The sequence below is a fragment of the Barbatula barbatula genome (assembly GCF_947034865.1).
Source record: "Barbatula barbatula genome assembly, chromosome: 5".
Lineage (NCBI taxonomy): Eukaryota > Metazoa > Chordata > Actinopteri > Cypriniformes > Nemacheilidae > Barbatula > Barbatula barbatula.
The window spans coordinates 23,899,617-23,960,564 of record NC_136769.1 but is presented as its reverse complement, the minus strand read 5'-3'; the positions used below and the strand labels follow the sequence as shown (position 1 = coordinate 23,960,564).

Below are 60,948 nucleotides of genomic sequence, written 5' to 3'. Positions count from 1 at the left end.
CTAATTATTATTTTGTCTCTATTCTGCTTATTGGTTGATGTCTTTTACGAAGATACATTGCTCTAATGTGCATTCATTGTAGTATTAAAAACAACCTGAGAAAATCCTCTTCTGTTATGTTTTTATGTGCTAAGTATGTTCCCAAATGTTATCGACCACTCTCGTTTAACTTTTATTTTCTCCTGATCTGTTCTTTTCTTTCCTTGTCCATAAAACTACACAATTTTTACACGTCTCTTAATTTTTCGTTTGCATTAATAAGAAATTTAATTTTAGTAATAAATTGGTTTAGGGCTTATTTGTGTTTTGTAATTATTCGTTTATGAAAGGTGATTAGAAAGTTGAATTGCCTGTATCCGTGTATCCGTTAAACCACCTGATTAAAATGATCTTTGTGAATAATTATCACGTGTTTTTTTATATCTGTGGACATTTAAGCAATATATAATATTGTTAAGGGCAAATATACATTTAAAACACAAAAGGTCATTATAAATGCTTCGTATATTTCATGTCTACGAGTTAAAACTATGCACAATATAAAACACCGTCAATTTATGAACAAAGTTAATGTTACATTAGCTTTACAATAATTTACAACATGTTTGTGTAAACGAAACAAAGTAAACTGACTGCCCTTAATGCACACTAGTATTTGTAGTTTGCAAATCATTTTTGCAGATACCTTAACACCATCTAAGATACAGACCTCATATGTATATGTGGGTTTAATCAATCTATGTCAATATTGGTAGATGTCATTACAGATTAAAGGTAAAACTGATTTATTTGTATGTTAAATGGCTAGTAAATGCCAAACAAGAACTATAAAAATATGATTTAATGCACCTTAAGCCCTGCGAATGTCATAAGTAAAATCTAACCTGACAGTTTAATACAAATGTTTTCATTTGGAAAAAGCTGACAAGCAGTGATTTGTGCATTCCACAAGCATCACATGTTCACAACATATGAGTTCACTGTAGTTGGAAAGACAATAGAATATCACTTGATCTGAAGTAGGGCTGTCACGATTATGAAAAATTAGCTAAAGATTAATTGTCTAATTGCCTAATAAATAATGGTGAATATGGCAATTTATTGTCTTTTTTAAGGCTTTGACGAGATTAATGACAATTAATTTATTCAATGAGGAAAATATAAACTTTAGAAATGTGAATAAAAAATATATATAATACCTTAACAGAGAATAATTGAGTCTAGAGCACTAAAACAACATGTGAGGGTCTTGCTGTGTAGATGTAGCAAGTCTGGAAACAAACAAATCAACAAAATAAAAATACAAAGCTAATACAACTCAAATGAACGCATACGAATGTAACAGTGAGTAGATAGACCGGGGGATGTAAAATGCAGTAGATACGATGCGATCACCCTTGTTTTAAAAAGATTCTTAATAATTGCGGTTATCTGAAATAATTGTGACAACGTCAATTAATTATGATGAGACAATTATCTAATAATTTTGACAGCCAATCTCAAGAGCAATATAACATCCAGAGCAGTGGTTCCCGACAGGTTTTTCATTTGGACAGTCAAATAGTAACCTAACACAACCAAAATTCAGGTTGATTAGGAAGTTACAGTGACTATAAAAAGTATTCACCCACTTAATTTTTTCCATATTTAGTTGTTTATGCCTTTTGTTAAACTACTATAAATTACATGTTTTTACAGTAATATACACTCCATACACTCTTAAGACAATACTGTATTGAAATAATTACATTGCATAGGTATTCACCCCTGGGTTCTTTTGCTGGGACACTTGAAATTTAGCTCAGAAGCATTCGCTTGTGTAACGGTCACCAGCTGGAGTGCCCTTGAGGACCACTAGAGGGCACTCCACATCAAACTTATCATTCATTCACACACTACATTTCCCATAACTCACTACCCGGACTCATCAGCACTGATTGCACACACACCTGCAGATCATTCACATACACACAGATTCCCACTACCACTCCCCTATATATACTGTGTTTGGACTCTCAATCTTGGCGAAGTCTTGTTTAGCCTGTCTGACATTTCTGAGCGATTTCCCTGTGTTTATTCCTTCTGTGCATTATCTTGGACTGTTGATTTGACCGTGATTCTCTGCTGCCTGCCTCGACCTCTGCCTGTTCCTGTTTATGATTTTGGATATCCCTTGACACCCCTGACGCTGTTGTTGATCGCTGCCTGTTTGACCATTCTCTTTGAATAAAGCTGCATTTGGATCTAACCTGCCTGTCCCGGAGCCGTTCATGACAGAAGACTTCGCCACACCAGGATCCAGCAGCCCGGTACCCTCTTTACTGAGATGTCTGTTCCCTGTTCAAGGTCAGGATGGCAACTTCCCAGCTCTAGCATTGACCCAGTTGATCAACTATTGGGCCTTCGTCAAGGAGGCCTATCTGTTGAGGAGTATGTTAAACAGTTCTGTGCAATATCCTATGAAGTACCGATCTACGATGAAGTTTTGTTTAAGGACTTGTTCCGTTTCGGACTTAATGACCCAATTAAATCATTGTTACCTAGAGGGGAATCTAATTGCAGTTTAAGGGACATAATGGACTATGCACTGATGTTATGTGACTCTCCGTTCACTGTGGGAGAGGCAGAGGACAGTGTTGAAACCCCAAATAACGTTTTTTGGGGGGGGCAACAGTGTCAAGCGCAGTTGGCAGCGGAGCTTGAACCACAAGAGCCACTGCACGAAAGGGAAGTCCGAGTCGATCTGCCAGAGTCAACCCAAGTCCGAGTCGATCTGCCAGAGTCAACCCAAGTCCGAGTCGATCTGCCAGAGTCAACCCAAGTCCGAGTCGATCTGCCAGAGTCAACCCAAGTCCGAGTCGATCTGCCAGAGTCAACCCAAGTCCGAGTCGATCTGCCAGAGTCAACCCAAGTCCGAGTCGATCTGCCAGAGTCAACCCACGTCCGAGTCGATCTGCCAGAGTCAACCCACGTCCGAGTCGATCTGCCAGAGTCAACCCACGTCCGAGTCGATCTGCCAGAGTCAACCCACGTCCGAGTCGATCTGCCAGAGTCAACCCACGTCCGAGTCGATCTGCCAGAGTCAACCCACGTCCGAGTCGATCTGCCAGAGTCAACCCACGTCCGAGTCGATCTGCCAGAGTCAACCCACGTCCGAGTCGATCTGCCAGAGTCAACCCACGTCCGAGTCGATCTGCCAGAGTCAACCCAAGTCCGAGTCGATCTGCCAGAGTCAACCCAAGTCCGAGTCGATCTGCCAGAGTCAACCCAAGTCCGAGTCGATCTGCCAGAGTCAACCCAAGTCCGAGTCGATCTGCCAGAGTCAACCCAAGTCCGAGTCGATCTGCCAGAGTCAACCCAAGTCCGAGTCGATCTGCCAGAGTCAACCCAAGTCCGAGTCGATCTGCCAGAGTCAACCCAAGTCCGAGTCGATCTGCCAGAGTCAACCCAAGTCCGAGTCGATCTGCCAGAGTCAACCCAAGTCCGAGTCGATCTGCCAGAGTCAACCCAAGTCCGAGTCGATCTGCCAGAGTCAACCCAAGTCCGAGTCGATCTGCCAGAGTCAACCCAAGTCCGAGTCGATCTGCCAGAGTCAACCCAAGTCCGAGTCGATCTGCCAGAGTCAACCCAAGTCCGAGTCGATCTGCCAGAGTCAACCCAAGTCCGAGTCGATCTGCCAGAGTCAACCCAAGTCCGAGTCGATCTGCCAGAGTCAACCCAAGTCCGAGTCGATCTGCCAGAGTCAACCCAAGTCCGAGTCGATCTGCCAGAGTCAACCCAAGTCCGAGTCGATCTGCCAGAGTCAACCCAAGTCCGAGTCGATCTGCCAGAGTCAACCCAAGTCCGAGTCGATCTGCCAGAGTCAACCCAAGTCCGAGTCGATCTGCCAGAGTCAACCCAAGTCCGAGTCGATCTGCCAGAGTCAACCCAAGTCCGAGTCGATCTGCCAGAGTCAACCCAAGTCCGAGTCGATCTGCCAGAGTCAACCCAAGTCCGAGTCGATCTGCCAGAGTCAACCCAAGTCCGAGTCGATCTGCCAGAGTCAACCCAAGTCCGAGTCGATCTGCCAGAGTCAACCCAAGTCCGAGTCGATCTGCCAGAGTCAACCCAAGTCCGAGTCGATCTGCCAGAGTCAACCCAAGTCCGAGTCGATCTGCCAGAGTCAACCCAAGTCCGAGTCGATCTGCCAGAGTCAACCCAAGTCCGAGTCGATCTGCCAGAGTCAACCCAAGTCCGAGTCGATCTGCCAGAGTCAACCCAAGTCCGAGTCGATCTGCCAGAGTCAACCCAAGTCCGAGTCGATCTGCCAGAGTCAACCCAAGTCCGAGTCGATCTGCCAGAGTCAACCCAAGTCCGAGTCGATCTGCCAGAGTCAACCCAAGTCCGAGTCGATCTGCCAGAGTCAACCCAAGTCCGAGTCGATCTGCCAGAGTCAACCCAAGTCACGTCTGCCCAGCCAGAGACTGGTCACGTCACGTCTGCCATATCTGAGCCCTGGGACAAAATGACCATCGCCCAGTCAGAGCCTCATCCCAAGATGGCCATCTCCACGCCTGTGTCTTCGGACAAGATGGCCTTCTCCACGCCTGTTCCTGAGCCTGTACCGGTTCCTGAACCGTCGGACCTGCGCTATACCCCTGAACCGACAGGTCTGCCTGGTTCCCTTGAAGGGACGTCTCAGCCCTGGCCGCCTTCACAGCCTGCTCCGCCCTGGACGCCTGCACAGCCTGCTCCGCCCTGGACGCCTGCTCCACCTCAGTCTCCGGGTTCTCTTCCGCTCCACGGTCCTGGCCCTCCATCCCGCCCCCGGGTCCGCCTCTGCTCCTCCTCTCTCCTGGACAGTGTTAGGAGCGTCTGGAATCCGCTCCTTAAAGGGGGGGCTATGTAACGGTCACCAGCTGGAGTGCCCTTGAGGACCACTAGAGGGCACTCCACATCAAACTTATCATTCATTCACACACTACATTTCCCATAACTCACTACCCGGACTCATCAGCACTGATTGCACACACACCTGCAGATCATTCACATACACACAGATTCCCACTACCACTCCCCTATATATATACTGTGTTTGGACTCTCAATCTTGGCGAAGTCTTGTTTAGCCTGTCTGACATTTCTGAGCGATTTCCCTGTGTTTATTCCTTCTGTGCATTATCTTGGACTGTTGATTTGACCGTGATTCTCTGCTGCCTGCCTCGACCTCTGCCTGTTCCTGTTTATGATTTTGGATATCCCTTGACACCCCTGACGCTGTTGTTGATCGCTGCCTGTTTGACCATTCTCTTTGAATAAAGCTGCATTTGGATCTAACCTGCCTGTCCCGGAGCCGTTCATGACAGCTTGTTAATGTTTAAGTGGCGTTAACCTGTGGAAAATTTAAGTGAATGAGTATTCAAGTTTAAGCTTAATTAAGATCCCTTCTGGGCAATTTGGAGAAGCAGAAAATTACAACACTCACACAATGCATTCCCACAACACACAATACAAAACATATATGGATAAACGAATTAATTACTCAAAAAGTTTCCACCATTTAGCAACCTGATTGAGTATTTGTATCGATTACTCATCTTTGGGAATCTATAACATAAGTAAAGGGAGCATAAAGAACTCTGAATACACAAACCGGCTCAATTTACGAGTTATAGAACAATTCCATCTATGTCCTATCTATATTAAATTATCTTAGTTTTCTTAAGCAATATTGGCGTTAGTGTCCCCTTTTACAGAGTTCATGTCAAAACATAATCTATTTTAAATTATGGTCCCCATATATTTGTAACTTTCCACACATTCCACTTTCTCACCTCTGATGAGGGTAGCCTGGGAAGAATGTGTTGCTGCTCATTAGTCATGTCAATAGTCATGTCTTTTGTCTTCGATACATTCATTTGCAAACAAGCATCATCACACCACTTTTAGTAAAACCACTATAACACACTTCATTGTTTTCTAGGAGACTCACAATCACGGTGTCATCTGTGAACTTAAAAAAATACCTATTTTTATAATTACTTACACAGGCATTTGTCAGGTCAAGTCAACTTTATTTATATAGCGCTTTTTACAATTTTCCTTGTTACAAAGCAGCAGCTCCGCCTACCTAGTTAAAATCAAATAGAAATAAACTTATCTGCTAGAATGTCAGGTTGTAAAGAATTAAAAGCAGATGAAAAATCTGCAAACAAAAGATCAACATTTGTTTTGCTACCTTTCGGATACTTTAAAAGGGATATTTCACTACTAAATAAACATTTCCCCATGTTTTACTCACCCTCAAGGCATGCTTCCTGAATACGGTTTTCTTCTGTATCAAGACTACTTGACACGGCTCTGTGGCCTTAACAAAGGCCTTCTGAAGCGAATCAATGTGTTTGTTTAAGATAAATATCCATATTGATAGCGCTATTGGCGTTGGTTTCTAGCTTCTGTCATCTCTAGAATGCGCATGAACCAGATGCTTGTTGATTTCGTATTGAAATGTCCCTTTAACAGCAAACTTAATAAAGTTTCTGTGGCATCCTCGACACCTCGCTTCGTCCTATAAACGAACTGTAGGAGGTCCATTTGTGGTTTTAGCCAACAACACTTCTTTCACAATTTTTTAAAGCATTTCATTATATGATATCTTAATGCTATTGGCCTAAAATCATTTAGTGTTTCAACATTTGCAGTTTTTGGCACAGGCATCACATTATCCTGTTTCCACAATTTAGGGACTATCTGGAGAGCCAATGATCTCTGAAAGATATTACAAAACACTGGGACAAATTGTTCAGAGCAAACCTTAATTAAATATCCTCCAATATTGTTTGCCAAAGTGGATTTATGAAAGTATGTATTTATATACATATCAGTTGTACATTTAGTATTTATGGAGTATGATTTGGAAAGGCACACACCTCATAAAAGGTCTAATAGCTGAAAATGCATATTCAATTCAGTTATTGATATAGCGCATATGTTGCAAAGCAGCTTTACATACAACATAATTTAAACATTTAATAATAATAGTGATAATAATACTTTAGGGAAAAAATGTAAGACATTGAGTCTCGCAGCCTTTGATGTAAGTGATGACAGGTGATAAAGAAAAGGTTACGAGGAAAGACGGCCTGGGTGTGTTTTATGCAAATGACTAAACTCAAATCCTAACATTAGGTCGAAGAACAAATTCATGTGCGTATGCACGTGTTGTAAATTAGTCGGAACCTTTTAGTGATAAGTTCAAATGTGTGTATACATAAGACAATTCTATTTAATTATTAGTGAATGAGACCCAGTTTATGGTTTTAAGATACATGGTATTAATGCAAGTTTTTCCTTTATGAAATGTTTCTTGATTAAACGTAACTGAAATAAATGCTGTGTTGTATTGTCAGAAACTCTCAATTATTTAATTGAAATGTATTATTTAATTAGCTATATTATTATTTTACATATTGTTATCAGGACTGGAAACCTAAAATTACAATATACCAAAACGTAGAGAAAGAATATATTTGTTAAAGTTAAGGACGGGTATGTTAATTCACAAATAAGTTGATAAATGTAAACAGTTTATATCAATGGGTTAAGCAAAGGCAGCAGTCTCCCAGTGAGTAAGCTGGTAGCAAGGATTCATGTCAGAAACAAATCATAGCAAAAACCAAGCCATGGGGTCAAAAGAACTGCCAGTAGAGCTCCGAGACATGATTATATCCATAGAACTGCCAGTAGAGCTCCGAGAAATGATTATATATAGATAATCCACCCGGCTGGTTCGCTATCAGCATAGAGAGAGAACCACTTCAAATAGACAAAGCTTTATTAGCTGCATTCTCTCCACAGTCTTCAAGCATCCCTCCACCACCCTGGCTCCTCACCACAAGCCCGTTGGTGGAGAGCTCTGTGTTCTGGTCAATACAGGGCCCGGAGCCCTTTACCCGTACAGCACGTCAAAAACGTATACCTTTAAACCCGCATTATTATCTGCACAGGCAAACTTGTGAAAAACCTAGTCCAGAGCATACAGAACTTCTAACTGGGCATAATGTTTCTTCTTCAACAGGACAATGCAAAAGTGGCTTAAGGACAAGTCTGTCTACTGTTTTTCCTTAAGGGGTCCAGCAAGTGTTTGGGCTTCTATACAACTAAACAGCTCTGTGAAAACCTGAAAATGTCTGTCTGATGGTCCCCAACCATCCTGGCAGATTTTGAGATGATCTGAGTAGAGGAATGGCAAAAAATTGCCAAATGCAGATGTGTAAAGCGTGTCACATCATACCCAAAAAGACTACAGGTTTAAAGTTGTTTTAACCAGGAACTGAGTTAAGGGTATGAATACTTTTGCAATGTACTTATTTTAGTTTTCTCTTTTTACATTTTTCAAAGTTGTCACAAATCTTATTTTGCTTCATCATTATGGTGTATGGAGTGTAGATTGATGTGAAAAAAGTGATCTGAATTCATTAACAAAAGGCAGCAACATGAAGAAAAAATGAAGGGGTGAATATCTCTAATTTCTCGTGTTCTCACAGTATGTAATTCAAAAATCAAAGCACACAACTTTGTTCCTAGTGAGTTTAGTTAGTTCCTTTGTAGCCTGGGCCCATTCACGATTCAGTATTTCAGGTTGTGAGTCACCGCTTTTGATCCAGCCCATTGCAATGGGACAGTGATTAACTTCTAAAGATGTCTTATATTAGAAGCTCTTTGCAGTAGGCTGTTTGTGTGGGGATTGTTCAGGAGTGAGGGGTTATTGGCTGGTGTCCCTCTTAAGCACAGTGAAATTGATCTCATTGCATAATCAAAGGCCACACAGAGGGTTCAGGCAGCAGCGAATGGAAGGATAAAGATGGTAAGAGTAGGCCTAGTGTCTGTAAGCATGACGATAATTAATCATGAAATTGTACACAGGTGCAAATCTAAGAAACGCACCCTTTGGCTTGTGGTTTCTGTCACATAAACTGTGGTTGTAGCTTACTGTACAACACAAGGATGCACATCACAAGGATGCACATCATCCAAATAGTACCCTGAAAGCACTCTGTCGTACCAAAAGTCCACTGGGTTTGAAAATAATGTCTGTGGACCAGGCTATTATGCTGAGATGCTTTGACTCTCAGGACTTTTGGTAAGCCAGTATGCATCAAACAGAGGTTACATACACTTCACACAGACATATTAGGCCTTCAGGGTCCTGCACTTCCTCTTTAATGTTCTTCTGTAGCTCACATCTCCTGAAAGCTTGCGATTGGTAGGATAATTTCATACTTGACCAAAACCTCATTGTCCTTTTTTAATCTGGTCAATGGGTTCATTTTGATCAATGGATCCATGTTGACCATGCATGTGGAAGCAATGCAGAAAGCGTTTCCTTTCTTTTTCTTATTGGTTCAGATTTTTCACAGCTCTGCTCACTGTGCAATATGGCACCTGTAATTGTAAGCTCAGGTAAGGTCTTGCCCTTTTGGGATTTATAAAAAACGTCGTCACATGTCTTCAAGGGATTCCTCAGGTTCCAAGGATTCCTTGTCCTTGGCACCGGATCGTGTGTCCATGGCAGAGTGCATGTTAGGCAGCCAGACGTCATCCATGTTTGGCATTACAAAGATTTTCTGGGTAGGATAATGGAAGTGTCACAGAGTCAAGATCCTGACAGAAAATATCTCAAATTTAACCCAAACAAACTAATAATTAAGGAATCATTTATTTAGAATAAAGTATATAATTTACTGTAATTCCAATGATCAAATCAGTGTGTGCTTACGGTCAAGACCCATGTTAGAGACATTATACATTTTATGGCAGTTGGTTCCAGAAATGTGTGTATAATGTGATCCATGCAATGCATGTTTTTTGTGTACCTGAAACTCCTGATCTAGTTTTTTCTCTATCCAGTCTGTCACATGAGCGAAAGTGACCTCTCTCTCTCCCAGTTTAGGTCGAGCTTTTAGTTCCAGGTGAGGAGGTCTTCTAAAGCCATACCTAAAAAAGGTAAATGATACTTACAAGTCATGACATGACATTTCTTTTTACATTGCAGGTTTCCTGACAGACTGAAATCTGTATTAATTGTATTTTAACAGACGGTTTCAAAGCAACAGAATAAACGTTACTGCGTTTGTGCACTTTTATGGCCCGAACTAACTTTCAGAACACATCCGCAAAGAGTCTGTGTAGATTATTTCTGATAACAAGCAAAAGAAATAACAAGCAAATTAAATTAGCTAGCAAGTTAAAATTATATTTAGCTAGCATTATTTTGGGTTACCACTAGAAGAACCATTACTTGGCTGAACTTAAATGGGACAAAGTTGCAGCAAAGTCTAATACTTAAGGCAGCCAAAGAACTGTGACGCAGCTGAGGTATTCTGGGCTTGTTAATGGACGTGCACCCTTAAAAGGTGAAATACGTTTGATGCTCAAAAATTGTAGATTTATTTTTCCGCTGTTGGTCTTCATTTTAATTAAGCAAGATTCCAACAGTAAATAAAATCCACAGTTCACTACAGCATATCATGGACTAACACAGGCAGCGCAGCAGTGTGGCAGTGAAAAAACTGTGTGCACCTTCCCCTAGTAACACCTGTCACCTGAGAAGGTTTCTTCCTATATTGTGCTGTCAATTAAACAACAGTGACCCCTACTGGACACGCCTCTAAGTAACAAAGTTTAAACAAAATTACTCTTACCCATTCAACTAATTATATATAATAAAATTAATCTACAATAAAATTCAAAATATTTTTTATTTAATACAAATATATAAATGATTATCGAATGGATATGTGTAAAGTATTGAAGAATGTCAAGTGAAACAAGAGCTTATTCTGTTAGTTGAGTGACTCCTGCAGTTACTCCGGACGGGAGGCTTACGTAAATATTTATTTTATATGTAATTTTACGTTTCAACTAAAATATTTAGTAGTTCGTAAGTGGTGTAACTTACTGCCCATTCAAGTCAAAACTGGGCTAAGATGTAACTAACTGATGCAACTGGCCCCAGGACACAGCTGGTGTAGCCGGCCCTCAAGGACCGACATAATACAGATAAGATCTGGATAAAATAAAGTTGCATTACTGTAATTTCGACAGGATCTTAAAGAATAGTTATTTTATACCATATCCTGTCTGTTGGAGGAGGTGGAATATTGACAGCGAGAGTCCCTCGACACTCCTGCACCTCCACAGTGAGGAGCAGTGGGGTGTTGGACACCTCCTCCATCTTCTTTTTGATAAACTCAGTCTCTGTGGCCTTCTGAAAATACTTGGACTTTGCGATCTTGTCCACAAAGCGCATGATTTTGCTGGGTCGGTGTCCCCCAACATAACTGTGAAAACGAGATTATTGAGATGATACATTACCTAATGTGTGTTTAGAGATATTTGCCTGTAAATTACAAATCTGAAATGAATTGGAAAGGTTTTTCAATCTCACCCCTCCACTCCTAGAATTTCAGGCACTTCTGCAGTGTCTTCTTCATCAGATGATCCAGCACTGGATGATTCCTCATCACTATCGGCCAGGAAGTCAGTGCGTGGTCTGGGTCTGTAACATGCACACATAAACACAGGGATTTTATAACATATTCCTGCCCATTAAACAACACATTAGTACAATTTGATTTAGAGGAATTGATTATACATTCCAACAATACATGGAAAGAGAATGAAATCTTGATTATACATTTATTTTTATTGAAAATTGTTTACATGCAGTAACTACAATTCTGGGGTGTTTTACAAAATATTTGCTCAGTGATTTGAGTATAATGCTAAAGTAATCACTTGTAACATGACTGTAGGACTGGTTATGTTTAAGTGGTGAATTGTTCAATACAGTCTAATAAATGGAGTACAGGTAATGGAAAAAATTCAGATAAGCACGTGCCATCAACTCACCATAACGTGCACCACACAGACATCCAGAGAGAGAGAAAAAAAAGAGATAAATACATCCAATATTAAAAAAGATAGTAAAAGAACAACATCTTACATGGTAGAGGCTTAGATCAGTTGAACTGGGATCAAGGGATAAAACAGATAAAACATTTGACACACTGTGTGCAGTTTTTAAATAACTTTCCATAAACTTACCCTTCTTTTCCCTGTTCTCCAAAACCTTCTCCCTCCTTTCCAAGCCTAGTCAGGTTCATCTTTGTTTCAAGGCTCATAAGAAACGAACCATTGTAGAAGATCTCCAAGTCAAACCAAAGGCCTAATTGGGGTTAAATACTGTTTTTAAAATGAATATAATTTTGTCTTGATTTCTAGTTGTAAACATCTTCCAATGACAAATACTGTAGAACGCAAAATGAGACTAGGATAAACATTTTCCAAAGGGTAACAACACCAGCGTTATTCCAAAAGAGTTTTAAACGTTAATCCACAAACGTAAATCCACAAACGTCTTAAATAGAGGGGAGAAAGTAATCGGGGAGAATAGAAACAGGTGTGAACTAATTATTAACTTAGAAAACTAATGCATAAACACGGGCAAACTACAACACAGAACAAAATCATGACACAACATAACAAAAAACATAGACAGTAATATTACAATATTTTACACTTTTATGATTTGATGAATACATTTGCTTAATTTTGTACACCTATGTAATTTTTTTTTTGTATAAGTAACATGGTAAGTTTATCTACGCTATTTTACACTAAATTTTTGTCTTTTAGTGAGGGAAAAGTGAGCTAACAATATGACTAACTATGGATAAGCACCGATTGTAAGGGTTTTCAAACATTTTCTTTGCCATGCAAAAGCGACATTTAGACCTCAAAAGCGATGCTATTTACAAAAACGAATTTTTCAAATGCAGCCTGTATTTTAATGGGGAATGGAATTTCAGAGTAGTGTCATGATCCCGGTCACTTCTAGGTTTAATCTGGCACGGGTGTGTGTTTGTTTTTGTCGAGCGCATGCGCTCGGTGTCTGCGTCATGTACCCCGACTCGTGTCTCCCCGTCAGGCTTTTCCCCTCAACGGTTTCTCATCACCTCATCATTGAATTATTTATCCTTCGCCCATTCACCTGCCACTCTTTAGGTTTCCCTATTTAATCCCTCTTGTCCTCTTGTCTTGTTTCAGACCGTTGCTTGTATTAGCTTTATCCTAACTGCCGCAGACTAGCATGCCTAGTTCTTTTTCATAGCCATTGCCATTGTACTCTTTACATTTATTCATTTGGTAGACGCTTTTATACAAAGCGACTTACAAGTAGTTTTTTTACAGTGGGAATCAGGGGTAATGTGCCTTGCTCAAGGGCACTTCAGTCATGACCTGTGGGTGGACTAAAACCGGCTTGCTTTTACTTTGAAGCCGATTTATTCTCACAGTGCACGCAATCGTGCACGTCAACTGTGCACGTGAAATGCATGCGATTGACAACCTGTCGTCCTTCCTTGTCACCCCTGAAAAATGTGAAAATGTCGGCTCATGCCAAAAAGAGGAAAGTGGATGCCGAAAGCAGAACTTTCAAACACATATGGACAACTAATGTTTTCTTTACTGAAGTCAAGGGTAAACCTGTGTGTTTGGTTTGTGGGGAGCATGTCGCCGTGTTTAAAGAGTACAATTAGAAACGGCATTACGAGATGAAACATGCCGAGAAATACAAAAACTTGACTGATGCTGAACGAGCGCGGACAAGGCTGTTTTACAAAGCTTTTTTGGAAATTTGGCACCCTGGGAAAAAAAATTTGCCCATCCCTGGTTTAGCCCATCAAATTATTTTTGCAAAATAGGACTTTAAGGTTGTCATCAGGGTTTTAGATTAACACTTGCCTAATGCAGTTAAAAATTTACCTAGGTGGAAAGCGCTGTTAAATCACTAGCCCATTTTATGTTTTTCTTATGTTTCATAAATAAAGTTCCCTTACTGTACTTTGGTAGGGAACTAATCTGAGTAGATTTTACGTAGTCCAAATACTCAACACACGTGAGTCATTGACACAGCCTTATTGCGCAGCATCTGTGCATATCTGATTTAGAATTTTATAGTTTTATTTACTCACACTAAATACACTGCATATAGGAATTTATAGTCTGTCTGATATTTGACCTGTGTTTTGACTTGCATAACCTTATGTTTTGCTTAAAGTCAATATGTTTTCTTGTAAAGCTGCTTTGTAACAATGAAAATTGTAAAAAGCGCTATATAAATAAACTTGACTTGATTTACTGAACTTTCAGTCACTGTGCAACAAAGAACAGTCTGCTGGTTCAGTCCCACACCACCTGAAAAACACAGCTACAGCTGGGACAACTCATGAGTGTTTTTAATTCTGCAAGACTAGTCTGATATTTTAGAAATAGTTGTGAAGCAATGATTTGTGTAAAGTTTATACAACTTGAAATTGGCAGGGATTTTCTTATACAGTAATAAATTAATACAAATTGGATTTAACTGTTCCTATTTACAGTGTTGAATAAATGCCATTAAGTTTAAAAGGTGTTACTGTTTATTGCTTATTTTAAAGCTTACTCAACAATAAATGATGTAGATATGTTGTACATATAAATACACAACATAAGATTGCCCACTCTGTATTCATTTGAATGCTGCTGTGTAATTGCTGTGCAATTCAGAACGGCAAACTGACAAAAACGCTTATTATATCACATGGGGCAGCATGCTGCTATGAATTGTTATTGATTTTATGTAAAGGCACGAGTCGCTAATGAACCCCTGGATCCCATAAAGCTATTTCATCACAACGCTCACTTCCTCCAGAGTGAGTGAAAGGTCACATCTTGAATTTGCTCAATTGATCCTCTTAGCCCAGTAGGTCTCTTCCTAGATGACGATAGTACAGGTGATAGAGGTGAGGCTTTGTTAAGTCTACATGTCATTTACAAATACATTGGAAAATTTTATAAGTTTTAGAAAGTCGTACACTTTTAAAAGCTTGCAAAAATGTAAGTTTGTAAAAAAAATTATGAGACTGATATTGAATGAGTAGCTTATCAACAACAACAAAAATGAAAGTGGCTGTGTAAACAATAGTCCTGCTTATATAGCTACTGTTTTTCCAGTATGCAGACCACCACCTGCTGGTATAGAAAAGTGACACTCTTAAAAATAAAGGCAAGTAGGGGTCTATGAAGGTTGGTCAAAAGGTAGGGGGCGTGCCGAAAAGTTTTTTCATTGGTCAAAGGTGCTCTTGCTTCCCAACTGAGTTGACCAATCAGCGTTAACCCCACACATATGTCACTTCTTTGAAACAGGAAGACGCAATGGTCTTACCACTGAGCTACACAAAGTTCCTAAATAAAGAGGCACGGATAGCTTGTTATCCTATTGCTTCTCCATTGTTGATAAATTTCAAGGCCACAGAAGAAAGATCAGCAAAGAGAGCCAAAGCTCTCAACACAAACACACAAACAAAGAGTTTCGCTCAGGGGAAACAAGAAACAAACGACAGTAAATCAAAATCACCTTGCTCCATCTGTAAAAGTGAAGCTAATAACATCACCAAGTGTGCCACCTTCACAGCGAAGATCAAATATCAACCATTTGCGCAGAGATCAGAACTAGGATGGTATCATAGGCTCATCGAACCCCCACCTAGACAGACAAGGAAGTCAAAGCTTTGCGCATTGTCTCACAGTAATAGAACTGCCAATTCCATCAGCGACAGATGTTCTAAAAGCCTTAGAATCAGATTTCACAGAGAGAACTTATGAAGATAAATATGTGTCCCAGAATGATGTTAATTTCATAAGGAAAACATACCTGTATAAGGTTATGCAAGTCAAAATACAGGTCAAATATCAGACAGACTATAAATTCATATATGCAGTGTTAATTAAATAAAACTATAAAATTCTAGCAGCGCCCCTGGCCAGGCAGCACAGCATTTGTCAGGTCTGGTAACCTTGGACTGCATCCTGCCCGCTCTAGTAACATTAGAACAATGAGACAAGATTGGCTGAGAGTAGAGTACTGTTCTGCACTCTTTGATGCAACAAATGCATCAGTTGTTATTGGAATTGTGTTCCTGGTTCCGGTTGATCTAACTAGTGGAGCCTAAACCTTCGGAATATATATATATTATGATAGTGTAGTGTATGCAAGATTAAAAAGATGTGTCTTTACGATTTAAACTGACAGAGTGTGTCTGCCTTCCGGACATTGCAGGAAAGACTGTTACAAAGTTTAGGCACTAGATAGGAAAAGGATCTGCCGCCTGCAAGTGATATTGAAATTCTAGGTAAAATACTAGCAAGTTGAAAGAGGTTTCAATTCCAAGATGTTACCATCCCTATGACTTCCATAACATTGTCAGAGTAGAGTTGCACCATTTTTCGGATGCCAGCTGCGTGGGATATGGTGCATGTTCTTACCTCAGGTACAAAAATGACAAAGATGAAGTCCATTGCAGTCTTGTGTTGGCGAAAGCAAGGGTTGCACCATCAAATGTCACAAGTATCCCAAGACTAGAACTCGCAGCGGCTATGGTTTCCACAAAAGTCAGTGTCATGTTGAAAGGTGAACTTGACATAAAGATTGACAAAGAGCTTTTCTGGACAGATTCACAAGTTGTGCTTGGGTACATTATTAATGATGCCCTTAAATTCCACATATTTGTTATAACCGTGTTCAGTTAATAAGAGATAACAGTGATCCCAGTCAGTGGCACTATGTGGACACAGCAGAAAACCCGGCCGATCACGCATCCCGAGGGCTTTGTGCTTCTGACATTCATTCAATAAAGTTCAAAATCAAATTCAGTTTTCCTCCTGGAAAACGATTCTTAAGGTGGTTGCAAGAATCAATAGGCTGGGGTCTAAAGCGAAACAACAAAGTGAGTATGTGACTGTTAAGGAGTGTGAGAAGGCTACAGACGAAGTGATTAAGATCGTACAGCATCAAGCCTTGCCTCAGGAGATAAAGATGCTTCAGTTAAAAAAAAGACCTTCCAAAGTCAAGCTCTTTTCCGTCTTGACCCCATCTGGCCTGAAAGACACTTCCTTCTTGGTGGGAGATTGAAACAATCATCGCTCTGTCACAAAGTCAAGCCCCCAATCATCTTACCAAATAACAGCCACATCACCAAGCTGATTGTGTCCCCTTTCCATGCTCAGACATGCCATCAGGGTCGAAGCCATCCTTTAATGGAGCTTCGTACTAATGGATTCTGGGTAATTGGTGGGAGCAAGCTGGTTGCTAAGCTGATACACACTTGTGTGTTCTGCAGGAAACTGAGATTTCAGAGAGGCAGCAAATGGCCGAATTTCCCAAAGAGCGCATTGAAGCCTCAGCACCTTTCACATACAGCGGCATGGACTGTTTCGGCCCTTTCATTGTAAAGAAAGCCTGCAAAGAATACAAAAGATCCGGCTTGATTTTCACATGTCTGTCCTCTAGAGCTGTTCACATCTAAATGCTCGAAGATTTGTCAACAGACTCATTCATCAACTCATTGAGATGCCTTATCAGCCTGAGAGGAGCTGTTCAACAACTACACTGTGACCAAGGTTCTAATTTGAATTGTTGGAGCCAGAAATGAGCTCAAGGAAGCACTTAAACAATGTGACACTAAGCTACTGGAAATCTTCCTGACTGAGAAGCAGTGCAAATTTGTCTTTAATGCTCCCTCTGAGAGTCACTCAGGCGGTGTCTGGCAACGTCAGACCAGAACTGTTAGAAATGTGCTGAATGCCACCTTTGCACAGTGCCCAGGTCGACTTGATGACACCTCCCTCAAAACACTGCTATATGAGGCCATGGCTATTGTTAACAGCCACCCATTAACAGTGGATGGAATCAATGAATGGGTGTAGTATGAATGTGATCGGCCGTCGTACGCCATATTGACGTGATCTTGTGACTTAATTCTTCTTCTGTTCCAATGGCGGGCGGCAACTTACGTTTGCATATCCACCACCTACTGTACTGGAATGTGGACAAGAGATTAGCCATGTGATGAAATGACAAGCGCAACATATTAAATTATGAGAGACAGGTTGCATTAACACCATAACATGGGTTTTGTAAAAGAAAACAACACATGAAACAAGGCTTATAATTTTCTTCAAGTACAGCACATTCAGAGCTTTTTGTTTTCATGTATTTACATTTTTACCTTTTAGGGCTACATGCTTTTGATAAAAGTAAACAATTAAAAGGAATTGAAAAGCTTTGTGATTTCGCGATGCGTTTTCTCAGTTAACTTTCGGCAATAACAGGCCCATCCACACTTCCCATTGTGAAGAAGGATTATGCCAATGAAATGTTATTTTTGTAACAGAAACATGCTTGACTGTAAACTGCTGCAGATTATTATTTTGTCTCTATTCTGCCTATGTCTCTCACGTAGATATATTGCTCCAATATGTATTATATTGTAGTATTAAAACAACTTGATTATGTTTTGACATGGACTTTATCCAAGTGCTATCCGATCACGCTCTTGTTTAACTTTCTCTTCATCTGTTTTTTCTTTCCTTGTCCATAATTTTACAAGTCTCTTTATTTGTCATTTGGATAAATAAGTAATTTAATTTTAGTAATTAATTGGTTAAGGGCTTATTTGTGTTTTGTAATTATTATTAAATGCTCTGGTGATAAAAATGATTAAAATGCTCTGGTAAATAATTATCATGTATTTTATTATATCTGTGAGTTAAAAAATATAATGTATAATATTGTAAATGGCATATATACATATAACACAAACGTAAATAAACAGCTGAAAATAAGATCAATATTAATACTTCGTATATTTCATGTCTATGAATTAAATCTATGCACTATATAAAACACGGTCAATTTAAGAACAAAGCAGGGTCAAAGTTAATGTTACATTAGCTTTACAATAATTAACAACGGCTGAGACTGTTTTGCAGGCTGTCCGTAATATTCTGTCCCATGAGCTCATGGGATATAGAGCATCTCAAGTATCCGTCACTGAGTATTTCTAAATATGGGTGTAACCAGTAAGCCAACCGGGAATTTCTCGTCTACTCTTTTATGAATACTGACGATTCGGACATACTACTCTGTTCAAGTAATCTTTTCTTCTACTCCATAGTAGGAAAGTATGCTTATTCGGACGCAACCTTACTATACGGACATCCAAAATTGTATCTTAATATTTAATCAGGGCTGTCTCACCATCACATTGTCCACTACAGGACCATACGTACATACTCCTTTACTGGTGTGAGTTTAGCCTTATAATAAGGCAGAATCATTTTAAACTCTGTTTTCTCTTTTATAATTGTTTAAATATTACACCCTTATTAATGGAGTTAAGGGCTCAAGTGATGTCTAAAAGTTAAACAAAGGTATAAATCTATTTCTAGTGCATGCGCTGCTTTTAAACACTTTCCTGTGACATGTTGAGCTTTAATGTAATAATGACAGCAAGGAGTGTGAGGTGCTTTATAATTCCTCTTAAACTAAACTGCGGAACTCGTTTTCTGAAACATATCTCATGTTTATAAAATATTTCAAGTGAGAACAACGATCAATGGTGCACACTTTCATATTATTGTGGACACTGCCCAATTTGGTGGTGGAGCAGTTCATTGACTCATATCATCCACGTGTTTTGTCCCGTCATGTGAATGGAAATATGCATATGGAAATGATATGCAGATGACTGTCACGGTTGCACACAGGGACGTGTGCCATGACAAAACCAAAACAATGCCATGCCCTTTCTCCACATAAAACACATGGGTCTGTCATGATTCTGCCACAAGACTCAATAAGCATGACACAAGGGGCAGAATCATGAAAGATGACATTATGCATAGTTAAACTGTTGTAATATAAAGTAAAGGTGTTGTAATATGTGGTTATATCGGGAAGGAGATGTGGTGGAGATACATGTACGCACATGTGTTCCCCTGACTGGTAGTAATAAAAGGAATTATGTGCAGGTTGTGGTGTACGGATAGTTTTATAAATCTGAAAACTTTTGTGCATACGCAAAAACGCATGTGTAAGGATCTGTCTGCAATGACTCTCCCAACCACCAGGTGGCGCTGCATCACTTCTACCCTACAATGACTCTCCCAACCACTAGGTTGCACCAACCATGAACTATTACCGAGGCTCGTTAGTTATAATTTGCATCACCTGATGTTTGTCTATTTAAGTTTGGCCAGTGCTTTATTTCTCGTTCAGTCTTGAGCCTACCCATTGTATGGAGTACCTGAGTTCTTGCATTTGACACCTTTGTTTTAGTTGCTCTGTGATTTTGCCTTTTGTTTGTTTGTTAGTTTGTTTGTAATGCCAAGTAAAGCGTGCCTAAGTGTGAAGAGTTTAAGCCTCCTGGTTCTTTCTTCCCCTGCACGTGGGTCAACAGTGGTCTAGAGGTAGTTAGGTTATGCTCTTAGCAGGAAGACCCGGGTTCTAGTACCACTTCAGACCCTTCTGAGCACTTAACTCATCACAGCAAGACTGAACCATGAATGTAGACCCAGCAGAGGAGACCAAGCCTTCCTCCAACGTGGATCGTATCCTGGCTCAACTCTCGAGTCAAGCTGGAGCCATTCAGAAGCATGACCAGATGTTATCAGAGATTCTTCAACACCTCAGGCACCAAACCCCATCTGAGACTTCCCCTTCCACAGCAACCCAGTCTACTCCCCAACTCCTAGGGCCACCAGCAGGCCTTCAACTCGAGCCTAGACTTCCAGCTCCTGAGAGGTACGATGGAAACCCAGAAAGGTGCCGCGGGTTCATCACACAGTGTACTCTGGCTTTTCAGCTGCAGGCTAACAGTTTCCCCACAGAGAACAGCAGAGTGGCATATATGACGACTCTTCTCACAGGAAAGGCGTTGGAATGGGCTACATCCCTCTGGGAGAAGGAGTCTCCTCTTGTCTCCAACTGCAAGCTCTTTATGGACGAGATGAAGAAGGTGTTTCATCACCCTGTTCGTGGAAGAGACATTGATCATGGTTTGCTTCAACTCACTCAAGGAGCACGTAGTGTGGCAGAGTTTGCCATAGAGTTCCGCACCCTAGCTGCAGAGAGTCAGTGGGGGTCACAAGCTCTAAAGGCAGTTTTTTATCAAGCCCTACTACCTGAACTAAAGGATGAACTGTCCTATAGAGAGCCAGCTCCGGACCTGGACTCCCTAATCGACACCGCTATTAGACTGGACAATCGCATCCGAGCTCGCCAAGGCGAGCGCTGTCGTGAGACCTGGCTACCCCGGAGCTATACACCAACATCTCCATCATCTATGGGTAATGCTGAGGAGCCAATGCAGCTGGGCGGGACCCGATTGTCACAAGCTGAGAGGGACAGACGGATGAGGGAGAGGTGTTGCTTATACTGTGGGGAGGCAGGACACTTCCGAATCAGTTGCCCGCAGCTGGTGGGAAAAGGCAACTCTCGCCCGAGGAGAGGGGGCCTGGGACGAGAGTAATTACTTACCCCCAACCAGCAGCCTCCGTTTTTTTGATTTCCGTTACACTTTCTTGGAAGGAGGTGGATGCGTCAGACGCTGGTGTTGGGGCGGTTTTGTCCCAAACTTCCAAGAAAGATAACAAGCTTCATCCGTGTGCCTTCTTTTCACGTCGTCTCACACCAGCAGAGAGAAATTATGACATAGGTAACCGAGAACTGTTGGCAATAAAACTAGCACTTGAGGAGTGGAGACAGTGGCTGGAGGGGGCCAAGCATCCATTTGTCATATGGACAGACCACAAGAACCTTATATACATCCAGGAGGCTAAGAGGTTGAGTCCTCACCAGGCCCGATAGGCTTTGTTTTTTAATCGTTTCGAGTTTCTTCTCTCGTATAGACCAGGTTCCAAGAATTCAAAGCCAGATGCCCTTTCGAGACAATTCAACAGGCTGGAGGGAGAGGACAGAGCTGAGCCCATTATCCCCAGTACAAAGATGGTGGCAGGAGTCCAGTGGAGTATTAAGTTGGCAGTGAAAAAGGCCCAACAACGGCAGCCTGACCCAGGTAATGGCCCCCCAGGTCGTCTCTTTGTTCCGAAGGTTGTCCGATCTGATGTTTTGCAGTGGGGACATGCATCTGTCCTTTCGTGTCACCCTGGGGCTACAAGGACTTTGAAGCAGATCCAGAACCAATTCTGGTGGCCGGGCATGCAATCGGATGTTAGAGACTTCGTGGCAGCCTGCTCTGTTTGTGCTCAGAATAAGGAGCCTAAGGCCCACCCTTATGGCCTGCTTCATCCATTACCCATCCCTAAACGCCCTTGGTCTCACATTTCGTTGGATTTTGTTACTGGACTTCCCAAATCACAAGGTAACACAGTCATTCTGGTGGTGGTCGACAGATTTTCAAAGGCTTGTCATCTAATACCTCTGCCCAAGATCCCTACAGCCTGCCAAACGGCAGACCTCATGATGCAGCATGTTTTCAGAATCCACGGGTTCCCTCAGGACATGGTCTCTGATCGGGGACCGCAATTCACGTCTCGGCTTTGGAGAGCTTTTGGTCGTCTAATTGGGGCATCCATCAGTCTATCCTCTGGGTTCCACCCCCAGTCCAACGGTCAGACAGAACGGGCCAACCAGGAGATCGAGAAGACCCTCAGGTGCTTGGCCTCCAACAATCACAGCACCTGGAGCTCCCGTCTGATTTGGGCTGAGTTTGCACACAACACATTATACAGTTCATCCTTGGGCATGTCTCCTTTAGAGTGTCAATTTGGCTTTCCTCCCCAGTTGTTTCCTGAGCAGGATCTAGAGTCCCATGTACCAGCCGCAAGCCTACTAGTCAAGAGGTGCCACCAGGCCTGGAAGAGAGCACGTACATCCCTAGTATCAGCATCTCAACGGCAGCAGAAACAGGCCAATAGGCACCGTAGACTTGGGCCATCACTACGCCAGGGCCAGAGGGTGTGGTTGTCAACCAAGGACCTTCCACTCCACCAAGAATCTCGGAAACTGGCTCCTCGGTTCATTGGGCCCTTTAAGATCCTTAAGAAGATCAACCCTGTATCCTATCGGCTACTTCTACCAAGGTCCATGGGCATTCACCCCACTTTCCACATTTCCCGTTTAAAGCCTTTTGTCTGCTCTCCTTCATCCACAGCAAAGAAACCCCCCCTACCCCAGCTCATTGGTGGGAAACCAGCATACTCCGTCCGTCAACTGCTTGATGTACGCCGAGTCCGGGGCAAGGTCCAATACCTAGTGGACTGGGAGGGTTATGGCCCAGAGGAGAGGTGCTGGGTTCCAGCAGGAGACATTCTCGATCCGGACCTTATAAAAGACTTCCACCGTTCTAGGCCCCAGCCATGATTGAAGGAACGTCAGGAGCCGTCCCTGAGAGAGGGCCTCCTGTAAGGATCTGTCTGCAATGACTCTCCCAACCACCAGGTGGCGCTGCATCACTTCTACCCTACAACGACTCTCCCAACCACTAGGTTGCACCAACCATGAACTATTACCGAGGCTCGTTAGTTATAATTTGCATCACCTGATGTTTGTCTATTTAAGTTTGGCCAGTGCTTTATTTCTCGTTCAGTCTTGAGCCTACCCATTGTATGGAGTACCTGAGTTCTTGCATTTGACACCTTTGTTTTAGTTGCTCTGTGATTTTGCCTTTTGTTTGTTTGTTAGTTTGTTTGTAATGCCAAGTAAAGCGTGCCTAAGTGTGAAGAGTTTAAGCCTCCTGGTTCTTTCTTCCTCTGCACGCGGGTCAACAGTGGTCTAGAGGTAGTTAGGTTATGCTCTCAGCAGGAAGACCCGGGTTCTAGTACCACTTCAGACCCTTCTGAGCACTTAACTCATCACAGCATGTATCTCCACCCCATCCTTTCACTGCAGATGACACGCAACTCCTCTTGTTATTTCAGCCTGATAATCCGACTGTTTCTGCACGTATCTCAGCATGCTTGAGTGAAATCTCACTCTTGCACTACCCACACTCCCACTGCTGAGGTGGTCTGTGACTGTTTAGACTGTGTTAATGAGGAGGAATTCTGGCTTCTCCCTTCCCCACTGGTCCCTTCCTGCTCTCCTTCGCTGGCCCCTGAAGGCACCTCAGCTCAACCTCAACACGTCAAAGCCGGTGGGTCGGATGAGCTTCAGGGTCTTCAGCACCTCGGGGTTGGAGGATCCCTGTCTCTGCCTCCAGCCTCCGAGACCTGGTATCCACCTTGGACCTTCGACACATAGGCCCACCTTGGCCCCTGGCTCCCTTTTTTCCATCCGGGCCATCCCACCAGCTCCATCTGGGTCAGTAGTTGTCCCTCCATCGCCTTGGGACTCCACTCTTCCGCCTTTGACTTGTCACTCCACCTCTTTGGCTGTGTCAGGATCCTACTTTCCTTCGGCTCCACCTTCATCCTCTGTCACCCCTGCTCTACCGCAGCCTTTTGGATCCCTACCTCAGTCGCCTGAGCCGTCGGCTTCGCCCTTAACCTCCGGAAAATCAATGTCATCCTGGCTCTTTGTCTATATACCATCCTGGGCCCCTCTCCCACCAGCTCACTCTCCATCAGTCGCCCCCCCTAGTGTCACCTCTCCCTCCCCCATGGCACCACCCCCGACGACTCAATCATGGTCCATCCTGGTTGGTCTCTGGGTCTCCACCTCGCTACCCTGGTCTGGGCTACACCCTATATATCCTTGGATATATTTGGAATAAATGTGTGTGGGGTTCTACTCAGGCAGGCTTGCATCACATTCACTTAACACCGGGATCATGTGATCTGGTCACATGACTAATCAGGCAGTTATAAATGTTTGCTGGCTGTAAGGCAGACTCTTTTATATTGATGCTAGACTCTGTCGTGCGATCTGGGCACCCTGTTCATGCAGGTATAATTGGTCATTGTAGAGCATGCTTAATCATTGCCATTTAATTTTACTACTTATTTATTTTATAAGGTTAATTCTAGAAGCACATGTCTACTCTTTGCGGAGGACAAAGGCTTCTGCATGGAGTTTGATGTCAGTGTGACTCGAGCTGCTGAGCTGAACTGCAACGAACGCTTACCTTTTCTCTGCATGTGTTAATGCACTGTGGAACAGTTGGGCCTACTGAAAAGTGTTTTCTAGTTATGTTTTAATTGACTATGCTGTTTAATGAGGATGTTAACTAACATGCTTATTCTTTCTTGAAAAGGGACCAGACCAGCCACTGCTTTCCTGTAATCAATAGGCATTTCTTTATTGTTTCCTGTTGTTTGAGTTTGGGTTTGTTTCTATGTAACTTTTGTCACTCATGTGCTACATTCATAGTAGTTATAGTCATATTTTTGTGAGTGTTGCCATTTATGCTGGTGGTTCTCCTCCTTAACTTAGGTGTGTATGATCATCTCGCTCGCTCTTTCTCTTTTCTCTTTTACGGCTGGACGTGCGAGTGAACGGCTGGACGTGCGAGTAAACGTGCTTCACCTCTCCCCTCTAATACAACACGGAATCAGGTTGTTGTATCACTTAACTTGCACTTCTTTCATATTAGTGTATTTTATTCATAGCATACATTGTTAATTATCACTGTCGTTGCTAACTTATCCTGATATCTCAATAACCTCTCCTGGTTATTTACTTGAAAATCTTAAACCAAAACACTCAGCATCGTTAGCATAGCATAAGCGTGCTAGCGGGCTTTCTGTTTACACTGCTAAATATCATCTCGCCTTCTAGCTGTCTTGTGTGCTAACGGTTTCTCTCTAAAGTGTATATACTAAGATTCATCGAGCAACCTTGGTAAGTTGGAATTACTCTTCAAACCCGGTGAGTTATGGCTTCTCTTATTATTGTCACTTGCACCTCATGTCATATGTTTAGCTTAGCCTTCTCTGTCAGCGGCGAGGGCTTTACATGCGATAAATGCAGGGAAATAGCTAGGCTGACAGAGAAGATCTCAGAATTAGAGTCTCGCATCCAATCTTTATCTGAGGATAGTAAGAATGTAAGGAGTTTAGAAAACACTTTGGATGCGAGCAATATTAGCGCGCACAGTTCGGTTCCGGTTGAACAACCCCCGCAGCTGGGAAAGTTTGTGACTGTGAGACGGTGTAGTCGCAGGTCAAAACATCACTCAAACGTTCCGACTACAGTCTCGAACAGGTTTGCCCCGCTCAGCGACGCACCGACTGAGAAACCTGCTGAAAGTGCCCTAGTTATCGGTGATTCTATTGTTCGGAACGTTAACATAGAGGCACCAGCCACCATAGTCAAATGTTTACCGGGAGCCAGAGCGCCTGACATCAAGTCAAATTTAAATGTGCTGGCTAAGGCTAATCGTAAATTCAGTAAGATTGTTATTCACGTCGGCACAAATGATGTTCGACTCCGTCAATCGGAGATCACTAGAGATAATATTAAAGAGGTGTGTGAGCTCGCAAGCACGATGTCAGAAACTGTAATATTCTCTGGCCCCCTCCCCACTTATCGTGGTGATGAGATACATAGCAGAGTATCATCACTAAATGGCTGGTTGTCTGAGTGGTGCCTGCAGAATGATATTGTTTTTATAAATAACTGGAAGAGTTTTGAGGGCAGACCTGACCTGTTGAAAAGAGATGGTCTCCACCCCTCCTGGGCTGGAGCTTCTCTACTCTCTAGAAATATGGCACATAGTCTTAATGCTAAAACTTGACTCACTGGGGCCCAGGTCAGGGAGCAGACTGAATGGCTTAACCAACGGTCTGCTTGCCGTCTCACGTTGCAGAACACACATAATACACAACATGCGATAATACTTTCTCCCAAACATCATAAAATAGAGACTGTGTCTGTCCCCCGGATTAGTAAACATAAAATAAAGCGTAAACCTCTCAAAGGTAATTTAGCTAACGTTAAACTAACTAAACATGAACATAATACAGATAATCAACTGTTACGACTCGGATTGCTAAATATTAGATCTCTCTCTAATAAAGCACTTTTTGTTAATGATATGATAACAGATCATAAAATAGACATGCTCTGTCTCACAGAAACATGGCTAAAGCCAGATGATTATATTGCGTTAAATGAGTCTGTCCCCCAAGATTACTATTATACACACGAGCCTCGCCTAAAAGGCAGAGGGGGAGGTGTTGCTGCACTTTACCGTAACTCTTTTAGCATTTCCCAGAAGTCTTATCCTAAATACAATTCTTTTGAAGTCATGGTACTTGATGCATCAATACCTAATACTAAGGACAAAACATCTTAAAAATTTACTCTGGCTATTGTATATAGGCCTCCAGGGCACCACACAGATTTTATTAAAGAATTTGGTGGGTTCTTATCAGAACTAGTACTGTCTGCAGACAGAGTCCTTGTTGCTGGGGACTTTAACATTCATGTAGATAATGATACAGATGCTTTAGGAATGGCTTTTAAAGACACTCTTAACTCCATGGGCGTTAGTCAACATGTGTCAGGACCTACTCACCTTCGTAATCATACTTTAGATTTAATTTTGTCTTACGGTATAAACGTGGTCGATGTTAAAATCCTTCAGGAGAGTGAAGACATCTCAGATCATTATCTGGTATCATGCTTGCTTCAATACCCAATGGTGGCAAATCAAACTCCAAGTTACAAATATTGTAGAACAATAACTTCGACTACAAAAGGTGCGTTTCTTGATAATTTGCCTGAATTGTCTCAAATCTCTAGCATGAGTAATAACGTTGAAGATCTTGACTTTACCATTGAAAATATTAATGCCACCTTCTCGGAAACGCTAGACATAGTTGCTCCCTTGCGCTTAAAGAAGATTAAAAATAACAGACCGACACCGTGGAAAAATGAACACACTCAGGCTCTAAAGAAAGCGGCACGAAAAATGGAGCGCAACTTTAAGAAGACTAAATTAGAGGTATTTCTTACTGCCTGGAAGGATAGTACAAAAAAATACAGGAAAGCCCTAAAAACGTCTCGATCCGCCTACATTTCATCATTAATAGAAGAAAACCAAAATAACCCTAGGTTTTTATTTGATACAGTGGCTAAATTAACCAAAAATAAATCGTCAGCGACTTCTGATGCTGTATACCAGCATAGCAGTGATGATTTTATGAACTATTTCACAAATAAAATCCAAGATATTCGAGAAAAAATTATAACTATGCAACCAGATGCGAAACCCGCTGAACATATGACTAACTACAGCACCCCTAAGGAGAAATTATGTTTATTTTCTACTATAGATCACGATGAACTATCGAAAATCATTAGATCATCTAAATCGACTACATGCATGCTAGACCCTATACCTACAAATCTTCTGAAAGAGATGCTCCCAGAAATTATAGATCCTCTACTTAGCATTATTAACTCATCTCTGACATTAGGACATATGCCTAAAGCATATAAGGTGGCTGTTATAAGGCCCCTTGTCAAAAAACCCCATCTGGACCCTGGAGAACTAGTTAACTATAGACCTATTTCGAATCTACCTTTCTTATCTAAAGTTCTGGAAAAAGTAGTCTCAATTCAAATATGCTCCTTCCTCCAAAGGAATGAGATTAATGAAGATTTCCAGTCTGGATTTAGAGCACATCACAGTACAGAGACTGCTCTGATTAGAGTTACAAATGATCTGCTTATGGCGTCTGACCGAGGTTGTATCTCCTTATTGGTGCTGCTAGATCTTAGTGCTGCATTCGACACCATTGACCACAGCATGCTCCTACGTAGACTTGAAAATGATGTCGGTATTAAGGAAATAGCTTTGAAATGGCTTAGATCTTATTTATGCGACCGTTTCCAATATGTAAAAATAAACAATGAGGTATCACGCAAATCGCAAGTCCAGTACGGTGTACCAAAGGGCTCAGTACTAGGGCCTATGCTCTTCGCATTATACATGTTACCCCTAGGAGATATAATAAAGCGACACGGAATAAGCTTTCACTGCTATGCTGATGATACGCAACTTTATATTTCCTCAGCCTCACGAAACACAGCAATTCCATCGAATAATGGAATGCATAGTCGATATAAAAAAGTGGATGAGTAGCAATTTTTTATTACTGAACTCGGACAAAACTGAAGTGTTACTTATCGGACCGAAAGCCGCCCTACGTAACAACCAAGAATACTGCTTAACTATTGATGGATGTTCCATAAAACCCTCATCTTCAGCTAAGAATCTTGGCTTTATATTCGATAGTACTCTGTCATTTGAGAACCAGGTCGCCAACACCTGTAAGATTGCGTTTTTCCATCTTAAAAATATATCTAAATTACGTCAGATGCTGTCATCATCAGATGCGGAGAAGCTTATACATGCCTTTATGACATCAAGACTAGATTACTGTAATGCACTATTAGGTTGTTGCCCTGCAGGCCCATTACAAAAACTCCAACTGGTCCAAAATGCGGCAGCTCGAGTTCTTACACGTACAAAAAATTATGAGCATATTAGCCCGGTTCTGTCAACCTTGCACTGGTTACCTATAAAGCATCGCCTAAATTTTAAAATCTTGCTTATTACCTATAAAGCCTTGCATGGTTTAGCTCCTCACTACTTGAGAGAACTTCTTACGTATTATAGTCCATCACGTGCACTACGCTCTCAGGCGTCAGGTCAGTTGGTAATACCTAGAATTTCAAAATCAAGTGCAGGCGGCAGATCCTTTTCTTATCTAGCGCCTAAACTTTGGAACAGTCTTCCCTGCACTGTCCGGGAGGCGGACACACTCTGTCAGTTTAAATCTAGACTAAAAACGCATCTTTTTAATCTTGCATACACTACATTATCATAATATATGTATTTCAAAGATCTAGGCTGCACTAGTTAGATCAACCGGAACCAGGGACACTTCCAATAACAACTGATGCATTTGTTGCATCAAAGAGTGCAGAACAGTACTCTACTCTCAGCCAGTCTTGTCTCATTGTTCCAAGGTTACAAGAGCGGAGCGGGCAGGGCGCAATCCATTCCTAGACCTGACAAATGCTGGACGAAGGAAGTGACGTCCCTACAAAACTTCAGCCACTATTAGATTATTAATGATAATTTTAAATCTAATTTTTTTTATTTTTGCCTTGTTGTGCAAGCACTGTTGAGCTTGTGCAGAGGCTGCAGTTTTTGCCAGAGGGGAACTGGAATCCCCTGGTTAGGCCTGGTTTCCCTCCGAGGTTTTTTTTCTCCTCCAATGGAGTTTTGGGTTCCTCGCCACCGTTTGCATACTGTTTTGCACTGTTTTGCCTGGCCGGGGGGGCTGCTAGAATTTGGTAGTCTTATTTAATTAACACTGCATATAGGAGTTTATTGTGTGTCTGATATTTGATCTGTGTTTTGAATTCCATAACCTTTTATGTTTTACTTATAGTCATTTTTTCTTGTACAGCTGCTTTGTAACAATGAAAATTGTAAAAAGCGCTATATAAATAAAGCTGACTTGACTTGACTTGACTTGACTTGACTTGACTTGACTTGACTTGACTTGACTTGACTTGACTTGACTTGACTTGACTTGACTTGACTTGACTTGACTTGACTTGACTTGACTTGACTTAACTTAACTATGTCTGTTGCGTGGGTTGTCCTGTACAAGGCCGGATCGACACTTATGCTTTGCCCCTTCTCTTCGGGGACACTGTATTGGTGTGTACTTATAACTACAACACGGTGTGATAGTTTGTTGTGGTATTTACAGATCTTAAGTGTGTAGTGCTTGCTGTGTTGCATGCTTCGACTGGTGTTGGGTTGCTGTCTCCTGTTTCTGTCTCCCTAAGGGCACTCCTGATCAGGGGTTTTGCATTGGCTGATCCGACCTTCATAGATTGAGGAAAAATCCACCAGTCATTATCACAGTAGTTTTAAGATCAGTTTTAATAACTTTTCTACATCCTTTTGTACTCAAATATAATACATTTGGAATACATTTACATGTTTACCTCTTGTTGACTGTCCCTTTGTGGTGATAAACTTATTAGCCACACTACATTCATGGGAAGACTTGTGGTTCCTCCTGCCCGAGTTAAAATAAAGTATACTGCATGGCTGGTACTACATGTGTTTTAGTGGATTACTTTGTATTGCACCACGTATGCTAACATAGACTTATTAATTCTATTTTATTTACATAGCGCTTTTCACAATTTTGCATTGTTGCAATGCAGCTTTAGATACATTTAAGCAGTGGTTACTATAATAAAGAGAAATAAATGTGAAATAAAGCAGAATAAATGGTATTATAATACATGGTAATACTGCATTTTTCGATGTACATTGATGGAATTTAACAGAAATAAATACTATGTTGGATTTTGAAGAAAAATTATTTAACTGCAGGATTACCATTCCTAATCCTTTCTAATGTGCATATTATTTACATGATATAAGTAATGATGGTTAACATGACGCTGGGTAATTTACATAATTATAATGCAAGTATCAATCCATAAGTATCAATTAGTCCTCATGACAAATAATATTACGCTTACGCAGGCCTATTTACAATATTTTGATGTTCGAAGTATAAACACGAAATGAGAAAACATGGTTAATAATATGCAAAAGAAAGGTTATTGGAGCTTTGGCAACCATACTTGTGCCTTTATGATGTTTCCTCAAGAGAATACCATGAAAGAGTAAAAAACATAAATGCTGGTGAACGATAGCGAATGCGCTTTAATACCTGGTAATTGGAGCATTCAACTAGGAAATGGTTGATTCTGATGATGTAAAGCTAGTACAAAACAAACCACAGCAGCAGCCATGTTGTTTATGCTCTTGTTTCTGGAAGTCACTTATTGGTTTGGTCTTTCTCAATGATATAATTAAGAGACGAAAAGCTATAATCATGTAATTCGAAGCGGGCATAATACTGATAGATTAGTTGTGACATTCCAAGGTGTTCCCCAATTGCAACCTCTAAAACTGATAATGAGTTTCATACTCACAAACACAAATAATTATATAGAATATATTTACAAATTAGCAAATTTCATTATGTTTGAATGTGTCTTGGCTTAAAGCCCTTAGAAAACCATTTTTATTCGTCGAAGGTTTGCATTCAAATCGCGAGCACAAACACCTGGGCGCTCTGAAAAGAGGGGGAAAGGGACACAGCCAGCGTTTTCCACACGTGACACGTGAATGGCCACTAACATTTCTATGATAAAGCATGAAACATTTAGCTACTTACATCGCACTCTTTCACAGTTAAAGCTACACTCGAGATCGACCTCTGTCAATAGCAAATCCTGCTTTCTTTCAGTTGATTGGATAATAATCCTTCATTCTCCTTCAATCATTCCTTAATTTCATTGGCCAACTCACTCAGATTGACACTTAAGACCACTGTCTTAAAACCAATGCAAAATATTTAAAAATATTTTGAACAAATGAATATGAATAGTAGAGGAAACGAGAGGATGGGACCATAGACGAGACCGGATATGGCAAGCCAAATCAACTATAATTGCCTCCCTCCACATTAAACATGAGGTTCTGTCTTCAATCATGACTTGTTCACTCTCTCTGTCTCCAAACGAAATTTAATGAATTATAAATCATTATAAATAATCAAATTTGGAGATTTATATAGAAAATATCTACTTATACTTATATCTGGTAATGCACAGTTTGGGAAACTGCTTCGCATGCGTCCAATCGGATATCTTTTTTATCGGACAATTTTACCACATGATATAGCCGTTTTGATGATACTTGGAGAACGCAGTGATACAGGAACTCAACATTTCTCCAAATCTTGGACGAGCCTTCGTGTTGTGTCCCTTTCCCGCAGTGACTTTCAAGCGTGCAGAATGGCCGTTTGATACGCGCCCTGCCTGCCGCACACTTTTGTTCTCCTCCTGGCAGCAGGTGTCTTGAAATCTGTGTGACGCAAGATTTCTATGCGCGATTTGAGTGGATCGGGTCATGTGACGGGACTGATTATTCTGATTGATTATGAAAATTAAATATATAAAGTAGTGACGACAATGTTTGGAAAAATAGCGCTTTTTAAAGTACACTGTTTTTAAATTACTTAAACCAACCATTGGCAAACTAATTTTGTAAAGAGGGCAATAAAGGAGTATTGTGAAGAGTGACAGGTTATACTGTATTTGTGTCAGATCATTTCATAGCCAATTTAAAACTAAATAATAACACATAAAAAGTTTCCTTGCAATTATTTTTGATTTATTTGATTCCCAAGTGTTAAAGCGCAAATATTAAGTGGCCGACTATTTTAAAAGATGATTCATCAACTGAGGTCATTATGCAAGGTCCTTATGATTACTATAAAAAAGGGTGCGACCAAATTGTAAGTTGGTGCGACCCACTGAGAAACCGGTGGGAAAAATTTGTCTGGAGACCTGGTTGGTAATTTCGTGAAAATTGCTGCAAATACAGCTGCTTCCACTGTCTCTCCTGCTTAAACCCATTCAAACAGACTGACAGTCTAGAGCTATTGAGAAGTCCATGAACCACATGACCACGCATCAGCAAGATAAAAGTGTGTCGCAACTCTGTTTTTTAGGGCCTCTGCTTTTAAAATATGCAGTATTTCGTCTCCAAGACGTTTTCCTGCATTATATGGCCATACAGAGATGTGGCTTATTTTATTAAAAATCTTTGTTTAGCTAAAGCTATATTTAGCAGAGATGTGAGAGGGTGCATTGTTGAGTCTTCAAATTCAACAATAGAACAAGTAATTTTTCCCTTAGCAAGCACCATTTATCGAGATGCTTCAGATGCAGAAGTCATATTGTGTTTCTTAGTCAGACTTTAGCAGCACTGTCAAGAGCCATGCACCAGAATCTCATATAATGCATAGTTAATCATGGGAACAATAATGCAGCAATCACACATTTTGAAAAAGAAAATACTCATGCAAATGTGTAACTAATCTAGAGCAGAAAACATTTCGTACCAAACCCTCCCTAAAGGTTTAGTAAGCAACGGAAATAAAATTAGGGTGCAATGGAAGTAATCTCAATATTTTAGGAATATAAACCAAGAATAAAGGCAGGCCCAGGGTCTCACCTCTGTAATCTACTGATGGTTTGGAGGACATGAGGATCTTGGGAATAGATATGCCCATATCCAACTCAGTGAGGGTTAGCTCATTCATAAAGTACGGGAGCTGTAAAGTGACAAAGTAAACAAGTTACACTTTCGCAATAAATATTTGGTTACAATGTCCGGCCTGACCACACCTAACTATGCTCACCCTAATCTTACTCAGCTTCTTCTGAATCTTTTTGGACACCATATCTGCCCAGTAATTCTCTCCAAGAAAGTCCCAAAAGATGCGACCCAAGAGAGCATTGACCCAGGCTTCTGATTCAGATTCCTGGCCATGACTGGCTGGAAACTGTAAGACAAATAGTTATTTACCACTGCTTTGGGTGTACATGTCTGTTCACTACACTCTGTATGCGTTAAATGTAGAGGTCACATTTGGGTATGGATCACCATATCTGACAAATAGGTCACTTTCACTTTTCATCTAGTCAAGCACAACCAATGTGCAGCATCCACCTGGATGATGCAATGGTAGCAATATTGCGCCAGGACGGCCACAACACACCATCTTATTGGTGGAGAGGAGACAGATTTACGAATGATTTCGACACCATGATGTGAAAAGGGGAATGGTCGAATTTGGTCAGGATGCCAGGGTTACACCCTTACTCTTATTCGAAGGACATGCTGGGATTTTTAATGACCACAGAGAGTCAATGACTTTTGGTCCAATGAAAAAGGGGGGAGCTATATAATAAAGAGCTGTAATTCCTAAACCATTCAGCTAATCTGAATGTGAATACACTCTTAATAAAACAGAGAGTGTGCACTTTAGGGAAATGTTCATTTTATAACTGTAACATGAATACATTTGGGTACACAGCTAAAATAACAGATTATTAGGCTTTTCAGAAACAGCCATTTAGAAACACCCTATGTGCTTCTCCATATTTTTTGTACAACTTTTACATTAGTGTGGTGAGGAAGGCGGGACGAGAGCTGTGAGGCGGAGCAGGAGGCGTGAGTGATAAGTGCAATCAGCTGTGCGCGCACCGGTCCCGCATATCTTACAGAGGAGATTGGGAGCTTAAAAGGATGACCGGCAGGACTGTTGATGAGAGAGGACCAGGCCTGGACATGTTACGTTTGTATTTATGTTTTGTAAATACAAGTTTTGTGCGAGGACTTTTTTAAGAATAAAAAAAGGTTGATAGTAAATTTTTTGTCAAAATTGGTTAACCTCCTGTCTATCATCTCTGAAAATATCATTGCAAAGTGTACTTATTTTGACTAAATGTAAGTTCAAAATAGCTATTTATAGTGGTTTTAGCTGATTTAAATGTATGTTTAAGGACATGCCGGGTGAATTTTGTGATTTGGTTGGGGGAGGGGTAACTTAGGTGTAAGGGTTGGGGGAGGGGTAATTTAGGTGTAATGGTTGGGTTGAGGGAGGGTTTAGTCCTGTTTTGTATGGAGGTAGCAAAATTTGACAGGGTAGCATAAATTGGCAGAACACCGGCGGAGCTGCAGAAAATCACTCATAACTTCCCTCTCTTAACACTACAAAGACAGTTCACCTATCAAAGTAAACCACATAAGATGAAGAATGAAAGAGTATCAATGCACATATCCCGCCAGTCCTGTGTATGCAAAGTTTTTTATACAGTGTTTTCTTGAGATGGACGGAAATCACCGTCTGGAGCACCAGGAATCATCCCTGGTCCGCTGCTCATGCGAGCCGCCTCTGGACCACGATTGCAAAATATACTGGGGATTTTCAAATATTCAGACACTATGCCCATGATAAATAATGTAAAACTTGCTTCACTACTTACTAGTTGTTGTCCATAATGTTAGCTAGTGTCATTGTGTAGTGATCCAGTTAGCACTCCTGGCAGCTCTCGTTCTTTAAGTGTGCCCAGCACCATTTTCCTTACTTTCATTTTATTCAAACGGTTTTATAGAGTATTTTTATAGACTTCAACACTAGGAAATGTTGTTTTATTAAATTATTTAGATTAATTTAAATAATTTATTATTTAGAGTAAGTCTTTTACCACTGTACTTTTACTTGGAAATAAAAGCACAACATTCAAGAATCACATCACCTAACTTTAAACCCGTTTTTCTCCAAATACTGTTCCTAAAAATCATAGCACTCAGCCGACTTCATACAAGTTATGAGCAAAATAAAAATGTATTATTAAAGAAAAATTATTTGGAAAGGGCTTGAACCCAGCTTTCATATGGTATCAAAAACTGTAATATGATAATTTTCACCATGTGTTGGGCTTTACCAGGTTGCATCACATATATCTAAAACCTAAATTAATAAGCATACATTTCACATTCTTTCATCATCTTGTCAAAGCACATGCAGACACTAACATTGATCTGTCTCTCTGTCAACTGCATCCACCTAAAACTTTATACAGTATATGTTGATAGATGTTGTTCCAGACCTTCTTAACAGTTCCCGGGCTGCTCCCAGCACTCTGAACAGGGCTTGTGACAGGGCTTACTGTAGACTGACTAACATATTTGGCCATGTAGACGTTGTATTCCAGAACTTTTTGTTTGACACTGGCACCAAGATCCTTTTGTCTGGGATGAGAGTGGATCACTTCATCCAAACTGCCTTGACTACTGCTGCGGCTGTGTGACAAACCTGCTGACAAGCCTTGTAAGACCAAACATGAAAATAACACTGGTGACTAGGCCATGGGTTCAATTCTCAGGGAACATGTATGTTGATATAAAAAGTATATATTTTTTTCCTTTTTTGAGAAACAACTTACAGTTTAATTAACTGAATAAGTTTTATTCTTACTTGTAGGCAGGCCCAAGGGCTGTCTGGCTTCTGATTTCAGTTGGGATGCAAACAGCATCCGTTTGAACCACTCTTCCTTGTCTCTTCCTGTCCTCCCAAACAGGAAGAGAATAGGTTCTTTGTGTGATCTCTTCGCTTCTTCGCCAGTGCCCAAACCATCACTCTTGTCTCCTACTGCTGGGGTCTTTTCCTCCGTCCCCTCAGTCTTATCTTCCTGGGCTTTAGCCATGAAGTCATCCTGCTTTGCCAGCTCAATGCAAATAGGATACTTCTTATTCCACACTCGCTTCCTGGCCAGGCCGTGAGGCACCAGGTAGATCTGTAATACAAAACCAAAACTTACATATACATTACCTTAATAAGCATCTTTCAAACCTGCCTATACTGTGCACACTTTGTTTCAAGTAGTATGTGTTTAAAAGGGTTTAGGGAGTTGATACGAATTTCAATTTATACTCTATTAATTATATTTTATGTGTCTATTATGTTCGTAAAAATAATAAAAACCTACAGTACCATCTAAAAAGGTCTCCTACCTTACTGTTAGTGAGGTCATAGATTTTCTGGCTGACATAGGTGACATCAGGTTTGGGCTCATTGAAAGTTGCCCGGCGTGGAATATTGCGATTTGGTTTGGACAGTCGCAGGATGGAGCCCTCCAGACGCACATACACAGAGTGAGAGTGTGTGGCGTGATACATCTCTGGGTGGTAGCTATGGATCTCATTCATCCAGCCCTGTTTACGCAAGTTTTACATTTAACAGCAGAACATAAGGACACAACAACACAGAATGACAATAATATCTGAATCTTGTTGTAACACAGTACAATAAAAGGAAGGTCAGAGGTGGGAACCAGCGAACATAAAACAACTTTTAATTAATAAATAAAAACTTAAATAGACGGCCACAACACAAACCACAACTAAAAGCCAGGCCTTTCAGGAAGGACAACATTCCCTCTGATCGAGCAACTCCGGGGGTCTTCTCCCCGAGAAGAACACCAGGATAAGCAGAGGCACCACTTAATGGCGTACAGCTGCCTCGTGGCAGGGCATGCCTCCCTATCCTGATTGATGGTCTCCACCACCGCCAGGGGTAGGCCACTCAGGGTCGCCTTGTCCCGTCCAGGAGCCAGACATGGAGGTTACAGAGGTCTGGACTCGGATGCCAAAACGTCCCATTACCCTGCAAAAGATGGTCCTTCGTCAGGGGAATCGGCCAGGGGGAGTTGTCGTGAGGAGCATTAGCTCTAAGAACCAAGTTTGGTTGGGCCAGTACTGCGGAACTAGTTGCACTTGATGCTCCTCCTCCCTGACCTTGCACAGGGTCTCTGCAATGAGGCTCACTGGGGGAAGGCTTACTACCGCTTGTCCCGCGGCCAGTTGTGCGTTAGGGCATCAGTGCAGAGGGGGACCTTGGTCAGGGAGTACCATACCGGGCAATGGGTCCACCTGTGCCTGCCCGAACTGCAACCAAGTGAGCTGGATTGCGCGGGGTGGAGCCGCCACTCTCAACGTGGGGTCGACTGACGAGAGAGCGCGTCGGGTGTCCAGTTCAGGTCATCTGGGATGTGTGTGGCTCACAGTGACTTTGTCACCCGCTGACTCCACAGGAGGAGGCGCCGAGCGAGTTGTGACATCTCGGCCAGAGGCATCCTTTGCCAGAATTATAAAGCCCTACATGTTTTAGCTCCTCAGTACTTGAGTGAACTTCTCTTGTATTACAGTCCTTCACGTGAACTACGCTCTCAGGCGTCCGGTCAGTCTGTAATATCTAGAACCACCTAGTAAATACTCTGCGCCGCCGCCACATGAGCCACACACAAACCCCTGAAACTTGCTCGCTCCCCTCTTTCTCTATCCTATTTGAAGACAACGTTTCCAAGGTAATTTCTTCTAACCAGACGACTACCTGCCCAATAGATCCCATCCCCACTCATCTCCTCCAGGCCATCTCTACATCGGTTGTTCCCGCTCTGACCCACATTATCAACTCATCTCTTTCCCACAGTCTTCAAAGAGGCCTGCATTACCCTACTAGTGAAGAAACCCACTCTTAATACTGCACTGATAAAAAACTACATTGCCAAAACTCTTGAACGTGTTGTATGTAACCAGCTCTAATCCTTTCTCACCCAGAACAATCTTCTGGACAGCAACCAGTCTGGTTTGAAGAGCGGTCATTCCACTGAGGACCTGGGCCTCCACCCCTGAGACCCTAAAAAGCCTCTAACTCATCTATTCTTATCCTACTGGATCTATCTGCCGCTTTGACGGGTTGGATGAAGCTGAGCAGTTGAAGGCCACACTTATTGAATACGTATCATACTTTGTGTGCTGATGGAGAAAGATGGAGGTCTGAGAATGTCTGTCGCTTATCGACAGTTAAATGCGAAAAAGCGAAAGGATGCTTTTCGATTGCCCCGGAAAGAGGAATCTTTGGATGGCCAAAATGATATTGACACTTGATTCAGCCAGTGGTTATAGCCAGGTGAAGGTTGTTGAAAAGGATAGGGCTAAAACAGCTTTTTGCACCCCATTTGGATTATTTGAGTTTAATAGGATGCATTTGGGTTGTGTAATGCTCCTATGACTTTTAAGCGGCTCATGGAGAGCATGTTTGGAGACTGTCAGTATCAATCTGTTTTATTATATTTGAATGATTTCACTGTGTTTTCGTCTTCTGTTCAAGAGCATTAGGATAGGTTGAAGTAAGTATTTTCTTGCAAAGCCAGGGGTTGAAGGCCAAATTGTCCAAGTACCATTTTTTAAAGACACAAGTTAAGGATCTTGGTCATGTCGTCTGGACTGAAGTGGTGGCTACAGATCCAGATAAGGTGGCAGAAGTAAGGGACTGGAGAACTTCTAGTAAACTGGTCATTGTTGCTGATGAGAACGATCACTGTATCGTCTGCAAACGTTAGATCCGTTCTGTCTAGTTTGGCTCAGCTGCAAAAACTGAACTCCGAAGACTACAACGGATAGTCTGGACTGCTGAGCAAAACACTGGCAAATCCCTCCCCAATCTAAAATAACTTTACTCATCCAGAGTGAGTAAAAGAACATGACAAATCACTCTGGATCCCTCATACCCCACACACTTTTTCTTTGAACTGCTGCCATCTGGTCAGCACTACAGAACACTGAGCACCAAAACAGCCAGACATAGGAAAAGTTTCTTCCCTCAGGCCATCTGCAACAAAACACGTGCAATACACAACTATATATATACTCATATTTATTATACATATGTTATTGATATAATATTCAGCTATCCTCATTCCCCTGCATAACTAGTATATTACACATTCTAATTTGTATAGAGCACATCTGTACATACAATATACTGCTTATTGTCATTTTGTCTTAAATTGTTATTTTTGTCAAATGTGTATTGTCTCTCACATATTTACTTTTTAAGTTTTGTACCTGTACCTTATCACTTTTTTTAACCTGTATGTGCACTGGAAGAATTTGTTCCTTATGTGCCCAAGCACACTTGGCAATAAAGCTCTTTCTGATTCTGATACAATTTTATGTTTCATTTTAGAAAGCATTCACATAATAATGGAGTTTAAAGGATTACTGGATATGCTTTTTGGAGCTTCAAAATCATAGACCCCTTGAAATGGCATCACAATGATAAAAAGCTGGGATTTTTATTATTTCAAACTGTTCATCTAAGTCATATGCGTGTGGGATGTCATGAAGGTAAAATTTGTGTAAACAATGAACTTTTCCCTTTAAAACTTGTGTACATTTAGAAAGCAAAAAATAAGCGCTTTCTGTATACTATACATAGAATAAATATATTTATATATATGCACAAATAAATACAGTAGTATTTCTAACCACTCAACCTCCGTTTCAGAATCATGTTTGGTAGCAGTCTGGGACCCACCGTGTAGATGGCTGGTTCTTTGATATCCAGAGGAACTCTGTTCCACTGCTCTTTTCTGATACAGCTGCCATGACGACTCAACGGTGATCTGTGTCTTGCGGACAACCACACAACCAGTATCGCCAGCATAAAGCCTGTTGCCATGCCTATCAACACCCAACCCATGTAGCTAGGAAGTGGCAACACAAAGTAACCATAGACTATAGATATGAGAAGAATCAGTCCATTGTGAGGTACTTCAGGAGACTCATCTTCTTCTTCCTCCTCCTCGCCTCCTTCAGTTGGTTCTTCACTGCATCCCCCTGTGCTTTCTCGGCGGACCTGGGATGAATGGGGCTCCTCTACATCCAGCTCTGTGTCAGTGCAGAGGTCCAAGTCTTCAATGTAGAGCTCACAAAACTCTTCATCTTCCTGACGGGAAAGGGTCGACATGAAACACCTTTCCAAATCTAGCGAGGGTGATCTGTGCAGAGGCAACTCAACAGTTGTCCCCTCTAGAGGACTGTCACCCTCCAGGTCTTCCTCTTCCTTGATGCAGTAGTTGTTGTTACTTTCCGAGTGGCCGACGAGTGCAGATAGGTTGGAAAGTTCAGAAGCGCTTGATGAAAGGTTTCTGGACTGGTAAGAGACTCCTGCTGTTGTTGATGTGAAACTGTTTGTGCTGATACTCCCAGGTTCCTCACCAATGATTTTGCTGAGTCGCTGAAGGGGCTCAAACATGACCTCCGACAGGCGGCGCTTTGTGTCTTCAATACGAGCCTCCACCTCCTGAATCTTAAAAAAAGAGCGGCCATCAGGAGAGTTAAGGGGGGAAGAGGGAGCAGTTTTGGAATCCCCACTGCCATTGGGAATACAAGGTTGCGTGAAAGGTTTGAAAAGGTGCAAATTGAGCAGTGAATCTGGAGCCCGGTTAGTGGATGAAGCCTCTGACTGAGGGCGGGTCGTGTCGGTGGATAAAGATTTAACCAGGGTCTTCATCAAATGCCGGTGCCGCATTGACTGGGGGGCCACAGCTGGAGCCTCATGAGATTCCAACTCAGTGGAGAGGGACTTGACCAGGCTGAAGAAGGGCTTTGATGTTAGAGCAGATACCTTGGCTGGGGATGAGCTGGAGGATGATGAATGAGTAGAAGACACAGGCAGAGTCAACTTTTGTTCTGAGGGCCATGAGAAGCTAACAGGAGTGAAACTGGATGAGCAATCAAGGCTAATGGAGGAGTGGGGAACAGCCAAGGCAGAGCTTTGGTTCTGAAAGACTATGGAGGATGACACTTCTGTAACTATGTCCACCCCTAAACCTTCAGAGAGCAACTCCTCACTGGCCTCCTGAGCAGTGATTATACTCTGATCTTCAGATTCAAGAACAGAAGGTGAAACAGACAGCCTGTAGAGCTCTTCTTCCTCCTCCTCATCCTCCTCATTTCCCTTGGCGGAAAAGTGTATGGTTATGGTATCTCGGGAGAGCGAGCGTTGCACCTGCAGCTTAGGGGCCCCTGAGGGCTGACAAGAGGAGGAGGAAGATGGGGGCTTCAATGTCTCTGCATGGCCATCACTTTGACTGGTCATTGCTCCACTCAAAAGAGTTCACAATCTGTGTGCACAGAGAAAAGAGAAGTTAGAGGTCAAACTAGTTTTGCTATGTGTAAAAATAGCCAGGCTAACCATTATTGACCAGCACTGTCAATTCCTGATACGTGTTCTCTTTATGGAACATTGCATTATAAACATTTAAACGTCCTCACAGTGTTCTGTTTCACAGAATAATGTAATTGAGGTTTGGAATAGGGATGCACAATATTATCGGCACACAGATATTTACGGGCCGACATTTGCTTATAAGTTAAATAATTACGCCAATATGCTTTGCCGATAAAAAAGACATGTTGATTATGTGTAGCGCATTTCGACATGACAGGAACTTGCAAAGACACAAGCTGTAACATAGCACATGAGTACTAGAGTACAAGAATTTTCGTGTCTTATTGCATCTGAACTGCCATATAAGCACAGGCTTGTGTTAAAAACAAGGTTTTAGGTTAAGTCGGTGTTCTGACATTCTGTGCTACCATTAAGGGCCACTTACGTATTTTAGATTTCTTCACTTTTTAATGTACTGTAATAAAAATCACATACAGTTGCGCATTGATATCCGAACGCAGATCTGTGCATAAACAACAGTAATATAAAAATTTGCGTAAGAAGTGCAGATCAGATCATACATTCATAATGGCGTTACATAGTGCATGTCACTTAGAAATCCAGACAAGCTCACACTTCACTGGCGGTTTTTGGGCGACACAGATTCAGGGGGTTGACACAGTCGGACCACTGTCGGCAAGCCGATTAATGTAAAAATGCTGTCAGTCTGCCAGCTTTTTTAGGGTGGCTTGCCGCGTCATGTTTAGAGGCATGGAAATGTCCCTGCAGTAACAGAACGGTGTACATTCACGAACGTGTCAAAAGTTAACAGCAACAAAATGATTATAAGTTTATGTTTAAATAAATCCTGTGAAATGTATTAATCTACCCTTCCTTGAACCGCCACCTTAACGTGGTGGAGGGGTTTGAGTACCCGAGTGACCCTAGGAGCTATGTTGTCGGGGGCTATATGCCCCTGGTAGGGTCTCCCAAGGCAAACAGGTCCTAGGCGACGGGTCAGACTAAGAGTGGTTCAAAAACCCCATATGATGTTTACAAAAACAAGGACCGTGACGTCGCCCGGTATGGCGCAACCGGGGCACCACCCTGGAGCCAGGCCCGGGGTCGGTGCTCGTATGCGAGCGCCTGGTGGCCGGGCCTTTCCCCACGGGGTCCGGCCGGGCTCAGCCCGAAGGAGCGACTTGGGGCCGCCTTCCCGTGGGCTCACCACGTGCGGGAGGGACCATAGGGGGTCAGTGCATTGTGGATCGGGCGGCAGTCGGAGGAGAGTGCCTCGACAGCCCGATCCCTGGACACGGAAGCTAGCTCTAGGGACGTGGAATGTCACCTCGCTGGCGGGGAAGGAGCCTGAGATGGTGCGGGAGGTTGAGAGGTTCCGACTAGAGATAGTCGGGATCACCTCTACGCATGGCTTGGGCTCTGGAACCACACTCCTCGAGAGAGGATGGACACTTCATCACTCTGGAGTTGCCCATGGTGAGAGGCGGCGGGCTGGTGTGGGTCTGCTTATAGCCCCCCAGCTCTCCCGCCATGTGTTGGAGTTTACCCCGGTGAACGAGAGGGTCGTTTCCCTGCGCCTACGGGTCGGGGTTAGGTCTCTCACTGTTGTTTGTGCCTACGGGCCGAACGGCAGTGCAGAGTACCCGACCTTCTTGGAGTCTCTGGGAGGGGTGCTGGAAAGTGCTCCGACTGGGGACTCCGTCGTCCTACTGGGGGACTTCAACGCCCATGTCGGCAACGACAGTGACACCTGGAGGGGCGTGATTGGGAGGAACGGCCCCCCTGATCTGAACCCGAGCGGTGTTCAGTTATTGGACTTCTGTGCTAGTCACAGTTTGTCTATAACGAACACCATGTTCAAGCATAAGGGTGTCCATCAGTGCACGTGGCACCAGGACACCCTAGGCCGCAGGTCGATGATCGACTTTGTGGTCGTTTCATCTGACCTGCGACCATATGTTTTGGACACTCGGGTTAAGAGAGGGGCGGAGCTGTCAACTGATCACCACCTGGTGGTGAGTTGGATCCGATGGCAGGAGAGGAAGCTGGACAGACTCGGCAGACCCAAACGTACTGTAAGGGTCTGCTGGGAACGCCTGGCCGAGTCTCCTGTCAGAGAGATCTTTAACTCCCACCTCCGGCAGAGCTTCAACCAGATCCCGAGGGAGGCTGGAGACATTGAGTCCGAGTGGACCGCCTCCATTGTCGAAGCGGCCACTCGGAGCTGTGGCCGTAAGGTCTCCGGTGCCTGTCGAGGCGGGAATCCCCGAACCCGGTGGTGGACACCGGAAGTAAGGGAAACCGTCAAGCTGAAGAAGGAGTCTTATCGGGCCTGGTTGGCTTGTGGGACTCCTGAGGCAGCTGACAGGTACCGGCAGGCCAAGCGGACTGCTGCCCGGGTGGTTGTGGAGGCAAAAACTCGGGCCTGGGAGGAGTTTGGTGAGGCCATGGAGAAGGACTATCGACTGGCCTCGAAGAGATTCTGGCAAACCGTCCGGCGCCTCAGGAGAGGGAAACAGTGCCCTACCAACGCTGTTTACAGTGGAGGTGGGAGGCTGTTGACCTCAACTGGGGATGTCGTCGGTCGGTGGAAGGAGTACTTCGAGGATCTCCTCAATCCCACCGTCGCGTCCTCCATTGAGGAAGCAGAGGCTGAGGGCTCAGAGGTGGACTCGTCCATCACCCAAGCCGAAGTCACTGAGGTAGTCAAGAAACTCCTCAGTGGCAGAGCACCGGGGTTGGATGAGATTCGCCCTGAGTACCTCAAGTCTCTGGATGTTGTGGGGCTGTCTTGGCTGACACGCCTCTGCAGCATCGCGTGGCGGTCGGGGACAGTGCCTCTGGGATGGCTGACCGGGGTGGTGGTCCCTCTTTTTAAGAAGGGGGACCGGAGGGTGTGTTCCAACTACAGGGGGATCACACTTCTCAGCCTTCCCGGGAAAGTCTATGCCAGGGTACTGGAGAGGAGAATACGGCCGATAGTAGAACCTCGGATTCAGGAGGAACAGTGTGGTTTTCGTCCAGGCCGTGGAACGCTGGACCAGCTCCACACCCTCTACAGGGTGCTGGAGGGTGCATGGGAGTTTGCTCAACCAATCCACATGTGTTTTGTGGATTTGGAGAAAGCATTCGACTGTGTCCCTCGCGGCATCCTGTGGAGGGTGCTTCGGGAGTATGGGGTCTGTGGTCCTTTGCTAAGGGCTGTCAGGTCCCTGTACGACCGAAGCAGGAGCTTGGTTCGCATTGCCGGCAGTAAGTCGGACCTGTTCCCAGTGCATGTCGGACTCCGGCAGGGCTGCCCTTTGTCACCGGTTCTGTTCGTAATTTTTATGGACAGAATTTCTAGGCGCAGCCGGGGGCCGGAGGGTGTCAGGTTTGGGGACCACACGATCTCGTCTCTGCTATTTGCGGATGATGTCGTCGTGTTGGCCCCTTCAAACCAGGACCTTCAGCATGCACTGGGACGGTTTACAGCAGAGTGTGAAGCGGCTGGAATGAAAATCAGTACCTCCAAATCCGAGGCCATGGTCCTCAGTCGGAAAAGGGTGGCTTGCCCACTTCAGGTTGGTGGAGAGTTCCTTCCTCAAGTGGAGGAGTTTAAGTATCTCGGGGTCTTGTTCACGAGTGAGGGGAGGAGGGAACGGGAGATTGACAGACGGATCGGTGCAGCTTCTGCAGTAATGCGGTCGATGTACCGGTCCGTCGTGGTGAAGAAAGAGCTGAGCCGCAAGGCGAAGCTCTCAATTTACCGGTCAATCTACGTTCCTACTCTCACCTATGGTCATGAGCTTTGGGTCATGATCGAAAGGACAAGATCCCGGATACAGGCGGCTGAAATGAGCTTCCTCCGCAGGGTGGCTGGGCGATCCCTTAGAGATAGGGTGAGAAGCTCGGTCACCCGCGAGGAGCTCGGAGTAGAGCCGCTGCTCCTCCACATCGAGAGGGGTCAGCTGAGGTGGCTTGGGCATCTGTTACGGATGCCTACTGGACGCCTTCCTCGGAAGGTGTTCCAGGCCCGTCCGACCGGGAGGAGACCCCGGGGAAGACCTAGGACACGCTGGTGGGACTATGTCTCCCGGCTGGCCTGGGAACGCCTCGGTGTCCCCCCGGAAGAGCTGGAGGAAGTGTCTAGGGTGAGGGATGTCTGGGCATCTCTGCTTAGACTGCTGCCCCCGCGACCCGGCCCCGGATAAGCGGAAGAAAATGGATGGATGGATGGATGTATTAATCTATAATAAATAAATCCTATAAAATTCAACCAATCAGATAACGACTTTGAACATTCTGAAGTGTTTCCAGGGAAGTGTGCCTCATGCATCAGATGTTTAGCCAACGGTCAGTGGGCGTGACATCTGAGGCTGAGACTAACGTTTGGGAAACTCATATTATCTCATATTAATCTTGAGTACCTATACATTAGTATTGCATACGTAATTTTTAGTTTGTATTTTAGTTTGATCAAATCTATAAAAGAAAGATACAGCTGTACGATTATTTCCGGAAAAACCTGAGATGCTTGAGAATTGCCCAAAAAAAGGATCCAGACCTATATAAAACATTCCGAAACAAGTTGGAGTGCTGGGGGAGTGTATCAAGCACAGAAATACTACGTCATATGACCAACTTGTTTTTTAATAAATTGACCATGTTAAGCATGAGAAGCCAGAACTCTCAACATTGTAACAGGTTCTTTCTTCCAATGCATGTCGTAATCAAAGCTTACGTTCCAATGTAATATTAGAGTGTGTGACTTTTTTTGGACGGGCAGTGTATTTAACTTTCTGAACTTGGGTATGTTGAATTGCTGTATAATATGTGGGGAGTCAAAAATCTTTATGATCTCATCAAACCTATTTCTTTTTACGGTTGTGAAACGACTTGAGATATAGTAATTCATGACCAAACTGTCATTCTTACCCTGAACTAAACCTTTAACTGTAGTTAAACCATGTGGCATGATGATTTCTTGTAATCAGACATGTTTTCAGCATTGAGAAAAATAAAACCAGTTCAGCTGAACTTGTTGACCATCATGGTTGATTTTCAGTGTTAATGACTAAATTGACTAAATGTAAATGTTATGTATTCAACAAACAATGACCTTTGGATGTAGAAGCAACATGGTGGTGTATGGTTAGTGTCAGCTGGCATAACCGTTATTTTTCATAAAAGTAAAATTAATGTGCAATAAAAGAGAAGCATCTAGTTTTGTGTTTTAATTGTTTTTTAGCAATTTACACATCATTGGTCCGAGATTATTTAGAAAACAAAGGTGCTTTCAGCATATGTCCAAATAAATGTCGAAAAGACATATTAAAATGTATATTTTGAGAACTTTCAATACATTCTATTTTCGTGTGATATATTAAATAAATATTTAAATATTTATCATTAAAAAAAGATTTTATCAGAATGTTTTCATTCCATTGAGATGGATAAAATATGTGGGTTTTTTTCATTATTTTGCAGTAATTATACAAAATCAACATAATTACACTAAGGACATTTTCAAATATGATGCATGTTTTATAAAATATGCTCGGAGCGGAATAGGCTACATTTATTGCGGATTTAAAAGTTTGACAATGACATAGTAGAGCTATACACTAAGTGCTCAGGTAGTACTGCCTAAGGAGGCAGGCTGCTCCGCTCAACCTGCCGCAACGTATTACGTAATGATGGATGGAATGTCTATACTTCGTCGAGTGGAGGAAGTAGCGAAGCTGAAATAGCGCAATCACTCAGCTGAAAAGGGGATAAGGTGATTTGCAGGTGTTACCCAACCGACCATAGGTCTTGCTCAAGACCAGGTCCGACATTGGTGAAGTGCTGGGCGTCGCCCAACCCGCAGCTCTGCAGATGCCTGCAAAAGAGTCGCACTGAGGCAGTGCCCACGAGGATGCTCCTGGCAGATGAGCACATGCCTGCCATGGATGAGAGGCAGGGGCCTCCTCATCGCAGGCCAGGCATTCAGAAACTCCGGGCACTGCAGGTAGGGGCCCGCCCAGCGCCCCGACACTGCCTGGCCGTTGCACACTGCACTTCAGCCGAGTACCACGACACATCTCACAACCTGCTAACGGGACTCCAGGCCTAGGAAACAGACATGTCTGTCCGAGGGGCTAAGGTGCGCTGGCTGAGAGGCGTGATGGGAACACTGGTGTGCGATGCTCTCTTGGAAACCCGACTCTGAAGTCGGTGCTGAAGGGGTCTCATGTGAGCCAACCTGAGTGACATGACTGCCGACAAGGAGGCCATATGCCCCAGGAGCCTCTGAGTGTTTCAGGGGGACCACTGGCAGGACCAACTGTTCGCACTCGCATGAGGCACGCTGTTACGGTAACAGAGTCTAGTTCCATACTAGGACAAGAGGTGCTCCGTGCAGGGGAGAGCATGCTCTTGTCCCAGTTGACCCGAAAGCACAATCGATCAAGTTGCTGGTGCACCAGGTCCCTGTGCGTACACAACAGATCTCGCGAATGGGACAATAAGCCAGTCGTCGAGATAGTTGAGGATATGCACGCCCTGCTTCCTTCGTAAAGGCATGGGGAGACAGGGCCATACTGCAGGCCAGGACCTTCTACTGGTATGAAAGACAGTCTGACGCAAGAGAATTAAGGCATGCAGTATGTGCCCTTCGGGTCAATAACCACGAACCAACGCTGGTGTCGGTCGAACTCCAGGGTGCGCTTCTGTTATCACTGCAGATGAGGTGCAGCCCCCCACCTTAATTGGGGATGACGAAGTAGGTTCCCCTGGCCAACGCTGCGCAATGGGCTCATCAAGAAAGTGTGCTTTCTCAACATCTTGCCTCTGCGCAGGTATAGCCAAAGGTGTCTCTCTCGGACAACCAAAGTGTACATCGTCCGACCCAGCGTGCACGGCATCACCTTGGTCGCCCATAGCATAAGTCTTGCAGGTTCCGAAGAACAAAAAGGTGAATGAATGGACACGCCATCTTCCCTTTTATACCCGTATGTACATGTCGGGGACTGGCGTGCCCTCCCATTCGCTAAGTTCATTGGCCTTTTCAAAAGTATAATCGGAGATGATAGGTTCACAAGTCTAACCCCATTCTGTCAGTCTCGACACAACATCGAGAGATCGACAGAAAGGGAAATATTGATAATTCATCAGGATTATAATAATGAGTATTTCATTTAAAAAGTTCATTTAAATGGGTCTATATCACTTTAAAATGCCTTAGAGACTTCAACCTTTCCAAAATAAAAATCTGATATTTCCCTAACCCTAACATATTTGTTGTATTAAGGAGACCTTGGCTGTTATAAATATATGTTGGTCAAGCTGCCACATTTTTCATTATTTAATTGCAGGCGGACACTTTACGTGCAAACTATGAGCGAAACGATAAACTGGGTATATAGAGTCAACTTGGTTGCTATCAAGGAAAATGCACTCACAGATAACTAAAAATGCTGAAATTTGTATTGCTCAACTGAGAAATTTTAATATAAATTAAATAACAGTAACATCTTTCCATTACTGAATTAAATTAACTTAAAAATATATATTCTCAACAGTACAGGTAAATAAAACAAATAGAACATACAGATGTACACATCATCATCTTCCACTTATCCGCCAAGGGCGTTTCCTCCGAGGAGGCAAGGGAGGCAGTGCCTCCCCTCCCCCTCGAAAATAATCGAATGAGAATATTATTAACAGTTCGAAAGAATTCCAAAGGGAGGCAGCGTTTCTCTTGCCTCCTCTAAGCTCATTGACTTTACATATACCCGCTAAAGCGTGCTGTGAGTTTGAGTGGGGGTAATTGAAAAGAATGGAGAAAAGTCACGTGAGAGGAGGCAATGCCTCCAATGGGCTATGATTGGATTAACTCATCAGCGAGATCCCGCCTTCCTGCTCGTCTTCGTCATACGTTTTATACTGCGGGCCCTAAATTAGATTGAACGTTAATTAAATTGTTTTATTAGTTGTATTAATCGGAGTTTAGGATTCGTGTCGGAGATAGCGGAGACAGAGGAGTTATCGATTGTTGACAGAATATTACGTGGTTCAGATTTGTTCAAAAACTTTTGCTTGTGATCAGGCTTGCTCAGGATAGCAGCAAGGCTAAAGTAAGTCACATCTATTTGATTTGATCTCTTAAATGCTTTGAGTATTTCTGGGACTGCTAATAATTAAATTGATGGTATTGGTAATGATGTAATTCTTATATAGGAAATCCCAAATGTTCCAGAAAAAGATGAAGGTGGTATTGATGTACCTTGTCCCAAAGCAGGGAAAATAAAAAACTAAAAAAATCAGAAGTACATACTGTAATGAACTTGTAGTAATTAAAATGAATTTTTCACACATAAACACTGAAATGACACTGGTTTTCTGACAATCGCACTTGTTAATAGTGCAGAGATGAACAAAAATGACATGGGTAGAAATCTGCCTCCTCATTTTTTAAGTCCACCGCACACCACTGTTATCCGCTGACGGGTCGCAGGGGTAACAAGTCTAAGCAGAGATGCCCAGACATCCCTCACCCAAGACACTTCTTCTAGCTCTTCTGGGGGGACACCGAGGTGTTCCCAGGCCAGCTAGGAGACATAGTCCCTCCAGCGTTTCCTAGGTCTTCCCCAGGGTCTCCTCCCGGTCGGACGGGCCCAGAACACCTTCCGAGGAAGGCGTCCAGGAGGCATCCGGAACAGATGCCCAAGCCACCTTAGCTGACCCCTCTCGATGTGGAGGAGTAGCGGCTCTACTTCCGTTTTCCCAGGTGACAGAGCTTCTCACCCTATCTCTAAGGGATCGCCCAGCCACCCTGCGGAGGAAGCTCAATCCGGCCGCGTGTATCCCGGATCTTGTCCTTTTAGTTATGACCCAAAGCTCATGACCATAGGTGAGAGTAGGAACTTAGATTGACCGGAAAAACAAGAGTTTCGCCTTGCGGCTCAGCTGCTTCTTCTCCAGTTCCATCCTTCCCTCACTCGTGAACAAGACCCCGAGTTACTTAAACTCCTCCACTTGAGACAGGAACTCTCTACACCAACCTGAAGTTGACTGGGGACCATGGCCTCGGATTTAGAGGTACTGGTTTTCATCCCAGCCACTTCACACTCGGCTGCAAACCGTCCCAGTGCATGCTGAAGGTCCTGGTTTGAAGGGGCCAACATGACAACACGAGACAATATCGTGTGTTCCCCAAACCTGACACCCTCCGGCCCCTGGCTGCGACTAGAAATTCTGTCCATAAAAATTATGAACAGAGCCTGCGACAAAGGGCAGCCCTGCCGTAGTCCAACATGCACTGGGAACAAGCAATCCAGCTCCAGCTTCGGTCGTACAGGGACCTGACAGCCCTTAGCAAAGGACCCCGGACCCCATACTCCCGAAGCACCCTCCACAGGACGCCGCGAGGGACACAGTCAAATGCCTTCTCCAAATTCACAAAACACATGTGGATTGGTTGGGCAAACTCCCATGAAGCCTCCAGCACCCTGCAGAGGGTGTAGAGCTGGTCCAGCGTTCCACGGCCCGGACGAAAACCACACTGTTCCTCCTGGATCCGAGGTTCTACCATCGGCCGTATTCTCCTCTCCAGTACCCTGGCATAGACTTTCCCGGGGAGGCTGAGAAGTGTGATCCCCCTGTAGTTGGAGCTCTGTCGGAGGTGGGAGTGAAAGATCTCTCTTTTCAGGAGACTCGGCCAGACGTTCCCAGCAGGCCCTTACAGTACGCTTGGGTCTGTCCAGCTTCCTCCCCCGCCATCGGATCCAACTCACCACCAGGTGGTGATCAGTTGACAGCTCTGCCCCTCTCCTCACCCGAGTGTCCATGACATACGGCCACAGGTCAGATGAAACAACCTCAAAGTGGATCATCGACCTACGGTGTCCTGGTGCCACATGCACTGGGGACACCCTTATGCTTGAACATGGTGTTCGTTATGGACAAACTGTGACTAGAACAGAAGTCCAATAGCTGAACACCGCTCGGGTTCAGATCCGGGGGGCCGTTCCTTCCAATCATGCCCCTCCAAGAGCACTTTCCAGCACCCCTCTCACCTACAGTCTCTCAACCTCACACATAATCTTAAACTCCTTCCCCGCCAGCGAGGTGACGTTCCACGTCCCTAGAACTAGTTTCTGTGTCCAGGGATCGGGCTGTCGAGGCCCTGGCCTTCGACTGCCGCCCGATCCTCTATGCACCGACCCCTTATGTTCCCTCCTGTGTGTGGTGAGCCCACGGGAAGGCGGCCCCACGTCGCTCCTTCGGGCTGAGCCTGGCCGGACCCCGTGGGGAAAGGCCCGGCCACCAGGCGCACCGGGCTTGGCTCCAGGGTGGGGCCTGGCTGCGCTATACCAGGCGACATCCTGGTCCTCGAAATGTTTTCCATCATAAAGGGGGTTTGAACCGTTCTTAGACTGACCCGTCGGCTAGGACCTGTTTGCCTTGGGAGACCCTACCAGGGGCATATAGCCCCAGACAACATAGCTCCTAGGGACATTCGGGTATTCAAACCCCTCCACCACATTAAGGTGGCAGTTCAAGGGAGGGGCTTATGGATGTACACATTTTTAGGAAAATAATCCCAACAAACGGACATTTAAGCAGGATGTAACATATACTTGTATGAACTCTTTTGAAAAAGAAACTGGATATAAATGTGTGGTTCACTCTGTAAAACTTAAACCTCTATAACCTGTGTTGTTACTTTAAATGGTTGTAACTCAACCAACTGGTTGAATCCTCTTTCTAAAACATTGTATTTAGTACTTTATTTGGAACTTTAGCAAATTGTGGGATTTGTGATGAACTGCACTTTGCATATTTTTTCATTGATTACAACAGATGTTTTATACTTGTTCTACTACAACTGTTTGGCCTATACAACAAAGCTTTAAACCTCAGCAGCAACAGTGCTATGTGCAAAAAAGTTGCCTTTGTTCTATAGCAATCACGGAGACAACCCAAGTCAGGTGGCCACAGCGGACACTACTTAAAATGCTTAGAAACAAACTTGACCAATCAGAATCCAAAACCATTATTTTTACACTTCAAATGTAATGTAATTTTATATCTTCAGACAAGTATTTTTTGTACTTGGACAAGTGAATGAAAAATGACACATGACAATGCTTATGTCTATGTCAAGCCCTGTGGCCTGTATCACGAAGCAAGGTGAACAAACACTGATTTGCAGAGTAAGTTTTGAGTTGACTCCACCAGACAAACCCAATCTGGTTAAGATCGGGTTCAGCTGTAGCACAGCGCTTGGTATAAACGTTCTCTTTTCAACTTCGGTTTGATCCAGAGTTTTATGAAAAATTTATTACACGGCAGGAATAAACAAAGTTTGAGAAGGCATGCTACTGACTATATCAATACAGAATCAACATATAGGTTTACAATAGGATCAAAAGATAATATGTATGCTTCATTTCTTTAAAATGCTTTATATATTGACGTTTTTTATACGAATATAGTTATATTAATTTAAATGCTATCTTTAATATGAATTATTTAGATTAATTATCATAATAATTATATTAATGTATTCTGAATGATTATCAATAAATGTAAATATACAATACAAACAAACAAACACTATAGCAGCAAAAGATTTTCCCGGTAACATCTTATCACTTAAAACCTTTTTTAACTTGGAGCGAGAGAAACATGGGGAGTGGCTTAACTGCGTCCGATAGCTTTTCTCAGAGCTGATTGGTCGATCTCTAACCCAGAATAAAACCTGCTCGGTTAAACGGGAATTTGCCTGGGTGAAAACCGAAACCGTCTTCATGATACAGGCTACTGATGTTATATTGATATTATACTTTCATGTACAGGAAACAGGACCCTGTTTAACTAATTTGTGATTTGGATATTTACATTTAAGAAAGCATATGTATTTTGGTTGCTGGTGAAAATATAATTTTCTCATCTACGCTATTAAATGTACCACGCTAACCACTCCGTTGCCATAGATACTACAGTTATTATTGTTACTGTAAAAATACCGTAATGTAAACCAATGTAGGATCTGCTTTAAACAGTGTTTAAACTACTGGATAATAAATAGCATTGTTTACTGTGGTATTTTGACTTTATCTATGGTCATCACCCACGGTCATTACATTAGTAAGAAATCGGAAGAGTTGTTGTCTTCATAATCTTTAGACGAAAACAATATAACACTAGCCTGCTCCTCACATGGTTTTTGATCAATATACCATGGTAAAATAAAAAGTGTCTCAGGATATGCCGACACATGCATCATGTGATATTACAATACCACTGTATTTTAGTAGATTGTTGTAACAATTAATAATGATTAGCATTTGTTAAACACCATCGATTGGAAGCATCCGATGCTTATTTAAGATGCTTCTCAATTTTTGAAAAGAAATCAGTCGAAAATGAAAATCAGAGTATAAAACAGCTTTAAAAACAGACGATGAAACGCGTTTGATGTGCGGTTGCTATGATACTCGTCTGTCTCGAAACAGGGATGGATCTCATAGCAACGACACACAGATGATGATGATGGTAATGTTCTTACCAGTACACATGTTCATTTTCATAATCCCCATCCTCGTTTCATTAACTGCACGCACACTTTCACATAGCAGGACATATATGATCCCGAGCTCATGAATGTCTGTGTTTATTATCCAGTGACAACAGCAGACATAGCGCAAATCACTCAGACCAGATGCATCACACACCGAAGCGCGCGCGGCTCAAACATCCATTAAAGCGTCTGACGTGAAAGGCGTGTCTTTTCTGTTTGTTTTCATGAAGCTGTGGGTCACAGAGTCGCCCTCTTCTGGATGAAAGATGACAGTGGGAAATGCCGAATAGACCGATGTAACCTTACTTTGACGATCGATGTTATCCACACATTTGTCCTACTTGTTTTATAAGTTATATTACAAACAAATGAAATGAAATGAAATTAAGAAAATTAGTGGAAATGTTTTTAATATGGATGACTTGCATCAAATAGAAATAAAAAAACAAGAATAACAAGGAAGAAACTGCCTGCAAGAGAACGGGGGTATTCCAGAAAGCACCCATATAGCAAGCATATTTGGGTCACATGTGAAAATCATCCGTCACATAGGCCTATAGCCTAGATATGGCATGCCTGAACATATATGGGCCAAATATGGGCCATAGACGTTTTGCCATAAGTCAAGTCAAGTCAGCTTTATTTGGTGTTGTGGAATTTTCTTATTCCTTAAACTAGGTTGAGTCAAGTCAAGACAAGTCAGCTTTATTTATATAGTGCTATTTACAATTTTCATTGTTACAAAGCAGCTGTACAAGAAAACATTGACTATAAGTAAAACATACAAGGTTATGGAAGTCAAAACACAGGTCAAATATCAGACACACAATAAATTCCTATAAGCAGTGTTAATTAAATAAATAAGACTATCAAATTCTAGCAGCCCCCCGCCCAGGCAAACAGTGCAAAACAGTATGCAAACGGTGGCGAGGAACCCAAAACTCCATTGTAGGAGAAAAAAACCTCAGAGGGAAACCAGGCCTAACCACGGGATTCCAGTTCCCCTCTGGCAAAAACTGATACCTCTGCACAAGCTCGACAGTGCTTGTACAACAAGGCAAAATAAAAAAAGTTAGATTTAAAATTATAATAAATAATCTAATAGCGACTGAAGATTTGTAGTGTCGCCACGTCCTTCGTCCAGCATTTGTCAGGTCTGGGAATGGCCCGCTCCGGTAACCTTGGACTGCATCCTGCCCGCTCTAGTAACCTTGGACTGCGTCCTGCTCGCTCTAGTAACCTTGGAACAATGAGACAAGACTGGCTGAGAGTAGAGTACTGTTCTGCACTCTTTGATGCAACAAATGCATCAGTTGTTATTGGATTTGTGACAAAGGATGACCCTTTTCAGAACGATAAAACTGGCTGCTTCGGAATCAGCCAATCAGGAGCGTCAATGTGCCCAGCACCAGCGTGCGAAAGGAGACAGTTAAGTTTCAGTTTTCGGGAAAGTTTGGAAGAGAGCGTTGGTGTTGAGAGACTGTGCAGTTTATATTTATATTTATATTTGTTCTAATAATGACGGTATTCATTTACAAGTTTCTAGAACTGTGTGCGTGCAACTACCAGTGAGTATACTGAAGTTTGTTGTTGTTTTCACCTCAGATTGATATTGTGGCATGTTGATTATTATCGTATAATGGCGGAGCTTATTTAGCACTGCTAGTGGGTTTAATTCTTGAGAACGCTGATAGTTAATGAAGATTTAATCTGCAAGCTTTACATGTCTTAATTGAAATAATGTCTTTTCTCCGTTGTTCATGCACAATGTGTAACGTTGTTTGATTTAAGGAGTAACTCTGCAGTTCATACTCATTTTATATTCAGCCCAATGTAGTATGTCATATTGTTGCAGTTATTGCGCAGCAAATTAATCTTTGAACAGGTATATATATTGTATTACTATATTTCTAAGGTTGTATTCGCTTAGTAATAAGCATTTATTATAACACTGCATCTAAGTCATACATAACAAAACAAGGATGTCATCTTTGATTGTTTTTGGTTTAATTATATACCTGTTAGGCATGTAATAACAATTTAACATTTACTGATTTATGCCTGTACCTTTGTTTCAGAACCACACACACCTTCATATTCAAACCTTTATTCCAATAAACACCTCAACGAACATCTTGTCTGCATTCTAATCCATGCTCCCTGTGTCACGGTTGTGTGGACAGAACCCAAGCGCAGGCAGCAGAGTTAAATAACAAAACTTTATTTAAACGAAGACCCTCGATGGGGAAAACATTAACTAAAACAAGACAAGAATGTAAACTAAAACTTTCCACAAGGGGAACAAAACGACAGGGTAATAAGAATAATAAATAAACTAGAAGTCCACAAACTTAGAACAGGAACAAGATAATCCATGAACAGGTACAATCCAACAAGGTGACTTCAACAGGGATGACGATAACATATAATGACAATGAACCGACAAGGGACAGAGGGAAAACTGGGGCTTGATAAAGGGAAACACTAACAAGGACTGATGACACAGGGAGAGTGGCCACAGGTGACAAGGATGAAACACTAAGGGAAAGATGGATCAGGGCTGGAGACAAGACTAACACTAATGGACCGCTAACCGGGGAAACAAGGGGGCGGGACTAAAGGACGCGACACTGGAGAGAGAGCATGGCTTCTTAAACCAAAACAATGCTCTTTCTCCACACAAAACACATGGGACTGACATGACTCGAAAACCAAGACAAGGAGAGGCAGGATCATGACACCCTGGCGGCCATAAACCTTTAAAGACCAGGCAAATTATACAGTCCTTTCCGACAACAAAACCCTATTTTAATCCTTTTTTTTAATCTACTTTAGCTCTGTTATACATGTTATTGTGGCACATACATACTTTTCTGTGTATTATTTTGATTATGGTTTTATTATTTTAAAGGGATTTGCAGCATCATACATTTTCAATTTACTGTGCTGGACAATTTCCTTGTCCAGAACCGTAGTTTTTATTAAGGCTTCTTCAATGAAATGACTGACCCTGGTTAATGGCGCAAAGACTAGTCTATTAAAGGTAGAGGCTTATGCATTCTGCTGTAAAAGCAGGCCGTTTTATTAACCGTATTTCTTATATTTTCTTCCGCTTCTCTGTGTTGCAGAACACACCGCTATTTTATAATTCTGAGCTCCGTTGTCTTTCTGCCAAAAAATGAACTAGTTTTTTTTTCTGCAGAGCATCATATCAGACTAAAAGGAGACCAACATGCAACCAGTCCGCGTTATTTTTGGGGCAACTTGTTTGACATGCACCATCAGTACACGGTGCATGTTTCATTGATTTTAAACACGTAAGATGTCAGAGTTTAAGCGGTGTGGTGTCATTTGCCTGTCAAATTAGCCGTTTACAGCTTTAACAAATTTGTACAGAAGTTCAGAAATATATGAGAATAAACTTTATTTGCACGCAACTCCTCTCATGTGTACTCGGAAGGGAAATGATGAAGCAGATGTAAGGTTAACTTTCTTGCTTCTGCTGCCTGAATGGATGTTTTTTGTCCGCACGCAGGTTAAAATTGCAATATGCGGGAGATTCAATGAACATTTGTTGTAATATTTCTGTACCCATGCCTTACATAAGAAAAGTTGCCCGCAAGGACACTGACCCCTTGCAGTTCCACCGAGGACCCCACGGATCCTGTTTGCCCTACAGCACTACAGTAAATGTGTGTACTATATAGTTGTTTAACTTGCGCATTAACGCAATCAGCAGTGTTTCTGAAACACTTCTCTCTTGCGTAGACAGCAGAAACATATCACTCCTTGGCTGAAATTCATTTTTGTGTTCATATTGTGGAACTCGCTTTATCCATTTATAATGTGATTGGTTTTGCCATGCTGACGTCACTCATTCAGGTGCACGCGCGCGCAAACTAATCTTAGCTTCAGGATCAAAGCTTGAGTTGACAAAGAAACTCCATGAGCTGCTTCATGGTACCAACAAAGCTTGGTTTGGTTTTGTCAACCCAAAACTAATCCAATTACCCTGAGTTTGTTCAGCTACATTCATGGTACAGGCCCCTGGACTAGTCGAGACCAAGTCAAGACTGAGTCCAAAGAGGTCAGAGTCCAAATCAAGATCGAGTTCAATTGAGACAATCAAGACAGGGACAGAAAAAAATCATCGCTACAAGAACACATACTTAATTATTGATAATTATTTCATGATTCTTTGTAATGATCAAAAAGGGGTCAAAGTAAACAAAATAAAGATCGAAGGTGTAGCCTAATTTACAGTGCTTGCTGAAAAAACATATCTTGATATCGCCACTGTTTTCTTACACGTTTAGGCAATCTGTGTTAATAAAAATAAAATTTGACCCCCGATAATATTCTGGTAGTTTTCATGAGATGCAGTTCTTCGGCACGGATAATATGAGAGACTATAAGGTAGATCTCTGGACAAGTCTTCTTGTATGAGTCTCTTAAGAAGTCTTTATTGTTGAAGATTATATGACAACTAAGATTCCACAGTGACATGATTGTCGGACAAAATGTTGAAAAACAACATAAGCGCATTATGTCGGCATTATGATTGGTCCGTTCGCCTGTCAATCAAACTCCAGGCGAATGGGGTCAATTGGGACACTTAAAAATACAGCCTAAGAAGAACTTTCAAATATTGTTACCTTACAAATTAAGTAACAACTTTATTTAACTCCGTGGTAAAATTAACAAAAAATGTATTGTCAGTGACTTCTGATTCTGCATATCAACATACCAGTGCTGAATTTATGAACTTCTTCCCAAATAAAATTCAAGATATTAGAGAAGAAAATAATAACTATGCATCCAGCTGAGATTTCATCTAGGCAGGCTGTTAAGCGACCTGCGTCAGGGGTATCGTCTGGGTGAAATGAGATGTAGATCTGGGTGTCATCAGCATAACATTGATACGAGAGGTCGTGTGCCCGTATGATGGGTCCTAAGGATGTCATGTAGATGGAAAAAAGCAGCGGTCCAAGCACCGATCCCTGAGGGACCCCAGTGATCATATGGTGAGCAGTGGACAGCGAGCCCCTCCATGACACCTTGAATGATCTGCCGGAGAGTTAGGATTGGAACCAGCGGAGAGGGGAGCCAGAAATTCCTAAGGATAACAGGGTTGCTAGCAGTATCTGGTGATTGACCGTGTCAAACGCTGCAGATAGGTCTAGCAGAATCAGGATCGAGGATTTGGATTCCGCCTTGGCTAGCCGCAGTGATTCTGTGACTGTGATAGCAGTGCAGTCTCAGTGGAGTGGTTTGTTTTGAAGCCAGACTGCTTGTCATCCAGTAGATTGTTCTGGGATAGGTATGAGGAAACTTGGTTGAAAACTGCCCTTTCAAGAGTTTTCGCAATAAAAGGGAGGAGAGAGACAGGTCTGTAACTGTCAGTAATAGTAGGGTCCAATGTGGGTTTCTTGAGTAGGGGCGTGACCTGGGCCTGTTTGAATGAGGATGGAAATGAGGATGAGGATGCCGGTGAGCAGGGAGGTGTGTCAGCTGTGGCCTAGTGGTTAGACCTGGGGGGGCGGTAAACTACGACAATACTGAGCGGAGTAGGAGAAGTAATATTGACAGCCTTTCGACCTTTTAATTCCAAAATACTCGGAGAGGTCGTTTCATGACAGCTATGTTCCTACCTCCAATGGAATGACATCTGTGAAGAATTCCAGTCAGGAGTTACAGCCCATCACAGTAAAGAGAGTGCTCTGATCAGAGAAACTAATGATTTGCTTTTGGCATCTGATCATGGCTGTATCATGCAACTTTTGCTGTTAGATCTTATTGCCGCTTGACACCATTGACCACAGTTTAATTTTACATAGGTTTGAAAATTATGTTGGCTTTAGTAGGATAGCATTAAAATGGTTTTGTTCATACCTATTTAACCATTTTCAGTTTGTAGCAATAAACAATGAGGTGTCACTCAAATCGCAAGTCCAGAACGGTGTACCACAGGGCTCAGTCTTAGGGCCTATGCTCTTCGCATTATATATGCTATCTTTTGGAGATATAATAAAGTAACACAGAGTTAGCTTTCACTATTATGCTGATACACAATTTTATATTTCCTTGAATCCTCATGAAACACAACAATTCCATAAAAAAACAGAA

At 42.6% G+C, this 60,948-nt stretch overlaps 2 protein-coding genes across 2 annotated transcripts; both read right to left on the bottom strand.

Moving 5' to 3' along the window:
- Positions 1-9,173: 9,173 nt before the first annotated feature.
- LOC306893777 (testis-expressed protein 2-like) lies at positions 9,174-12,377 on the bottom strand. Its single transcript, XM_079455807.1, has 5 exons — positions 12,087-12,377; positions 11,428-11,532; positions 11,111-11,320; positions 9,854-9,974; positions 9,174-9,604 (listed from the first exon to the last, which is right to left on the bottom strand). The coding sequence occupies exons 1-5, from the start codon at positions 12,161-12,163 to the stop codon at positions 9,479-9,481; spliced, it is 639 nt and encodes a 212-aa protein (XP_079311933.1). The 5' UTR covers positions 12,164-12,377; the 3' UTR covers positions 9,174-9,478.
- A 27,971-nt stretch (positions 12,378-40,348) lies between these two features.
- On the bottom strand, positions 40,349-54,977 carry tex2 (testis expressed 2). Its single transcript, XM_079455806.1, has 2 exons — positions 54,811-54,977; positions 40,349-42,204 (listed from the first exon to the last, which is right to left on the bottom strand). Exon 2 carries the CDS (start codon positions 42,177-42,179, stop codon positions 40,560-40,562), a length of 1,620 nt encoding a protein of 539 aa, XP_079311932.1. The 5' UTR covers positions 42,180-42,204; positions 54,811-54,977; the 3' UTR covers positions 40,349-40,559.
- Between the last annotated feature and the right edge of the window lie 5,971 nt (positions 54,978-60,948).

What these genes read in the sequence shown, in the direction of transcription:
- LOC306893777 (XM_079455807.1), bottom strand. Translation starts at nt 12,163, where the DNA reads ATGAGCCTTGAAACAAAGATGAACCTGACTAGGCTTGGAAAGGAGGGA. An exon ending in GGAGAACAGGGAAAAGAAGG is followed by an intron (nt 11,533 to 12,086) that starts GTAAGTTTATGG and finishes TTACAGACCCAG; the next exon opens with ACCACGCACTGACTTCCTGG. An exon ending in CCTCCAACAGACAGGATATG is followed by an intron (nt 9,975 to 11,110) that starts GTATAAAATAAC and finishes TACCTTTTTTAG; the next exon opens with GTATGGCTTTAGAAGACCTC.
- tex2 (XM_079455806.1), bottom strand. Translation starts at nt 42,179, where the DNA reads ATGACCAGTCAAAGTGATGGCCATGCAGAGACATTGAAGCCCCCATCT.